General features: G+C 38.6%; 2 protein-coding genes across 2 annotated transcripts; one reads left to right on the plus strand and one right to left on the minus strand.

Annotated features, from left to right (window-relative positions):
* Positions 1–30,567: 30,567 nt before the first annotated feature.
* On the plus strand, positions 30,568–51,037 carry LOC117324028 (protein dispatched homolog 1-like). The gene is made up of 9 exons (XM_033879631.1): positions 30,568–31,993; positions 34,856–35,083; positions 39,018–39,143; positions 39,383–39,526; positions 39,660–39,778; positions 43,752–43,879; positions 47,552–47,638; positions 48,050–48,220; positions 48,405–51,037. Exons 1-5 carry the CDS (start codon positions 30,599–30,601, stop codon positions 39,741–39,743), a joined length of 1,977 nt encoding a protein of 658 aa, XP_033735522.1. The 5' UTR covers positions 30,568–30,598; the 3' UTR covers positions 39,744–39,778; positions 43,752–43,879; positions 47,552–47,638; positions 48,050–48,220; positions 48,405–51,037.
* A 3,032-nt stretch (positions 51,038–54,069) lies between these two features.
* On the minus strand, positions 54,070–58,750 carry LOC117324029 (F-box/LRR-repeat protein fbxl-1-like). The gene is made up of 2 exons (XM_033879632.1): positions 57,651–58,750; positions 54,070–55,711 (listed from the first exon to the last, which is right to left on the minus strand). Exons 1-2 carry the CDS (start codon positions 58,461–58,463, stop codon positions 54,644–54,646), a joined length of 1,881 nt encoding a protein of 626 aa, XP_033735523.1. The 5' UTR covers positions 58,464–58,750; the 3' UTR covers positions 54,070–54,643.
* Between the last annotated feature and the right edge of the window lie 2,198 nt (positions 58,751–60,948).

Genomic DNA, 60,948 nt, shown 5'->3' on the forward strand with positions numbered 1-60,948 from the left:
TAGTGTAACAGTTAGTGGTGTCACAGTTAGTAGTATCACAGTTACTAGTATCACAGTTAGTGGTCAGAGTTAGTAGTATCACAGTTAGTAGTGTAACAGTTAGTAGTATCACAGTTAGTAGTATCACAGTTAGTACTATCACAGTTAGTGGTATCACAGTTAGTGGTGACACAGTTAGTAGTGTCACAGTTAGTGGTGACACAGTTAGTAGTATCACAGTTAGTAGTATCACAGTTAGTAGGGTCACAGTTAGTGGTGTCACAGTTAGCAGTGTAACTGTTAGTAGTGTAACAGTTAGTGGTGTCACAGTTAGTAGTATCACAGTTACTAGTATCACAGTTAGTGGTGTCAGAGTTAGTAGTATCACAGTTAGTAGTGTAACAGTTAGTAGTGTCACAGTTAGTGGTATCACAGTTAGTAGTATCACAGTTAGTGGTGTAACAGTTAGTAGTGTAACAGTTAGTAGTGTCACAGTTAGTGGTATCACAGTTAGTAGTGTAACAGTTAGTGGTGTCACAGTTAGTAGTGTCACAGTTAGTAGTGTCACATTTAGTAGTATCACAGTTAGTGGTGACACAGTTAGTGGTGTCACAGTTAGTGGTGTCACAGTTAGTGGTATCACAGTTAGTAGTATCACAGTAAGTGGAGTTACAGTTAGTGGTATCACAGTTAGTGGTGTCACAGTTAGTAGTGTAACAGTTAGTAGTGTAACAGTGGTATCACAGTTAGTAGTGTCACAGTTAGTGGTATCACAGTTAGTGGTGTCACAGTTAGTGGTGTCACAGTTAGTAGTGTAACAGTTAGTGGTATCACAGTTAGTAGTGTAACAGTTAGTAGCGTAACAGTTAGTGGTGTCACATTTAGTAGTGTAACAGTTAGTGGTATCACAGTTAGTAGTATCACAGTTAGTGGTGTCACAGTTAGTAGTATCACAGTTAGTGGTGTCACAGTTAGTAGTATCACAGTTAGTGGTGTCACAGTTAGTGGTATCACAGTTAGTGGTGTCACAGTTAGTAGTATCACAGTTAGTAGTATCACAGTTAGTGGTATCACAATTAGTAGTGTCACAGTTAGTAGTATCACAGTTAGTAGTATCACAGTTAGTAGTGTAACAGTTAGTAGCGTAACAGTTAGTGGTGTCACAGTTAGTGGTGTCACAGTTAGTAGTATCACAGTTAGTGGTGTCACAGTTAGTGGTGTCACAGTTAGTACTATCACAGTTAGTAGTGTCACAGTTAGTAGTGTCACAGTTAGTGGTATCACAGTTAGTAGTATCACAGTTAGTAGTATCACAGTTAGTAGTGTCACAGTTAGTGGTGTCACAGTTAGTAGTGTAACAGTTAGTGGTGTCACAGTTAGTAGTATCACAGTTAGTACTATCACAGTTAGTGGTGTCACAGTTAGTGGTGTCAAAGTTAATGGTATCACAGTTAGTAGTGTCACAGTTAGTAGTGTAACAGTTAGTGGTGTCACAGTTAGTAGTATCACAGTTACTAGTATCACAGTTAGTGGTGTCAGAGTTAGTAGTATCACAGTTAGTAGTGTAACAGTTAGTAGTATCACAGTTAGTAGTATCACAGTTAGTACTATCACAGTTAGTGGTATCACAGTTAGTGGTGACACAGTTAGTAGTGTCACAGTTAGTGGTGACACAGTTAGTAGTATCACAGTTAGTAGTATCACAGTTAGTAGGGTCACAGTTAGTGGTGTCACAGTTAGCAGTGTAACTGTTAGTAGTGTAACAGTTAGTGGTGTCACAGTTAGTAGTATCACAGTTACTAGTATCACAGTTAGTGGTGTCAGAGTTAGTAGTATCACAGTTAGTAGGGTCACAGTTAGTGGTGTCACAGTTAGCAGTGTAACTGTTAGTAGTGTAACAGTTAGTGGTGTCACAGTTAGTAGTATCACAGTTACTAGTATCACAGTTAGTGGTGTCAGAGTTAGTAGTATCACAGTTAGTAGTGTAACAGTTAGTAGTGTCACAGTTAGTGGTATCACAGTTAGTAGTATCACAGTTAGTGGTGTAACAGTTAGTAGTGTAACAGTTAGTAGTGTCACAGTTAGTGGTATCACAGTTAGTAGTGTAACAGTTAGTGGTGTCACAGTTAGTAGTGTCACAGTTAGTAGTGTAACAGTTAGTGGTATCACAGTTAGTAGTGTAACAGTTAGTGGTATCACAGTTAGTAGTATCACAGTTAGTGGTGTCACAGTTAGTAGTATCACAGTTAGTAGTGTAACAGTTAGTAGTGTAACAGTTAGTAGTGTAACAGTTAGTAGTATCACAGTTAGTGGTGTCACAGTTAGTACTATCACAGTTAGTGGTGTTACAGTTAGTAGTATCACAGTTAGTAGTGTAACAGTTAGCAGTGTCACAGTTAGTACTATCACAGTTAGCAGTGTAACTGTTAGTAGCGTAACAGTTAGTGGTGTCACAGTTAGTAGTATCACAGTTACTAGTATCACAGTTAGTGGTGTCAGAGTTAGTAGTATCACAGTTAGTAGTGTAACAGTTAGTAGTGTCACAGTTAGTGGTATCACAGTTAGTAGTATCACAGTTAGTGGTGTCACAGTTAGTGGTGTCACAGTTAGTACTATCACAGTTAGTAGTGTCACAGTTAGTAGTGTCACAGTTAGTGGTATCACAGTTAGTAGTATCACAGTTAGTAGTATCACAGTTAGTAGTGTCACAGTTAGTGGTGTCACAGTTAGTAGTATCACAGTTAGTAGTGTAACAGTTAGTGGTGTCACAGTTAGTAGTATCACAGTTAGTACTATCACAGTTAGTGGTGTCACAGTTAGTGGTGTCAAAGTTAATGGTATCACAGTTAGTAGTGTCACAGTTAGTAGTGTAACAGTTAGTGGTGTCACAGTTAGTAGTATCACAGTTACTAGTATCACAGTTAGTGGTGTCAGAGTTAGTAGTATCACAGTTAGTAGTGTAACAGTTAGTAGTATCACAGTTAGTAGTATCACAGTTAGTACTATCACAGTTAGTGGTATCACAGTTAGTGGTGACACAGTTAGTAGTGTCACAGTTAGTGGTGACACAGTTAGTAGTATCACAGTTAGTAGTATCACAGTTAGTAGTGTCACAGTTAGTGGTGTCACAGTTAGCAGTGTAACTGTTAGTAGTGTAACAGTTAGTGGTGTCACAGTTAGTAGTATCACAGTTACTAGTATCACAGTTAGTGGTGTCAGAGTTAGTAGTATCACAGTTAGTAGTGTAACAGTTAGTAGTGTCACAGTTAGTGGTATCACAGTTAGTAGTATCACAGTTAGTGGTGTAACAGTTAGTAGTGTAACAGTTAGTAGTGTCACAGTTAGTGGTATCACAGTTAGTAGTGTAACAGTTAGTGGTGTCACAGTTAGTAGTGTCACAGTTAGTAGTGTAACAGTTAGTGGTATCACAGTTAGTAGTGTAACAGTTAGTGGTATCACAGTTAGTAGTATCACAGTTAGTGGTGTCACAGTTAGTAGTATCACAGTTAGTAGTGTAACAGTTAGTAGTGTAACAGTTAGTAGTGTAACAGTTAGTAGTATCACAGTTAGTGGTGTCACAGTTAGTACTATCACAGTTAGTGGTGTTACAGTTAGTAGTATCACAGTTAGTAGTGTAACAGTTAGTAGTGTAACAGTTAGCAGTGTCACAGTTAGTACTATCACAGTTAGCAGTGTAACTGTTAGTAGCGTAACAGTTAGTGGTGTCACAGTTAGTAGTATCACAGTTACTAGTATCACAGTTAGTGGTGTCAGAGTTAGTAGTATCACAGTTAGTAGTGTAACAGTTAGTAGTGTCACAGTTAGTGGTATCACAGTTAGTAGTATCACAGTTAGTGGTGTAACAGTTAGTAGTGTAACAGTTAGTAGTGTCACAGTTAGTGGTATCACAGTTAGTAGTGTAACAGTTAGTGGTGTCACAGTTAGTAGTGTCACAGTTAGTAGTGTAACAGTTAGTGGTATCACAGTAGTGGCACAGTTAGTGGTATCACAGTTAGTAGTGTAACAGTTAGTGGTATCACAGTTAGTAGTGGCACAGTTAGTGGTGTTACAGTTAGTAGTGTAACAGTTAGTAGTGTCACAGTTAGTACTATCACAGTTAGTGGTGTCACAGTTAGTGGTGTCACAGTTAGTAGTGTCACAGTTAGTAGTGTCACAGTTAGTAGTATCACTGTAAGTAGTGTCACAGTTAGTACTATCACAGTTAGTGGTGTCACAGTTAGTGGTGTCACAGTTAGTAGTATCACAGTTAGTAGTATCATAGTTAGTCAGTTAGTAGTGTAACAGTTAGTAGTGTAACAGTTAGTGGTGTCACAGTTAGTAGTGTCACAGTTAGTGGTATCACAGTTAGTAGTGTCACAGTTAGTAGTGTCACAGTTAGTAGTATCACAGTTTTTATCTATTTGCTACAGTAGATTGAAGTGAAAGTATTTGTGTTTCTTTTTTATTTGTTTTGGTAGAGAGAAGTGAAAGGGGACATGTTTCTTTATCTATTTAGTTAGACGGCAGAGAGAAGTAAAAGGAGGCGATTTTCTTTATCTATTTACGAAGACGGCAGAGAGAAGTAAAAGGAGGCGATTTTCTTTATCTATTTACGAAGACGGCAGAGTGAAGTAAAAGGAGGCGATTTTCTTTATCTATTTACGAAGACGGCAGAGAGAAGTAAAAGGAGGCGATTTTCTTTATCTATTTACTTAGACGGCAGAGAGAAGTAAAAGGAGGCGATTTTCTTTATCTATTTACGAAGACGGCAGAGAGAAGTAAAAGGAGGCGATTTTCTTTATCTATTTACGCAGACGGCAGAGAGAAGTAAGAGGAGGCGATTTTCTTTATCTATTTACGCAGACGGCAGAGAGAAGTAAAAGGAGGCGAGTTTCTTTATTTATTTACGCAGACGGCAGAGAAAGTGAAAGGAGACGGGATCATAATACGAAACAGCAATTGTACTAAAGAATGGTAGGCGTTACCTTTGCAACGCGATTAACACGTTATAAGATATCACCATAAAGGAAGGAAATTTCAATAGCTGCAATCATGAAAGGTGTGTTCCTGTTACCCGGTTCCTATTTCATATTTCATATAGATTAGACCTTGGGATCCCGAAGGGAATGTGTCATTACTAAGATCTAGCCTTACTATACAGGTGTGGTTAATTACTAGGATCTGTCCTTACACGACAGGTGTGGTTAATTACTAGGATCTGTCCTTACACGACAGGTGTGGTTAATTACTAGGATCTGTCCTTACACGACAGGTGTGGTTAATTACTAGGATCTGTCCTTACCTGTCAGGTGTGGTAAATTACTAGGATCTGTCCTTACCTGACAGGTGTGGTTAATTACTAGGATCTGTCCTTACACGACAGGTGTGGTTAATTACTAGGATCTGTCCTTACCTGTCAGGTGTGGTAAATTACTAGGATCTGTCCTTACCTGACAGGTGTGGTTGATTATTGGAATCAGCTGGCCTTACACGACAGGTGTGGTTAATTACTAGGATCTGTCCTTACCTGACAGGTGTGGTTAATTACTAGGATCTGTCCTTACACGACAGGTGTGGTTAATTACTAGGATCTGTCCTTACACGACAGGTGTGGTTAATTACTAGGATCTGTCCTTACCTGACAGGTGTGGTTAATTACTAGGATCTGTCCTTACCTGACAGGTGTGGTTAATTACTAGGATCTGTCCTTACACGACAGGTGTGGTTAATTACTAGGATCTGTCCTTACCTGACAGGTGTGGTCAATTACTAGGATCTGTCCTTACACGACAGGTGTGGTTAATTACTAGGATCTGTCCTTACCTGACAGGTGTGGTTAATTACTAGGATCTGTCCTTACCTGACAGGTGTGGTTAATTACTAGGATCTGTCCTTACCTGACAGGTGTGGTTAATTACTAGGATCTGTCCTTACCTGACAGGTGTGGTTAATTACTAGGATCTGTCCTTACCTGACAGGTGTGGTTAATTACTAGGATCTGTCCTTACCTGACAGGTGTGGTTAATTACTAGGATCTGTCCTTACACGACACGTGTGGTTAATTACTAGGATCTGTCCTTACACGACAGGTGTGGTAAATTACTAGGATCTGTCCTTACACGACAGGTGTGGTTAATTACTAGGATCTGTCCTTACCTGACAGGTGTGGTTAATTACTAGGATCTGTCCTTACACGACAGGTGTGGTTAATTACTAGGATCTGTCCTTACACGACAGGTGTGGTAAATTACTAGGATTTGTCCTTACACGACAGGTGTGGTCAATTACTAGGATCTGTCCTTACACGACAGGTGTGGTTAATTACTAGGATCTGTCCTTACCTGACAGGTGTGGTTAATTACCAGGATCTGTCCTTACACGACAGGTGTGGTTAATTACTAGGATCTGTCCTTACACGACAGGTGTGGTAAATTACTAGGATTTGTCCTTACACGACAGGTGTGGTCAATTACTAGGATCTGTCCTTACACGACAGGTGTGGTTAATTACTAGGATCTGTCCTTACCTGACAGGTGTGGTTAATTACCAGGATCTGTCCTTACCTGACAGGTGTGGTCAATTACCAAGATCTGTCCTTACACGACAGGTGTAGTTAATTACCAGGATCTGTCCTTACCTGACAGGTGTGGTCAATTACCAGGATCTGTCCTTACCTGACAGGTGTGGTTGATAATTGGAATCAGCTGGTCTTACACGACAGGTGTGGTTAATTACTAGGATCTGTCCTTACCTGACAGGTGTGGTTAATTACTAGGATCTGTCCTTACCTGACAGGTGTGGTCAATTACCAGGATCTGTCCTTACCTGACAGGTGTGGTTGATAATTGGAATCAGCTGGTCTTACACGACAGGTGTGGTTAATTACTAGGATCTGTCCTTACACGACAGGTGTGGTTAATTACTAGGATCTGTCCTTACCTGACAGGTGTGGTTAATTACTAGGATCTGTCCTTACACGACAGGTGTGGTTAATTACTAGGATCTGTCCTTCCACGACAGGTGTGGTCAATTAACTACAAGACGCTCGTCATTCTGTTACACCTAGTCTTATTCTCGATGTAAAGTTTTGTGATGTACGTAGAATTATGTCTGCGGTTCAATAATTGTTTAATCGATTAAGGATTACACCTTTGTTTGTGCTCTCTGTTTTCCATTACGATACTTAATGTATAAACTGATTGAGTATTAGGCGTGGGACGCAACACAAAACCAATTAAATAGGATTAACGAATACTTTAATATGACTGAAGCGACCTGGTGATATGTGTACTTAGGCAGCATGTGTCAGGTTTGTCAGATCTAATGTAGAATTAATCTGCTGGATTATATAGCATGTTAAAGCAAACATATTTAACCATAGTCACGACTATTTCATTTCATCACATGGAAATCAAATCAATGACTGTAATATGCTTGATTAGTGATAGAAGTACTTGTAACGTTTCAAAACATTTATAAACATTTATCAATTCTGCATTCCTACTTGAATTGCCCAATGTTTGAAACAGATACATGCCTTGATGCCCTTAGATGGAAGTTAAACGAAAGGTCTAATTTAAACTTCGGGCTTTTAGATATTGCCTCAAACTTTAAGCGTAACGATGATTTGAAAGCTATCAGATCAAGTATTGTCTTTAAAAAAAGTGATAAGTCATCCGATCATGAACATTCTTTTCTCTGTGATGTATGACTTTTGTAATTGATGGACATATTTTTGAGTTTTTATTTTTTCTATAGTCAAGACGTTATTGATACGCATTAATCAACATCTATTTGCTATATTTTTAACACTGCGCTACTGTCCCTAGCATCACTGACGAAACCTAGAAGGACGAAACAGCTATGTAGTACCCTTGGTATCACTTAACGAAATCTAGAAGGACGATGTAGCTGTATGGTGTCCCTAGCATCATTGACGAGACCTAGAGGAACGAAACAGCTGTATGGTGTCCATGGCATTACTGACGAGACCAAGAAGGACGAAACAGCTGTATGAAGTCCATGGCATCACTGACAAGATTTAGAAGGACGAAACAGCAGATTGGGGCCCCTAGTATCACTGACAAGACCTGAAAGGAAGAAACAGCTGTATGAATTCCATATCATTACTGACGAGACCTAGAAGGACGAAACAGCTGTATGGTGTCCCTAGCATCACTGAAGAGACCTAGAGGACAAACCAGCTGTGCGATTTCTATAGCATTACTGAGGAGACCTAGAAGGACGAGGCAGCTTTATGGTGCCCTGAGTATCACTGACAAGTTCTAGAAGGACAAAACAGCTGTATGGTGCCTCTAGTATCACTGAAGAGTCCCGGAAGGACGAGGCAGATGTATGACGTCCCTAATATTACTGACGATACCTAGAAGGACAATGCAGCTGTATGGTGCAGTTTTATATTAGTTATTTAGTGCATTGTACATGTCACTGAATTCAGGTTTAAATGTCTCAGTCACCGGAGTGTTTTGTACGAGGATTGTTCATTTCAGTCTCTTAGTTTCTACGTGGGTAAAGTGTCTGAATCAGATAATGTTTGTCAGTTAATCGCAGGATTTGTTATTGCATCATGTTCTTGTTACATTACATTCACGTTCTATTATTAGCTAACCAGCTATGGGAGTGGAAAGTGTACCTATATAATACTTTGTAATAAATTATTCAGATGAATGGAACATTACCTTTGTGAGCAGTGTAACAAACCGTCGGATGTAAGGTAGTAAATGGTACTAAATTGCGCTATATAAACTCTATAAATGTTACACACTTATCTCAGACCCAATTCTCAGAAACGTGTGGTTATCGATATTACCGACGGTACGTAACTGTAAGAAAATCTGTATTAATATGCCTCTGTCAATAAATTAGTACACAGTGAACGATATGCATAGCACAGTAAATGAATACACGAAAATGGATGAAATTACATACATGTTTTAAGTACTCAAGAATTTGCATATACTTTGCTAAAAAAAGGGAAGAGAAACTTTCGAACTTGGGGAGCCGGTTAAGCAACAGAAATTAATGCCCTGAAGAAAGGAAGTACATTTTTCGTTTAATCTTTTCATGTTTTTTGTTTTTTTTGTTTTTTTTTTTTTTTTTTTGTTAGAATACTTATTGATTATAGCAAACGGAATGTGATGTTTGATATTTCAGATGGATGATATCATAACACAAGGCAAACAAAAGAATGATATTGGAAAACATGGACGCCATTCTAGTTATAGTATAGATATGGTCCCGTCAGAGCAGGAGTCTAAGTCAGACACCAAGCCGGAGATCCAGAATGAACAACCAGCCACACACCACCGGGCAGAACGTCAGCATCAACAACCACTGTGGATTTGTAATGTCATGACAAGGAGGCCAAAAACTGTCTTTTGTGAGTCTGACCTTTATCTTAAACTTTGTTTGGTAGTTTTACTGCTATAATTTGGTATGAAGAAAAAAAACCAAGTCATATTGTAACCCTGGTAATACTAGCCGCAATATACTGCTCGACCTAAGACTAGTAAACAAGAGTTCCCGGGCTCGATCCCAGGAAGGCACTGATTTAAAAGTCAAATATACGCTCTGTTACAAAACTGTCATTACATGACACGCCACACTGACTCCGTGTCCTTATCATGTCATACTATCCTTACATGACACGCCACACTGACTCCGTGTCCTTATCATGTCATACTATCATTACATGACACGCCACACTGACTCTGTGTCCTTATCATGTCATACTATTATTACATGACACGCCACACTGACTCCGTGTCCTTATCATGTCATACTATTATTACATGACACGCCACACTGACTCCGTGTCCTTATCCTGTCATACTATCATTACATGACACGCCACACTGACTCCGTGTCCTTATCCTGTCATACTCTCATTACCTGACACGCCACACTGACTCCGTGTCCTTATCCTGTCATACTATCATTACCTGACACGCCACACTGACTCCGTGTCCTTATCCTGTCATACTCTCATTACATGACACGCCATACTGACTCCGTGTCCTTAGCATGTCATACTATCATTACATGACACGCCACACTGACTCCGTGTCCTTATCCTGTCATACTCTCATTACATGACACGCCACACTGACTCCGTGTCCTTATCCTGTCATACTATCATTACCTGACACGCCACACTGACTCCGTGTCCTTATCCTGTCATACTCTCATTACATGACACGCATCAATGACACTATGTCCTTATCCTGTCATACTCTCATTACATGACACGCCACACTGACCCCGTGTCCTTATCCTGTCATACTCTCATTAGATGACACGCCACACTGACTCCGTGTCCTTATCATGTCATACTATTATTACATGACACGCCACACTGACTCCGTGTCCTTATCATGTCATACTATCATTACATGACACGCCACACTGACTCCGTGTCCTTATCATGCCATACTATTATAACATGACACGCCACACTGACTCCGTGTCCTTATCCTGTCATACTATCATTACATGACACGCCACACTGACTCCGTGTCCTTATCCTGTCATACAGAGACTGCCGTAAAAGGTCCATAGCGATGCTTCATTAAAAGTTCTCCCTCGCCGACAGACAATAATTATGATCGATTGAGAACAAGAATTGGTTGTTACTAGGTTGATATTACGACCATTCAAACGTTCGGGTTTGGATCTTTTGAATTTGGATTGAACACATAATTAATCGTATCCCGACGGAAGTCGACTGTGCTCCATCTCTTTATTTGTAACGTTTGGTCTGAAAAGTGATAAATTGATGTCGCTTTTACTTTTTTATTTGTTAGTATCAATTACATATATTTCTGTACTTTGGGTGTCATTTGTTTGTGTTGATTACATACATCTCTGTAGCGTGGATGTCTTGTGTTGGTGTTAATTGGATATAATTCTGTACCGTGGGTGTCAGTTTTAGGTGTTAAATAGATATATTTCTGTTGGTGTCATTTGTAGGTGTTAAATAGATGTATTTCTAATTTGCTTTTGTTTTTTATTTTGTTTTGGTTTTTTATTTTGTTTTTGAGAATAAGGTGTATCATTTACGTTTGCCTAGGACTCATAACATCGTAATCGACTTTGGCGGTTTTCGGAGCGTTCGAATCATTCAATGGAATTGCGCCTTTCATACGTATTTACAGTCAGGTAAACGGGAACCGGGCATACAATGTCGACCCACGGACTATATAACACCATGCATGAACCATGGGTGGGAATTTGTGTCCAATAATTGACTGTATTGACTATAGCTACCAACGGCAAAAACACTGGCATCCAGTGCTGGAACAATCTGAGAGTCTAGTGAAATGTTGCTAGTACAGAGCGATGACTCAATGTCTCCGCTAAGAGCCGACGAAAGAAAATATGAAAAGCAAGAATATTCCCACCAAGGGTGAATACATACAAATTACTCAGGACTTCGTTAGTGAAGGTGTACTACATACGGGGTGATGAGACCTTAGTTAGTGAAGGTGTATTACATACAAGGTGATGAGACCTTAGTCAGTGAAGGTGTATTACATACGAGGTGATGAAACCTTGGTTAGTGAAGGTGTACTACATACGAGGTGATGAGACCTTGGTTAGTGAAGTTGAACTACATACGAGGTAATGAGGACTTCGTTAGTGAAAGTGTACTACATAAGAGGTGATGAGACCTTGGCTAGTGAAGGTGTACTACATACGGGGTGTTGAGACATTAGTTAGTGAAGGTGTACTACATTCGAGGTAATGAGACCTTGGTTAGTGAAGATGTACTACATACGAGGTGATGAGACCTTGGCTAGTGAAGGTGTACTACATACGAGGTGAAGAGACCTTGGTTAGTGAAGGTGTACTACATACGAGGTGATGAGACCTTGGCTAGTGAAGGTGTACTACATACGAGGTGATGAGACCTTGGTTAGTGAAGGTGTACTACATACGAGGTGATGAGACCTTGGTTAGTGAAGCTGTACTACATACGAGTTGATGAGACCTTGGCTAGTGAAGGTGTACTACATACGAGGTAATGAGACCTTGGTTAGTGAAGGTGTACTACATACGAGGTGATGAGACCTTGGTTAGTGAAGGTGTACTACATACAAAGTAATGAGACCTTTGTTAGTGAAGGTGTACTACATACGAGGTGATGAGACCTTGTCTAGTGAAGGTTTACTACATCCGAGGTGATGAGACCTTGGTTAGTGAAGGTGTACTACATACAAAGAAATGAGACCTTTGTTAGTGAAGGTGTACTACATACGAGGTGATGAGACCTTGGTTAGTGAAGGTTTACTACATACGAGGTGATGAGACCTTGGTTAGTGAAGGTGTACTACATACGAGGTGATGAGACCTTGGCTAGTGAAGGTGTACTACATACGAGGAGATGAGACCTTGGTTAGTGAAGGTGTACTACATACGAGATGATGAGACCTTGGTTAGTGAAGGTGTACTACATATGAGGTGATGAGACCTTGGTTAGTGAAGGTGTACTACATACGAGGTAATGCAAACTTGGTTAGTGACGGTGTACTACATACGAGATGGTGAGGCCTTGGTTAGTGAAGGTGTACTCCATACGAGGTAATGAGACCTTGGTTAGTGAAGGTGTACTACATACGGGGTAATGGGACTTTCGTTAGTGAAGGTGTACTACATACGGGGTAATGATACCTTGGTTAGTGGAGGTATACTACATTCAAAGTAATGAGACCTTGGTTAGTGAAGGTGTACTACATACGAGGTGATGAGATCTTGGTTAGTGACGGTGTAATACATACGAGTTGATGAGATCTTGGCTAGTGAAGGTGTACTACATACAAAGTAATGAGACCTTGGTTAGTGACGATGTAAAACATAGGAGGTGATGAGACCTTGATTAGTGAAGGTGTACTACATACGAGGTGATGAGACCTTGGTTAGTGAAGGTGTACTACATACGAGTTGAGACCTTGGCTACTGAATGTGTACTACATACAAAGTCATGAGACCTTGGCTAGTGAAGGTGTACTACATACGAGGTGAAGAGACCTTGGTTAGTGAAGTTGGACTACATACGAGGTGATGAGACCTTGGTCAGTAAAGGTGTACTACATACGAGGTGATGAGACCTTGGTTAGTGAAGGTGTACTACATACAAAGTCTTGAGACCTTGGTTAGTGACGGTGTACTACATACGAGGTGATGAGACCTTGTCTAGTGAAGGTTTACTACATACGAGGTGATGAGACCTTGGTTAGTGAAGGTGTACTACATACAAAGAAATGAGACCTTTGTTAGTGAAGGTGTACTACATACGAGGTGATGAGACCTTGGTTAGTGAAGGTTTACTACATACGAGGTGATGAGACCTTGGTTAGTGAAGGTGTACTACATACGAGGTGATGAGACCTTGGCTAGTGAAGATGTACTACATACGAGGTGATGACACCTTGGTTAGTGAAGGTGTACTACATACGAGATGATGAGACCTTGGTTAGTGAAGGTGTACTACATATGAGGTGATGAGACCTTGGTTAGTGAAGGTGTACTACATACGAGGTAATGCAAACTTGGTTAGTGACGGTGTACTACATACAAGATGGTGAGGCCTTGGTTAGTGAATGTGTACTCCATACGATGTAATGAGACCTTGGTTAGTGAAGGTGTACTACATACGGGGTAATGGGACTTTCGTTAGTGAAGGTGTACTACATACGGGGTAATGAGACCTTGGTTAGTGGAGGTATACTACATGCAAAGTAATGAGACCTTGGTTAGTGAAGGTGTACTACATACGAGGTGATGAGATCTTGGTTAGTGACGGTGTAATACATACGAGTTGATGAGATCTTGGCTAGTGAATGTGTACTACATACAAAGTAATGAGACCTTGGTTAGTGACGGTGTAAAACATAGGAGGTGATGAGACCTTGATTAGTGAATGTGTACTACATACGAGGTGATGAGACCTTGGTTAGTGAAGGTGTACTACATACGAGTTGATGAGACATTGGCTACTGAAGGTGAACTACATACGAGGTGATGAGACTTTGGTTAGTGAAGGTGTACTACATACGAGGTGATGAGACCTTGGCTACTGAAGGTGTACTACATACAAAGTAATGAGACCTTGGCAAGTAAAGGTGTTCTACAAACGAGGCGATAAGACCTAGGTAAGTGTACTCGATACGAGATAATTAGGATTTCGTTAGTGAAGGTGTACTACATACGAGTTGATGAGACCTTAGTTATTGAAGGTGTACTACATAGGAGTTGATGAGACCTTGGTTAGTGACGGTGTAATACATACGAGTTGATGAGATCTTGGCTAGTGAAGGTGTACTACATACAAAGTAATGAGACCTTGGTTAGTGACGGTGTACAACATAGGAGGTGATGAGACCTTGATTAGTGAAGGTGTACTACATACGAGTTGAGACCTTGGCTACTGAATGTGTACTATATACAAAGTAATGAGACCTTGGCTAGTGAAGGTGTACTACATACGAGGTGAAGAGACCTTGGTTAGTGAAGTTGGACTACATACGAGGTGATGAGACCTTGGTCAGTAAAGGTGTACTACATAAGAGTTGATGAGACCTTGGCTAGTGAAGGTGTAATACATACAAAGTAATCGGGACTTCGCTAGTGAAGGTGTACTACATACGAGGTGATGAGACCTTGGCTCGTAAAGGTGTACTAAATACGAGTTGATGAGACCTTGGCTAGTGAAGGTGTAATACATACGAGGTGATGAGACCTTGGTTAGTGAAGGTGTACTACATACGGGATGGTGAGGCCTTTCTTAGTGAATGTGTACTACATACAAGTTGATAAAACTTTGGTAAGTGACGGTGTACTACATACGAGGTAATGAGACCTTGGTTAGTGAAGGTGTACTACATACGAGGTGATGAGACCTTGGTTAGTAAAGGTGTACTACATACGAGGTGATGAGACCTTGGTTAGTGAAGGTGTACTACATACGAGGTGATGAGACCTTAGTTAGTGAAGGTGTGCTACATACGAGGTGATGAGACCTTGGTTAGTGAAGGTGTACTACATACGAGATCATGAGGACTTCGTTAGTGAAGGTGTACTACATACGAGGTGATGAGACCTTGGTTAGTGAATGTGTACTACATACAAAGTAATGAGACCTTGGTTAGTGACGGTGTACAACATAGGAGGTGATGAGACCTTGGTTAGTGAAGTTGTACTACATACGAGATGATGAGACCTTAGTTAGTGAAGGTGTACTACATACGAGGTGATGAGACCTTGGTTAGTGAAGGTGTACTACATACGAGATCATGAGGACTTTGTTAGTGAAGGTGTACTACATACGAAGTGATGAGACATTGGTTAGTGCAGCTGTACTACATACGAGGTGATGAGACCTTGGTTAGTGACGGTGTACAACATAGGAGGTGATGAGACCTTGGTTAGTGAAGGTGTACTACATACGAGGTGAAGAGACCTTGGTTAGTGACGGTGTACAACATAGGAGGTGATGAGACCTTGGTTAGTGAAGGTGTACTACATACGAGGTGATGAGACCTTGTTTAGTTAAGGTGTCCCCCAAAGGGGAAGCAAAAAGGAGGGGGAGGGACCTCCCCCGGGTTTTTAATTTAACCCCCTTTTTTAAATTTTTTACCCCCGTTCCCCGGGGGTTTCTTTTCCCCCATTGGGTTTTTCCATACCTCCCCAAGGGCCCTTTTTTAGTGAGTTTTACCTTCCCCTTCCTTTTAGCCTTATTTTTTAATTTTTCTACATAAGGGGGGACCAATTCCCCCCCTATTTAAAAGGGGTGGGGTAAACATACGAGGTAAAGAGAATTTTTTTAGTGAAGGTTTTCGGGGTTAGACATTTTGGAAAAGGGGTTTGATGAAAAACTTGGGGTTTGTTTAAGGTGTTTTTCCATAAAAAAGGAATTTAGGGCCTTGGTTTTGAAGGGGAAAATCATACGGGGTGATTTATTAAATTTTTTAGTAAAAGGTTTTATAACCTTGAGGTGATTTAAAACCCCCGGAGGGAAAGGGGATACATACAAAATAAGGGGACCCTTTGGAAAATAAAAGGTTTTTCTACAACAAGGTTTATGGACCTTTGGTTAAAGTTTTAAATCATTTCGAGGTAAATTAAAATTTGGGTTTGGGGAAAGGTGTACTTTCTCGAGGGGGGGTGAGACCTTGGTTATGGGAAGGGTGTACTACATTTAAAAAAAATGAGACCTTCGGTTTAAAAAAAAGGGGTTAAAAAACGAGGTTTAGAGGGTTTTGGGAAATGAAGGGGGCACTCCCCCTAACCCCGAAATTGCGTTTTGTTTAAGGTTTTTACTTCAAAAATTTTGGGGGTTGATGAGACTTGTTTTGTGAAGGGGGGGCCCACTAGGGGGTTTATGGAAACCCCGGAGTGAAAGGTTTTTAATACATACGAGTTTTGAACCCGGCTAGGGAAGGGGTATTAATACCCCCCAAATAAATGAAAACCTTTGGTTTGTGAAGGGGTACAAAATAGGGGGGAAGAGACCTTGGGGTTTTGTGAAGGGGTTTTTTACATACGAGGTGATGAACCTTGGTTACGTAAAAGGGGGGTACTACATACGAGGGGGGGGGGAACCTTGGTTTTGTGGGACTAATACAAGGGGGAAAAAGACCTTTGGGTAGTGAAGGTGGACTAAATGGGGGAAAAAAAACCTTGGTTAGTGAAGGTTGGGCCCCTAAAACGGAGGGGGTTTATGAACCGGGTTAGTTAAAAAGGGACACATACGAGGGGGATGAGGGCCCTTTGGTTTTGTGGGGGTTTTACACAACGGGGGGTGATGAGAAAAATTTTTTAGGGGGAAGGGGGGGGACTAAAATCCCGGGGGGGGGAGACCTTGGTTTTGTTTTGGGAAGGGGGTACAATACGAGGTATGGGCCCTTTTTGGGTTTGGGAAAAGGGGGAATCCCTACGAGGTTGAGAAACCTTGGTTAGTGGAAATTTTTTACTACATTAGGGGTTAAAGGGGGGTCTTGGTTAGTGAAGGGGTACTAAAAACGATGGGGAGAGACCTTGGGTTAGTGAAGGTTTTACTACAACGAGGTTTAGGAGGTTTGGCACGAAAGGGGTCCCCTCGATTAACCCCCGGGGTGAGGGGAAAACCTGGAATGAAGGTTGTCTAAATCGGGAAGAGACCTTCAAATTTTAAAAGGGGGACTTTAAAAAGAGGGAAAAAGAAACCTTTGGGTAAGGAAATCATACGAGGTATTAGGATTTGGTTTTAAAAGGGTACTTAAAATACGAGGTTTTATGAAACCTTTGGTTTTTAAGGTTGACTACTACAAAATTAAAGGGGACCTTGGGAAATAAAGGGGGGTTTTACAAACGGGGGTTAAGGGGCCTTGGGAAAGGGGGGCACTTCATACAAATAAAGGGTTTGGGTTTGTAAAAAGGGGTTACTAATCGAGGGGGGATTAAAACCTGGTTAGGGTTTAATAATTTCAGAGTTATGAGATTTTTGGTTTGTGAAAGGGGTAACAACGGGGAAAGAGACCCTTTTTTAGGGAGGCCTTTAACACATAAAAAAATGAGACTTGGTTAGTGAAGGTGTACTACATACGAGGTGATGAGATCTTGGTAGTGGACGGTGTAATACATACGAGTTGATGAGATCTTGGCTAGTGAAGGTGTACTACATACAAAGTAAATGAGACTTGGTTAGTGACGTGTAAAACATAGGAGTGATGAGACCTTGGTTAGTGAAGGTGTACTACATACGAGGTGATGAGACCTTGGTTAGTGAAGGTGTACTACATACGAGTTGAGACCTTGGCTACTGAATGTGTACTATATACAAAGTCTTGAGGACCTTGGCTAGTGAAGGTGTACTACATTACGAGGTGAAGAGACCTTGGTTAGTGAAGGTGTCTACATACGAGGTAATGAGACCTTGGTCAGTAAAGGTGGGCTCATCCGAGGGGGGATGAGACCTTTTTTTTTTAAAAGGGGTTTTACTACGAGGTTTTGAGGGCCTTGGGTTTGTAAAAAGGGTTTTACTACATACGAAAGGGGAAGAACCTTGGTTTGTAAAGGTTTACTACCTACGGGTGAAGAGACCTTGGTTTTTGGGGAAAATTGGGTCAGACGGGGTGATGAGCTTGGTTAGTAAAGGGTTTTTTACTAATACGAGGTGATGAGACCTTTGGGTTTGTGAAGGGTGTCTACATACAAAGGTTTATGAGACCTTTGGAGGGAAAGGGGTTTACTACATACGAGGGGGAAAGAGACCCTGGTTTTGTTTAAGGGGTTTTTACTACAACGGGGGGGGGGACATTGGTTGTGAAGGTTTTATTTTAAAAGAGGTATGAACCCCCGGGTTTGTGAAGGGGTTACTTTATAAGGAGTGGGTTGGAAAAAGGGGTTTTTGGTTAGGAAAAGGGGGGTACACATACGAGGGGCGAATTGGAGACATTGTTAGTAAAGGATTGTACTACATACGAGGGTGATGAGACGTCGGTTAGTAAAAGTGTACTACATACGAGGGATGAGACCTTGGTCAGTGAAGGTGTACTACATACAAAGTAATGGGACTTGGTTAGTGAAGATGTACTCAATACGAGATAATGAGGACTTCGTTAGTGAAGGTTTACTACATACAAGTAATGATACCTGGCTAGTGAATGTGTACTACATACGAGGTGATGAGACCTTGGTTAGTGAAGGTGTACTACATACGAAGTAATGAGACCTTGGTTGTGAAGGTTTACTACATACGGGGGTAATGATACCTTGGCTATTGAATGTGTACTACATACGAGGTGATGAGACCTTGGTTAGTGAAGGTGTACTACATCCGAGGTAATGAGACCTTGGTTAGTGAAGGTGTACTACATACGGGGTAATGAGACCCTTGGTTAGTGAAGTGTACTACATACGATGGTGATGAGGACCTTGGTAAGTGAAGGTGTACTCCATAAGAGGTAATGAGAACTTGGTTAGTGAAGGTGTACTACATACGACATGATCAGGCCTTGGTTTTAGTGAAGGTGTACTACATACGAAGTGATGAGACCTTGGTTAGTGCAGTATACTACATACAAGGTAATGAGACCTTGGTTAGTGAAGGTGGACAACATACGAGTTGATGAGACCTTGGTTAGTGAAGGTGTACTACATACGAGTTGATGAGACCTTGGCTAGTGAAGGTGTACTACATACGAGTTAATGAGACCTTGGTTAGTGAAGGTGTACTACATACGAGGTGATGAGACCTTGGTTAGTGAAGGTGTACTACATACAAAGTAATGAGACCTTGATTAGTGAAGGTGTACTACATACGAGGTGATGAGACCTTGGTTAGTGAAGGTGTACTACATACGAGTTGAGACCTTGGCTACTGAATGTGTACTACATACAAAGTCTTGAGACCTTGGCTAGTGAAGGTGTACTACATACGAGGTGAAGAGACCTTGGTTAGTGAAGGTGTACTACATACGAGGTAATGAGACCTTGGTCAGTAAAGGTGTACTACATACGAGGTGATGAGACCTTGGTTAGTGAAGGTGTACTACATACGAGGTGATGAGACCTTGGTTAGTAAAGGTGTACTACATACGAGGTGAAGAGACCTTGGCTAGTGAAGGTGTACTACATACGAGGTGAAGAGACCTTGGTTAGTGAAGTTGGACTACATACGAGGTGATGAGACCTTGGTCAGTAAAGGTGTACTACATACGAGGTGATGAGACCTTGGTTAGTGAAGGTGTACTACATACGAGGTGATGAGACCTTGGTTAGTAAAGGTTTACTACATACGAGGTGATGAGACCTTGGCTAGTGAAGGTGTACTACATACGGGGTGATGAGACATTGGTTAGTGACGGTGTACTACATACGAGGTGATGAGACCTTGGTTAGTGAAGGTGTGCTACATACAAGGTGATGAGACCTTGGTTAGTGAAGGTGTACTACATACGAGGTAATGAGACCTTGGTTAGTGAAGGTGTACTACATACGAGGTGACGACACCTTGGTTAGTGAAGGTGTACTATATATGAGGTAATGAGACCTCAGTTAGTGAAGGGGTACTTTATACGAGGTGATGAGTTTTTGGTTAGCAAAGGTGTACTACATACGAGACGATGAGACATTTGTTAGTAAAGGTGTACTACATACGAGGTGATGAGACGTTGGTTAGTAAAAGTGTACTACATACGAGGTGATGAGACCTTGGTCAGTGAAGGTGTACTACATACAAAGTAATGGGGACTTGGTTAGTGAAGATGTACTCAATACGAGATAATGAGGACTTCGTTAGTGAAGGTTTACTACATACAAAGTAATGATACCTTGGCTAGTGAAGGTTTACTACATACGGGGTAATGATACCTTGGCTAGTGAATGTGTACTACATACGAGGTGATGAGACCTTGGTTAGTGAAGGTGTACTACATCCGAGGTAATGAGACCTTGGTTAGTGAAGGTGTACTACATACGGGGTAATGAGACCTTGGTTAGTGAAGGTGTACTACATACGAGGTGATGAGACCTTGGTAAGTGAAGGTGTACTCCATAAGAGGTAATGAGAACTTGGTTAGTGAAGGTGTACTACATACGACATGATCAGGCCTTGGTTAGTGAAGGTGTACTACATACGAAGTGATGAGACCTTGGTTAGTGCAGTATACTACATACAAGGTAATGAGACCTTGGTTAGTGAAGGTGGACAACATACGAGTTGATGAGACCTTGGTTAGTGAAGGTGTACTACATACGAGTTGATGAGACCTTGGCTAGTGAAGGTGTACTACATACGAGGTAATGAGACCTTGGTTAGTGAAGGTGTACTACATACGAGGTGATGAGACCTTGGTTAGTGAAGGTGTACTACATACAAAGTAATGAGACCTTTGTTAGTGACGGTGTACTACATACGAGGTGATGAGACCTTGTCTAGTGAAGGTTTACTACATACGAGGTGATGAGACCTTGGTTAGTGAAGGTGTACTACATACAAAGAAATGAGACCTTTGTTAGTGAAGGTGTACTACATACGAGATGATGAGACCTTGGTTAGTGAAGGTGTACTACATATGAGGTGATGAGACCTTGGTTAGTGAAGGTGTACTACATACGAGGTAATGCAAACTTGGTTAGTGACGGTGTACTACATACGAGATGGTGAGGCCTTGGTTAGTGAAGGTGTACTCCATACGAGGTGATGAGACCTTGGCTAGTGAAGGTGTACTACATACGGGGTGATGAGACATTGGTTAGTGACGGTGTACTACATACGAGGTGATGAGACCTTGGTTAGTGAAGGTGTGCTACATACAAGGTGATGAGACCTTGGTTAGTGAAGGTGTACTACATACGAGGTAATGAGACCTTGGTTAGTGAAGGTGTACTACATACGAGGTGACGACACCTTGGTTAGTGAAGGTGTACTATATATGAGGTAATGAGACCTCAGTTAGTGAAGGGGTACTTTATACGAGGTGATGAGTTTTTGGTTAGCAAAGGTGTACTACATACGAGACGATGAGACATTTGTTAGTAAAGGTGTACTACATACGAGGTGATGAGACGTTGGTTAGTAAAAGTGTACTACATACGAGGTGATGAGACCTTGGTCAGTGAAGGTGTACTACATACAAAGTAATGGGGACTTGGTTAGTGAAGATGTACTCAATACGAGATAATGAGGACTTCGTTAGTGAAGGTTTACTACATACAAAGTAATGATACCTTGGCTAGTGAATGTGTACTACATACGAGGTGATGAGACCTTGGTTAGTGAAGGTGTACTACATACGAAGTAATGAGACCTTGGTTAGTGAAGGTTTACTACATACGGGGTAATGATACCTTGGCTAGTGAATGTGTACTACATACGAGGTGATGAGACCTTGGTTAGTGAAGGTGTACTACATCCGAGGTAATGAGACCTTGGTTAGTGAAGGTGTACTACATACGGGGTAATGAGACCTTGGTTAGTGAAGGTGTACTACATACGAGGTGATGAGACCTTGGTAAGTGAAGGTGTACTCCATAAGAGGTAATGAGAACTTGGTTAGTGAAGGTGTACTACATACGACATGATCAGGCCTTGGTTAGTGAAGGTGTACTACATACGAAGTGATGAGACCTTGGTTAGTGCAGTATACTACATACAAGGTAATGAGACCTTGGTTAGTGAAGGTGGACAACATACGAGTTGATGAGACCTTGGTTAGTGAAGGTGTACTACATACGAGTTGATGAGACCTTGGCTAGTGAAGGTGTACTACATACGAGTTAATGAGACCTTGGTTAGTGAAGGTGTACTACATACGAGGTGATGAGACCTTGGTTAGTGAAGGTGTACTACATACAAAGTAATGAGACCTTTGTTAGTGACGGTGTACTACATACGAGGTGATGAGACCTTGTCTAGTGAAGGTTTACTACATACGAGGTGATGAGACCTTGGTTAGTGAAGGTGTACTACATACAAAGAAATGAGACCTTTGTTAGTGAAGGTGTACTACATACGAGATGATGAGACCTTGGTTAGTGAAGGTGTACTACATATGAGGTGATGAGACCTTGGTTAGTGAAGGTGTACTACATACGAGGTAATGCAAACTTGGTTAGTGACGGTGTACTACATACGAGATGGTGAGGCCTTGGTTAGTGAAGGTGTACTCCATACGAGGTAATGAGACCTTGGTTAGTGAAGGTGTACTACATACGGGGTAATGGGACTTTCGTTAGTGAAGGTGTACTACATACGGGGTAATGATACCTTGGTTAGTGGAGGTATACTACATACAAAGTAATGAGTCCTTGGTTAGTGAAGGTGTACTACATACGAGGTGATGAGATCTTGGTTAGTGACGGTGTAATACATACGAGTTGATGAGATCTTGGCTAGTGAAGGTGTACTACATACAAAGTAATGAGACCTTGGTTAGTGACGGTGTAAAACATAGGAGGTGATGAGACCTTGATTAGTGAAGGTGTACTACATACGAGGTGATGAGACCTTGGTTAGTGAAGGTGTACTACATACGAGTTGAGACCTTGGCTACTGAATGTGTACTACATACAAAGTCATGAGACCTTGGCTAGTGAAGGTGTACTACATACGAGGTGAAGAGACCTTGGTTAGTGAAGTTGGACTACATACGAGGTGATGAGACCTTGGTCAGTAAAGGTGTACTACATACGAGGTGATGAGACCTTGGTTAGTGAAGGTGTACTACATACAAAGTAATGAGACCTTTGTTAGTGACGGTGTACTACATACGAGGTGATGAGACCTTGTCTAGTGAAGGTTTACTACATACGAGGTGATGAGACCTTGGTTAGTGAAGGTGTGCTACATACAAGGTGATGAGACCTTGGTTAGTGAAGGTGTACTACATACGAGGTAATGAGACCTTGGTTAGTGAAGGTGTACTACGTACGAGGTGACGACACCTTGGTTAGTGAAGGTGTACTATATATGAGGTAATGAGACCTCAGTTAGTGAAGGGGTACTTTATACGAGGTGATGAGACTTTGGTTAGCAAAGGTGTACTACATACGAGACGATGAGACATTTGTTAGTAAAGGTGTACTACATACGAGGTGATGAGACGTTGGTGAGTAAAAGTGTACTACATACGAGGTGATGAGACCTTGGTCAGCGAAGGTGTACTACATACAAAGTAATGGGGACTTGGTTAGTGAAGATGTACTCAATACGAGATAATGAGGACTTCGTTAGTGAAGGTTTACTACATACGGGGTAATGATACCTTGGCTAGTGAATGTGTACTACATACGAGGTGATGAGACCTTGGTTAGTGAAGGTGTACTACATACGAGGTAATGAGACCTTGGTTAGTGAAGGTGTACTACATACGGGGTAATGAGACCTTGGTTAGTGAAGGTGTACTACATACGAGGTGATGAGACCTTGGTAAGTGAAGGTGTACTCCATAAGAGGTAATGAGACCTTGGTTAGTGAAGGTGTACTACATACGAGATGATCAGGCCTTGGTTAGTGAAGATGTACTACATACGAGGTGATGAGACCTTGGCTCGGAAAGGTGTACTACATACGATGCGATGAGACCTTGGTTAGTGAAGGTGTACTACATACGAAGTGATGAGACCTTGGTTAGTGAAGGTATACTACATACAAGGTAATGAGACCTTGGTTAGTGAAGGTGGACAACATACGAGTTGATGAGACCTTGGTTAGTGAAGGTGTACTACATACGAGTTGATGAGACCTTGGCTAGTGAAGGTGTACTACATACGAGGTAATGAGACCTTGGTTAGTGAAGGTGTACTACATACGAGGTGATGAGACCTTGGTTAGTGAAGGTGTACTACATACAAAGTAATAGACCTTTGTTAGTGACGGTGTACTACATACGAGGTGATGAGACCTTGGTTAGTGAAGGTGTACTACATACGAGGTGATGAGACCTTGGCTAGTGAAGGTGTAGTACATACGAGGTGATGAGACCTTGGCTAGTGAAGGTGTAGTACATACGAGGTGATGAAACCTTGGTTAGTGAAGGTGTACTACATACGAGATGATGAGACCTTGGTTAGTGAAGGTGTACTACATATGAGGTGATGAGACCTTGGTTAGTGAAGGTGTACTACATACAAGGTAATGCAAACTTGGTTAGTGACGGTGTACTACATACGAGATGGTGAGGCCTTGGTTAGTGAAGGTGGACTCCATACGAGGTAATGAGACCTTGGTTAGTGAAGGTGTACTACATACGGGGTAATGGGACTTTCGTTAGTGAAGGTGTACTACATACGAGCTAATGAGAACTTGGTAAGTGAAGGTGTACTACATATGAGGTGATGAGACCTTGGTTAGTGGAGGTGTACTACATACGGGGTAATGAGACCTTGGTTAGTGAAGGTGTACTACATATGAGGTGATGAGACCTTGGTTAGTGAAGGTGTACTACATACGGGGTAATGGGACTTTCGTTAGTGAAGGTGTACTACATACGAGGTAATGAGACCTTGGTAAGTGAAGGTGTACTACATATGAGGTGATGAGACCTTGGTTAGTGAAGGTGTACTACATACGGGGTAATGGGACTTTCGTTAGTGAAGGTGTACTACATACGAGGTAATGAGGACCTTGGGTAAGTGAAGGTGTACTACATATGAGGTGATGAGACCTTCGTTAGTGAAGGTGTACTACATATGAGGTGATGAGACCTTGGTTAGTGAAGGTGTAATACATACGGGGTAATGAGACCTTGGTAAGTGAAGGTGTACTACATACGGGGTAATGGGACTTTCGTTAGTGAAGGTGTACTACATACGAGGTAATGAGACCTTGGTAAGTGAAGGTGTACTACATATGAGGTGATGAGACCTTGGTTAGTGAAGGTGTACTACATACGAGATGATGAGACCTTGGTTAGTGAAGGTGTACTACATATGAGTTGATGAGACCTTGGTTAGTGAAGGTGTACTACATACGGGGTAATGAGACCTTGGTAAGTGAAGGTGTACTACATACGAGGTAATGAGACCTTGGTAAGTGAAGGTGTAATACATACGAGGTGATGAGACCTTGGTTAGTGAAGGTGTACTACATATGAGGTGATGAGACCTTGGTTAGTGAAGGTGTACTACATACGAGTTAATGAGACCTTGGTTAGTGAAGGTGTACTACATATGAGGTGATGAGACCTTGGTTAGTGAAGGTGTACTACATACGGGGTAATGGGACTTTCGTTAGTGAAGGTGTACAACATAGGAGGTGATGAGACCTTGGTTAGTGAAGGTGTACTACATACGAGCTAATGAGACCTTGTTAAGTGAAGGTGTACTACATATGAAGTGATGAGATCTTGGTTAGTGACGTTTTACTACATACAAAGTAATGAGACCTTGGTTAGTGACGGTGTACTACATACGAGGTAATGAGACCTTGGTTAGTGAAGGTGTACTACATACGAGATGGTGAGGCCTTGGCTAGTGAAGGTGTACTACATACGAGGTGATGAGACCTTGGTTAGTGAAGGTGTACTACATACGAGGTGATTAGACCTTGGCTACTGAAGGTGTACTACATACAAAGTAATGAGACATTGGTTAGTGAAGGTGTACTACATACGAGGTGATGAGACCTTGGTTAGTGAAGGTGTACTACATACGGAGTGATGAGGCCTTGGTTAGTGAAGGTGTACTACATACGAGGTGATGAGACCTTGGTTAGTGAAGGTGTACTACATACGGGGTGATGAGACCTTGGTTAGTGAAGGTGTACTACATACGAGGTGATGAGACCTTGGTTAGTGAAGGTGTACTACATACGAGGTGATGAGACCTTGGTTAGTGAAGGTGTACTACATACGAGGTGATGAAACCTTGGTTAGTGACGGTGTACTACATACGGGGTGATGAGGCCTTGGTTAGTGAAGGTGTACTACATACGAGGTGATGAGACCTTGGTTAGTGAAGGTGTACTACATACGGAGTGATGAGGCCTTGGTTAGTGAAGGTGTACTACATACGAGGTGATGATACCTTGGTTTGTGACGGTGTACTACATACGAGGTCATGAAACCTTGGTTAGTGAAGGTGTACTACATACGAGGTGATGAGACCTTGGTTAGTGAAGGTGTACTACATACGAGGTGATGATACCTTGGTTTGTGACGGTGTACTACATACGGGGTGATGAGACCTTGGTTAGTGAAGGTGTACTACATACGAGGTGATGAGACCTTGGTTAGTGAAGGTGTACTACATACGGAGTGATGAGGCCTTGGTTATTGAAGGTGTACTACATACGAGGTGATGATACCTTGGTTTGTGACGGTGTACTACATACGAGGTCATGAAACCTTGGTAAGTGAAGGTGTACTACATACGAGGTAATGAGACCTTGGTAAGTGAAGGTGTAATACATACGAGGTGATGAGACCTTGGTTAGTGAAGGTGTACTACATATGAGGTGATGAGACCTTGGTTAGTGAAGGTATACTACATACGAGTTAATGAGACCTTGGTTAGTGAAGGTGTACTACATATGAGGTGATGAGACCTTGGTTAGTGAAGGTGTACTACATACGGGGTAATGGGACTTTCGTTAGTGAAGGTGTACAACATAGGAGGTGATGAGACCTTGGTTAGTGAAGGTGTACTACATACGAGCTAATGAGACCTTGTTAAGTGAAGGTGTACTACATATGAAGTGATGAGATCTTGGTTAGTGACGTTTTACTACATACAAAGTAATGAGACCTTGGTTAGTGACGGTGTACTACATACGGGGTAATGAGACCTTGGTTAGTGAAGGTGTACTACATACGAGATGGTGAGGCCTTGGTTAGTGAAGGTGTACTACATACGAGGTGATGAGACCTTGGTTAGTAAAGGTTTACTACATACGAGGTGATTAGACCTTGGCTACTGAAGGTGTACTACATACAAAGTAATGAGACATTGGCTAGTGAAGGTGTACTACATACGGGTTGATGAGACATTGGTTAGTGAAGGTGTACTACATACAAGGTGATGAGACCTTGGTTAGTGAAGGTGTACTACATACGGAGTGATGAGGCCTTGGTTAGTGAAGGTGTACTACATACGAGGTGATGAGACCTTGGTTAGTGAAGGTGTACTACATACGGGGTGATGAGACCTTGGTTAGTGAAGGTGTACTACATACGAGGTGATGAGACCTTGGTTAGTGAAGGTGTACTACATACGAGGTGATGAGACCTTGGTTAGTGAAGGTGTACTACATACGAGGTGATGATACCTTGGTTTGTGACGGTGTACTACATACGGGGTGATGAGACCTTGGTTAGTGAAGGTGTACTACATACGAGGTGATGAGACCTTGGTTAGTGAAGGTGTACTACATACGGAGTGATGAGGCCTTGGTTAGTGAAGGTGTACTACATACGAGGTGATGATACCTTGGTTTGTGACGGTGTACTACATACGAGGTCATGAAACTTGGTTAGTGAAGGTGTACTACATACGAGGTGATGAGACCTTGGTTAGTGAAGGTGTACTACATACGAGGTGATGAGACCTTGGTTAGTGAAGGTGTACTACATACGAGGTAATGAGACCTTGGTTAGTGAAGGTGTACTACATATGAGGTGATGAGACCTTGGTTAGTGAAGGTGTACTACATACGGGGTAATGGGACTTTCGTTAGTGAAGGTGTACAACAAAGGAGGTGATGAGACCTTGGTTAGTGAAGGTGTACTACATAGGAGCTAATGAGACCTTGTTAAGTGAAGGTGTACTACATATGAAGTGATGAGATCTTGGTTAGTGACGTTTTACTACATACAAAGTAATGAGACCTTGGTTAGTGACGGTGTACTACATACGGGGTAATGAGACCTTGGTTAGTGAAGGTGTACTACATACGAGATGGTGAGGCCTTGGTTAGTGAAGGTGTACTACATACGAGGTGATGAGACATTGGTTAGTAAAGGTTTACTACATACGAGGTGATTAGACCTTGGCTACTGAAGGTGTACTACATACAAAGTAATGAGACATTGGCTAGTGAAGGTGTACTACATACGGGTTGACGAGACATTGGTTAGTGAAGGTGTACTACATACAAGGTGATGAGACCTTGGTTAGTGAAGGTGTACTACATACGGAGTGATGAGGCCTTGGTTAGTGAAGGTGTACTACATACGAGGTGATGAGACCTTGGTTAGTGAAGGTGTACTACATACGGGGTGATGAGACCTTGGTTAGTGAAGGTGTACTACATACGAGGTGATGAGACCTTGGTTAGTGAAGGTGTACTACATACGAGGTGATGAGACCTTGGTTAGTGAAGGTGTACTACATACGAGGTGATGATACCTTGGTTTGTGACGGTGTACTACATACGGGGTGATGAGACCTTGGTTAGTGAAGGTGTACTACATACGAGGTGATGAGACCTTGGTTAGTGAAGGTGTACTACATACGGAGTGATGAGGCCTTGGTTAGTGAAGGTGTACTACATACGAGGTGATGATACCTTGGTTTGTGACGGTGTACTACATACGAGGTCATGAAACCTTGGTTAGTGAAGGTGTACTACATACGAGGTGATGAGACCTTGGTTAGTGAAGGTGTACTACATACGAGGTGATGAGACCTTGGTTAGTGAAGGTGTACTACATACGAGTTAATGAGACCTTGGTTAGTGAAGGTGTACTACATATGAGGTGATGAGACCTTGGTTAGTGAAGGTGTACTACATACGGGGTAATGGGACTTTCGTTAGTGAAGGTGTACAACAAAGGAGGTGATGAGACCTTGGTTAGTGAAGGTGTACTACATACGAGCTAATGAGACCTTGTTAAGTGAAGGTGTACTACATATGAAGTGATGAGATCTTGGTTAGTGACGTTTTACTACATACAAAGTAATGAGACCTTGGTTAGTGACGGTGTACTACATACGGGGTAATGAGACCTTGGTTAGTGAAGGTGTACTACATACGAGATGGTGAGGCCTTGGTTAGTGAAGGTGTACTACATACGAGGTGATGAGACATTGGTTAGTAAAGGTTTACTACATACGAGGTGATTAGACCTTGGCTACTGAAGGTGTACTACATACAAAGTAATGAGACATTGGCTAGTGAAGGTGTACTACATACGGGGTGACGAGACATTGGTTAGTGAAGGTGTACTACATACAAGGTGATGAGACCTTGGTTAGTGAAGGTGTACTACATACGGAGTGATGAGGCCTTGGTTAGTGAAGGTGTACTACATACGAGGTGATGAGACCTTGGTTAGTGAAGGTGTACTACATACGGGGTGATGAGACCTTGGTTAGTGAAGGTGTACTACATACGAGGTGATGAGACCTTGGTTAGTGAAGGTGTACTACATACGAGGTGATGAGACCTTGGTTAGTGAAGGTGTACTACATACGAGGTGATGATACCTTGGTTTGTGACGGTGTACTACATACGGGGTGATGAGACCTTGGTTAGTGAAGGTGTACTACATACGAGGTGATGAGACCTTGGTTAGTGAAGGTGTACTACATACGGAGTGATGAGGCCTTGGTTAGTGAAGGTGTACTACATACGAGGTGATGATACCTTGGTTTGGGACGGTGTACTACATACGAGGTCATGAAACCTTGGTTAGTGAAGGTGTACTACATACGAGGTGATGAGACCTTGGTTAGTGAAGGTGTACTACATACGAGGTGATGAGACCTTGGTTAGTGAAGATGTATGTGCAGTCGGCGATATAGGACCTAAAATCCATATCACTCCTTAACAAACAAGCTGAGATGCAGTTAGAGGCCTTTTTGTGAATATGTACATTATATCTACATTATGTTATTATTAACTTCTTCCATATATATCATGATATATTCGATATTGTTCAGTTTTTTTATTCTAAATTGTAAATGATCGGGTAATATGTAATATATCTGTAATAAATAAATAGATCATTAAACCCGTTCGAACAGATAAAAAACATATAACAGTCATAAGAATTGACAACAAAAACAAATACTGTAGATAAGATCTACTGTGTAAAAGTTACCTAATCAAAAGTCCATTTATTCTTTTTCAGTTTCCCTTCTTTTTATACATCTGTCTTTGCTTTTGATCACGGGAGCGATGGTGATGGGTCAGTATGATATCCTTCCTGTCAACTTCAAAAAGGTACCCTTGGATCTGGAAGAAGAGGATGTTTTCCTGCGATCTCTAGCATGGCAAAACCGAGAGACTGATGAAATATTGCCCACATCGCCACCGAATAAGGAAAGCAATGATTATGGGCCCGAGACACTTATTCTGTATTACGAGGCTGACAACGTTTTCACGGCGGAAAATTTACGGGTCATTCAAGCGTTTGAGGACCAGCTGACTAGTGTTGTGGACTATACAATGTTTTGTTCAAAAGAAAACAGCATGGCCTGCTCCAAACCGTTTTCTATTCTTCGTTTATTTGATGGGACGTTCGGACCTCTTTTCAACGACACGTCCTTCAGTGACATACCTCAGACATTTGAAAATGCCATGAAAATTCCAGAGATGTCACGACAGCTTAAATTTTTCCTTGGAAAGAACTTCATAGTAAACGTAGCTGGCGGAATTGCTAAATCGTCCATCACTCGTACCGCTTTCTACTTTATCTTTGATACACAGCTTGAATCTTTCTTGGTGAATAACTATAGGCAGAGACTTCTAGACCTCAACGAAAACGGACTTGGTTCAATGAAGTTTCTGTATTCTTGTGAAACTCTGTTTGTTTATGACGTTCAACGACAAGTTATATTTGACATGATGCTTGCCGTAGGCAGTTTTGGTTTTATTTTTCTGTTCATGTTGTTTCAAACAAAGTCATTATTTGTCACATGTTTTGCTATCTTTAGCATTCTAACGAGTTTCTTTGGTGCCAACATGATATATCGCATTGCGTTCGATTACAAATATTTTGGAATCTTTCATGTGCTATCAATATTCATAATTCTCGGTATAGGTGCCGATGACGTTTTTGTATATTTTGATACCTGGCGAGCAACATCACATGAACATATGGAATCACTGGAGCAAAGACTATCGGAATGTTACAGAAGAGCGTCCAAATCTATGTTGATCACGTCACTAACAACAATGGTAGCCTTCATTTCTAACGCATTTTCTCCAGTTTTAGGGATTTCTTCGTTTGGACTTTTCAGTGCTACTCTAGTTTTTATCAATTATTTGTCTGTTATAACTTTTTTCCCTTCCGTGGTTTTGATACATCACCTCTACTTCGAGAAGTGGATTTGGCCCTGCTTCAGATCGTGCCATCAGCATTTACATACAGTGCCTTCCCAAAATGTCACCGTGACGGATGTAGATGAAAATCAGACACCAAGGAAGAATATTGTTGTCAGATTCTTTTACGGACGTTATTTCAGATTTATAACGCACAAAATCATCCGATGGGTGATACTGATCTGCTTTCTCGCTCTCATTGTGGTTTTCATCGTGTTTGTAAAAGATTTGAAACCAGATGAAGAATCGGTAAGTCTGACTTATATCTACCACTGCTGGTATAGGGTCCATATATATAATTATATCTATCAATATTTTATCATAATGATATATACATTGATATGTACCACGATATCACACCTATTAATATTATATATACATGTATAATGATATTACATCTATTAATATTCCATATAAAATGATATTACATCTATTAATATTCCATATAAAATGATATTATATCTATTGATGATATATATACATATATATATATAAATCTTTTAATATACTATATATATAATGATATCATATATAAAACAAAACAAAAAACTCACTACATAGCACGCACTGCCATTACATCGATTCAACTCGCGATGTTATTTTGTTAAACCTTTTAGTTATATTGTTTATTTATCTACTTTTACCATCTGTACACTACCTAAGATATTATCTTATTAATTATAATAGGCCCTCGGCGAATAAATTTTCGACAGAGGGGATCGTTATCACAAACATCGATTTTTTTCGTTGTTTACCTACTAAATATGTGTAACTTTTCCATGTTCTATGTCTATGTGTGATCGTTTGTAATTTGCTAGTGTCTTGACAAAGGGGCAGATTGCCTCGAAAATTCGTCAATTTATTTGTCTTGTGCTGTCGTTATTACTTCTTGACAAAATATGTATTGATATTATATATATTAATATAATATATTATACAATTTATATAAAGCATTTAATAAGGTTAATACATGGAGGTTGATATTTTGTCTTAGGTTGAGATAACCATGTATCAACCGATTTCAAAATGCTGCAATTGCTTTAAATTTTTCTTGGCTTTTAAAAAAAATAACTTTTAGAAAATTTTCTTGATTGAAAAATAAAAAATATATATATTAAAACAATAACAAAATTTACTATCTTGTCTCTGTAATGTAAGCATCGTTTATCGAGACGGCTTTTTTTTAAAGAAATAATTTAATAACGAAACAATCCGATCAGAATTGTAAACATTGAATGAATGAGCTGTTCACACATGGAGTGTCATCAAATTCATTTAGAAGATTTTTCGACGTCAGATACTCCCTTAGTAATTTCACCGCTGTCATTGTGGCCCTTTTGTATTGGCTGAATCTAAGTTATGCAATATGGATTCAATTCACTCTCCACTGAGCGAGGGGAATCGCGATGTTTCTAGCTTTTTGAAAGCGTCGCTTCGTAACTAGGTCTTCAGAGCCCCTGATTCTGATGGACTTTGATGCACCATTCAAGCTTCGAAGTGATATATGATGGGGATTCCACCGATAAACTTTATACCAACTATTTTGCTTCTATCAAGTAAATATATCTTTTTAAAGACGTCCACGTGACAAAGTTCTAACCAATCAGCGAGCACGAAAAATCAAGAAAAATAATAAAAAATATATCTATAAACATTACATAAAATATTTATTAATATTCTATTTATAATGGTATATATCTATTCATATAACATGCATAATGATATTACCTTTTCACCTGTACATCTCCATCTTCGTCATTGTTGTTTTGTTTTTTGTTTTTTGTTTTTTTTGTTTTTTAAGCGCGACTTGTTTCCTTTTACGTTGTTTGTGTTTGACTCCTGTGTTGCTCGTATATGAAGATTTAAGAAATTCATAAATGAATATCAACATACATAAACAGTTTGTATTTACATTTTGGTTGAAAAGCCACGATATAAACTAAGTAGAAAGATTTGCAGTCTATGTGAGCATAATTGACACCCAAAACGTGACATCAATCCATGCGCATGAATATATTCACCCACCGGAACTACTTGCAACTAACGTAAACAATCATGGCTCATAAAAAAAGCCTAGGACTAGGTCATTTTTTGATGTTGATTAAAAAGTAGCAAAAAGAAATTTTATACAATATTGTTACACAAATAATAAAAAGAATTGAATAGACTGTGTATTTTTTTCGAATTATTTCAGTGCACTTTTTTGTTTGCCAATCTGCACATGACAAATGAATATTGAAAAAATAGGCTGTTCCGTTTGTCGAATCCCGTTGACGAAGTCGCTGAATATTAGTATTTTTATGCTAACTCAATTTTAATTTTCAAAAATAACAAAATATGTCAAGAATGTAAATATAGGCATTAAACAGTCTTTTTTGGTGTTTATGGTCGATATAGATGCCAGAGCTTTGCAAACTAACGTATCATATTGTGCAAAGCTCTGGCATTTATATCGACCATAGACACCAAAAAAGACAGCTGAATCCTTAATTATACCACAGATAGCTACCCTGTTGTATAAATATAGGTAAACAGTTATTATACCACAAATGGCTACCCTGTTATATAAATATAAGTAAACATTTATTATACTACAAATAGCTACCCTGTTATATAAATATAGGTAAACAGTTATTATACCACAGATAGCTACCCTGGTATATCAATATAGGTAAACAGTTATTACACCACAGATAGCTACCCTGGTATATCAATATAGGTAAACAGTTATTATACCACAGATAGCTACCCTGTTATATAAATATAAGTAAACAGTTATTATACCACAGATAGCTACCCTGGTATATCAATATAGGTAAACAGTTATTATACCACAAATGGCTACCCTGTTATATCAATATAAGTAAACAGTTATTATACTACAAATAGCTACCCTGTTATATAAATATAGGTAAACAGTTATTATACCACAGATAGCTACCCTGTTGTATCAATACAGGGCAGCAGCTATTTATATCATATCATAAATAGCCACCATGTTATATACATATATGGTGACCAGTTATTATACATTTTTGTCGCCTTTATCTTTATTGCATTGTTGATTTGCTTTTAATTGGGCGACGTATTAAATTGCATTTCATCATTTAGACAAAAATATTCAAAGAACACCATAACTATCAAATGGCTAACGATAGACGGAAAAATGCCTTTATACCGAGTGGAAGAGATCAGATCATTCGTGTCTACATGGTGTGGGGGCTCCGGCTTCAGGACCGAAGTAGCTGTCACAAAACCGATGGCGAGAAGTGTACGGGAAAAACTGTGTGGGACGAAGCTTTCGACCTCAATCCTAGCCCCGCCCAATTCCAGTTGAAGGTAATTATGCATTTACATGTTTTTAAGCTTTAAAATAGGTCTACCTACAAAATGTACTCAAACTGATACAGAGCACAACGACAACGACTATTGTAGACGAATTTTCTGTCCAAGGTCGAATCAGTGGTGTCGAAACGCCATATTCAAAGAGGTATGGAGTAAGAAATTCAAACTTAGTACAGAAAAATGATCTTTCTAAAATAAGCAAAATATATATTCTAAAATAAGAAAAACATGTTTTCGGCAAATCTTGATACCTCATTTCAATTAAGGATATCCAAATCTCTATAACAAGGAAAAATCTTGGACATGTTTCAAATTATTTAAATGACTGACTCTTTTATGAACAGTATGCAACGAAACAAAGAATGTGTTTCCCGAATTTAAATGATATATTAACTCTTTGGGTTTTTTACCTTGATTTTTATTCTTAAAATGTGATGCAGACATACGCTTATATTGAAACAATAATTGGTTACAATACGAGTCACAGAATAGTTACATCTTATACTTATTAAATGCTAAGTTGATTCGTTTGTTATTCAAAATTTCTGTTTTACGTTTCTATATTTTCAAAAATCGCTGGGCGACATACTACCATACTGATTAATTTTGACTTACTGTACAAACTGAAATAGGTATTGTGTCTGATACAATTTATGATGTACAATGTAAAAAAGGTTTCACAAAGGTGCTGGGAGTACGTGTGCCTCATACCATTTTGGATGGACACTGCCGAATAGTTTTTACACAGGTCTTCAGGAGTAATTTTGCCTCTTACTATTTTGCACTGAGACTGCTAAATAGTTCTGAACCTACGTTAATTACCTACTAGAAGCAGTAACCTCATACAAATAACTTTGTTCTCTAAATAGCTATTTCATCATTTGTTTATTTTTAACTGTATCATCAACCAAATCTGACAAAAGAAATGAAAGAAAACACACACAAAATATAAGGATTAAAATACATTTGATTAACGATAATATGGAGCCGTGTCCTGGTCCGTCGTGTGTGGTCCTTGGTCCGTGGTCCGTGGTCCTTGGTCCATGGTCCGTGGTCCGTGGTCCTTGGTCCGTGGTCCGTGATACGCGGAAACGTTTGGATTTGGCACTATTTCGGTTTGTCGCGGCAAAAATCATCACTTCATTCTGGTGAATGGCATTTTATGTGTCGACAGAGCGACAGAGTGCCGTTTAACAAACTTAAATGCGACAAAGGAAATGGAATAAATCGGTTGTCGTAGCTTACTGGCATCATGTAGCAGGTGTGGTCTGATTATTATTAGTGTTTTTGATGGAGTAGTGTTTTTGACGGAGATGATTACGGGCTAAAGTCATAGGAACAGCTGTTATATGAAGAAGGTTATTGAGATATTAATGATCTCGTCCGATTATATGGAGAAATTCTGATTACTCAGCAGTAATTTTTGAATATCATTAGTAATGAAGCCAATAACATCGGTAGTAATTACTTCGAGTTGTAATTTAATACGTTTGATATTGTAATTAACAGAGATCAAATTATGATCAATGTTGTTGTCGACCGTATTGTGCCGTGGAACCTTCAAACAGCCAGCAAGTTGCAGCAGGTTAACCAGACGAAAATATTGTTTGCGCATATTTTTTGAGTCGATAGTGATTCGCAATTGAATGTGAGACGGTTTGTTGTCCATAGTTTCAAGTTACATAGCCTTGCTGCATATCAAAAATCAAAATTAAATGTTTTTCATGTATTAGGATAAAACAAAAACTCTAATACGCACATGTTAGGCTGACACAAATGATAGAATTAGCTTCTGTTAGGGATTTTGACAATTTAAGTTTGTTATCGCTATTTCTCAAAAGGTAATACGAGAATCTTTCTGAAGTTTGATATGTATGCTCCCCTAAGTCACTAGCTGTACAAATTTTATTTCATGACCCATATTAAATCAACATGGTCGACAGAGGACCATCTTGGATTTTGACAATTGAAGATTATTGCCGTTATTTCTCAAAAGGTAACGGAAGAATCTTTCTGAAATTTAATACGTGTGATCACATTTGTCACTAGTTCTACTATTCTACTTCGGGGCCATTCAAAAAACAACTTCGTTAACATACGGCCATCTTGGATTTTGACATTTGAAATCAATTATTGTTTTTTCTCAGAAAGAACTAAAAAAAATTCTGAAATTTATATCTGTAGCTCTCCCGTGATCCCTAGTTATGCATGTTTTGTTTTTGGGAAAGATAAGAAAACAACTTCGCCGACAGGCGGCCATCTTGAATTTTGACAAATGAAGTGTGTTAACAATATTCTTTTTATGAATGTACTTAAGGATCTTTCTCAAATTACACATACAGGTTCCCCTTGATCCATAGTTGTGACAATTTTACTTCAGGGCCGATTTCAAAACATCATGGCCGACAGCTTCTCATCTTGGTTTTCGACAGTAGACCATTTGAACAAGCCGCCATGTCTTATAAATATAAGGGGTGATAACTCGAATGGCGCTTATCACGTGACACCCGTCATTCTTGTCGTAAGCCATCCATTTGCACCACCGAACCAAATATTGTACCAAAAGTCTAACCCATATGTCAGAATGCTTTTAGGTCCTCATGAAAGATATATATGACTAATCCTACTCATCAAATATTCTTATTTCTCTTCCTGTAATAGTGGTCTGGGTGTGATAAAGTGATAATTCTTTCCATAAGGCACATATTCACTTAGACATCACCAAAATCCAAGAGAAAGGGATTCAAAATCTATGGCAATAAAATGAATATATAGATCGTGAGTTCGAGGCCCGGTCAGGGCACGATCTTGTATTCATGTATCTGATTTGAAGTTGAAAATATATCTCTTCTCTACACATATTCATACATTAAAAAGTAGGCATGTTGTTTGTTCAGGGACACAGCGTATGCATCCTTTGCATGATGTGAGGTAATGATGTGATAATACTGTTATAACACAACATAGATGATAAGTATCCTAAAACAATTATATTAATCTGTTGCATTTAAAAATAATCAGCTCTTCCTATATATTTAAAACATATTGAATGCCATATAAACCACGTGGCATTTAGATTTGAATAAACAAATATTTGATAAAACAAAATGAAATTTAATTTCGTAAAGCCACCATCATAAATCTCTCAAAAATTGACATTAATTAATACCCTGGTACATACTACTATTGATTTTGTCTGCTGACAAGCAATTCAATCCAGGTTATATTTTGTAACAAAGGCTATATGAAACAATATGGATGCCTAACCATTAAACCCGGATTTAAAAGATTGATTTCAAGTCTTAGAAAGTACTTGATAGGATTTTGTAAAATCCTGTTCATTGGTTACTCTTTTGTCCCAGTTGTGTCACCCTGATACATTCTTAAGGTCAAAGATCAAGGTAATATCCATTGAGGCCCACTATTATCAGATGAGCCATCGCCTGTTGTCTGCCAATACACAACCCCTTTTAATTCCTATTTCTTGAAAAGTACTACCTAACATGTAGGTTCCCATTGATCGCTACTTGTGTCCATTTTTCTGATCAGGAAAACAAAATGGCTGAAAGGCCGCCACCATGTATTTCGACAGTTAAATCCGTTATTGATTTTCCAAAGTTTTTTTTTAGATCTTTCTTAGACTTCATATGTAGGTTTCCCATGTGATCAAATGATTTAGCAGTAAGAGAGGGGAGAAGAAAAGAGGAAGTAGAAAATATCAGTCTTTCATCGCACTAATTAAGATCATTGAATGGTAGGCGCCAAGATCCCTTTGGGATCTCCGGTTTTTTTTGCTCTACTGTATCTGACTCTCAAATTGTATCGAAATGTGTTTATATCACGTGTATCTATAATTTCAGGTCTAATCTCCAAAAATTTTGTTTTATGTTCGACTTCATGGCGTTTACATTTTTAATGTTTTAAACAGAAAATGTGCAATGACCTTCAAAATCTGCCCGACAAGATCAACGCAGATCTGCATATACGTAATAACTCGTTGACTGGTAAACTGGAGGTGGACTGTTTTCTAGACAGTATGGAAAACTTCCTATCGGTACGTATCATTGTTTTATAAACTGAGACTGGAAATTGAATGGCTATCGCAAACACGACTGATACAAATATTTTTTATAGTACAAAATGAAAATGACTTCCAAATTCTATTATACTGGGGTATAACCTGAAGCAAATTAGGCTAATGTAACGTCATGTTCTCCATAAATTATCTTCTTTATCATATAAACCATGTATATCTAAAGATCTTCTGTATTATGGCCTAAAATGTCTCCGCAGAACGAAAGTGGTAAAGCTATTTATGGAGGGTCGGGAGACTTCAGCATCCCATTTACGGAGACTAAAATTTCTCACTTGATGACGTCACATCCGGAGTTGTACAACAGTTCCGCCATTTCTTCGAATTTCTACCGATATTTTGAGGTAATTTCAAATAAATGATTTAGCATACGTGTTTTCTTGAAAATTCGATTCAGGTCTTTATAATCTTAAAATTTATACAATTACATGTGTTAAATAGTTTTGAAGACTCGGATAATTATTTGTTTATAAACAGACGGCTGCTGCATTTTGGCTGCATGATGGCTACTCGTCCAATGTTACCTCTGATTACACTGAACTCCTAGGGCTTTCCAAATGACCAGTACGATACCTTACCTCTACTGAACAGTACATGTGAGTATCCCCAACGCTACACGTGAGTATACTTTAGGTACTTTTATGTATATCAGTGTTGTGCAAATGTTTCTATTAGAATATATTTATTCATATCATTGTTGTTGGTCAAGATGAAACCCCGTGGGTGGTGGACACACTCATAAGAACAGGTGACTGTACTAGCCAATATAGAGACAACTACATTTCAAGTGATACCACATCATATGAGATGTTACCAATAATAGTGCCTTATTGAAAAAAGGCAAACCGTCTTACCCTCTTGTTTGGTATGACTTGAGCTACATTGTTGGTCTGACTGTATGTATACATATATAGCACATGTTAAGATATCTCGTTCTGTAAATACATAAACCAACATCATCCTGATCAATACCTCGGCAAGTATGTAATCTAATTAAATAATCAGTGTACTTGGTAACAGGAATATTTGTTTGGTAGGGACGTCAAGAAAATCCATAAGTCCCCGGCGAACGTAGCTAATGAGATCTCTGATCAATAAAAAAGGTATATTGGTGTGAATTTGCCTTCATGAAGAAAACATTGTATTAATCATTCATACCCAGGCGTTCATTTGATATACAACCCTAAGCCAGGAGTCATTACAATACACAGGACATAATGAATGAGGTTTATCAGACTTCATCAGCGTAACCATGCATGTCATACAAAGCCTCGTTTTATATTTGTGAATATATAACCTTCTATTGTTCCATTTTATGTATTTTACAATTTTTACATCAATTTCTTCACCAATGGCCCATCGCCAGGTGGCAACGTCAAACACCAATAAGCTGTTCTCAACGTCCCGTCCTGAACTACATCAAAACTTCAGCACTTGTCAAAAAAGCATGCAGAACATATTGAAGAGAGTGTGATAATTCTCTGACTTAAAAAATAACTCTCATCATCAATTTTATCATACAAACTGTTTAACATGGCAGCTGTTATCGGCTTTTTGCTAATCATGGTTTAGCTAATTTTCTTTTAGCTCCTTCACATACACTTCTAGCTAAACAGCTATCAGTAGGGAGACAACTCCAACTTTGCTGTGAGCCAATCTCGCACCAAAACATATCTGACAATACTGACGCAGTGGTATCCTTTTGTAATAAAAAGACTACAGTACAAACACAAATATACAGGTGTAACTGAAAAAAAACACCCATATTATTACTTCTAGTCCGCTTAGACCATTTATTAAAACCGAGAAAATAGTTATGCACGGTTGTATACTTGTGGAAATTATCCGTTAATTCATTATCAGTGGCATTGTCACAATGATTAATAATGTACCTATCTAACACAAGCTGTGTTTCCCTCGTGTACCTCTCATAGTTCGTTATGTTGACCCACAGGCGTCTGCATCTGGTAAGTATCTATAGAAAAACAATTAGCCCCTACTCCTACTATATCAAGGTGAAACGCTTGAAAGTTCGGACGATGCATGGACTGTGGAACGGTAGTACGCTATCTATCTTAGAGCTGTTTTCGAAACAGACAGTCTAATTGGTCGACAATTATAGTTAGTATTATTTATAGAGCTGTCGACCAGTCATGTTGCCCGTTGCAAAACCACTCTAAAAATAACTTCCGTTTCGCAGTCGATGCATCGTCAGTTTTCACGCCTGCGTTTGGTCCATGTTTCTGAACTTTAAAGCATTGTCACATGACAAAAGAATAACATGCATTGATATTTAAGGATTCTAAACCAATGTACGTTGCTGTATTTTGTATGCATTTGATATTTTAATAAGATTGAACTTAAATTCAAAGTGAATCGAAGCTCTTCCCATTTCCGACTTTTCAAGTGTTACATCTTGTTATACTAGGAGTTAGGTGTATAGGCTTATATTTTTTTTATCAAAAAATTAACCAGATGCAGACGCCTGTGGTTGACTTCACTTTGATGTTAGACGGAATTTTCATCGTCCGTCCCCAGAATTGACTGGACATTCCCGCCTGAAATGCCAAAACTGGCCACAGGCGAAGCAGGATCCTCCAGACCATGGTTCCCTACCCGCAAAGACGGGGCCCGTTCGATTCACTGTCTGGAATGTTCCTGACAGTTATGACATCAATCGAACGGAACGGAACATTGTATGGAACAAGTTCAGGCTGTGCCGACATAAAAAAAATGGTGACAAAGTGTGGCTCGCACAGTGTCGCCATCGATCATTGCCGATGGTAACAAGTTACACAAATGTGCATGTGGTATTACAAAAAATAACTTATATATATATTTTCCATCTCGTCCAGCATGATAGAAGCTATATTATTATGACGGTACTGTCAGCATTGTTGATGTATTTCACTTCCTGTTTGGGACAGCCCCCGTGCACTCGATTGGGAATAAATCCTGCACACGCTCAGAAAATATGCCAGACAGTCAATCGAGTGCGTGAGTGTTGTCACGAAAAGAATTCTGACCTAAATTAGGATAAGTGTGACTAATAGCAAGACCGCCATCAGGAAAACGATATCCGGTTTTATTTTTTCCTGCGTTCTATAACTTACGTTAGCCGCTCTCTCTTCTTTTTCTGCACACTAGCTTCTTCTTAATGAATCTTCCTTTCATCATCAGAGTTGCTTGCTACGGAGTTGGACACTTATCACTTTTCCGTGTCCCAATACAATATATTACACACTAGATTAAGAAATCGTGCCAGTATACTGAAGGGTCATTTATTCAGAGTCAATATAGTTGATGACCAGATGTGTCACTGTGGCTCTCCAATTGAAGACAGCTATCATTTCTTTTTCGACTGTATTACTTATGCTGAACAGAGAACGACACTCCTCAGAAATCTGTCTGTATACGATCCTCTATCTGTGAACCTACTTCTTTTTGGAGATTTAAATATGTCTGTTCAGGAAAACGAACAAGTTTTTATCCACACTCAGCAATTCATCCAGGATTCTGATAGATTTTAGACCCCCCCCCCCCCCCCCCCCCCCCCCAAATACTAAAATACTATCGTGTAGAATTTATTTTAAATGCTGTGCTCGGTCAACTCTGATGCCGAAGGCACCAGCGAGACGAATATTGAAGAGAGAAAGGAATGACCAGGTGAACGCTAACCATGGATTGGATTTATGAACATTAGTGAGTTCTGAATAGTGACCTGTGTAACTGCACTGCCTTCGGTGTCGGAAATGATCCTCCACAGCATAAAAAACAAAACTGAAAGTACATAACGCTCAATCAAATGAATAACTCTCTCTCTCTCTCTTGGTTGCAAAATTGCATGAGAGTGTATATATACATGTTATATTATTTTATGCCATCTTGAATTGTATTGTATATATACCAATGTTTTGTCACAGGGAGAGGGCTTCAAATAAGTTTTACAACTTGTGTCCAATCCCGTTGCTTAAAGGCAATAAAAATCAAATCCGTGTCCCACTACACTCTCAGGAGGATGATCTGATCAGTTTATTCCTGGTTTTAATATCTTCTAAACACTTGTTGAGAATTTCTACACAAACGTCTTTCTCGTCAACACTCAAGGCCCATGTCGTCTGGCTTACATCTTCTAGTTCAGTATTAAATGTATACTTTTCCTTATTGTCGTTATCCGCCATGTTATGTCTGTTTCAGCTTTGGTTAGCGCTTCTTAAGAAAGCCTTCAGCAACTACTCTAAAATCTCTTTTAAAATTATCAATTTGAGAGTCCATATAACCTCTCAGTTCCTTTTTCTGATTGAAAATAGTGTCCAACATAGTTATTAGTGAAGGTTATCTTCAGACATTGTCTATTGTTGACCAGTGCGTTGTCCTGGCTTGCCAGCACACAAGCTGGGCGTGCATGTCATACCACTACAGGTGTGCCACCTATCGGTTGAACCATAAAACTATTTCACGCTAATCCCTTGTACTCAGCCGCGCAAAACATGATATATTCTACAAGGTTTTACTAGAGAAGAATATATGTAAAATAAGTACCTCTGATAGCATTTGGTTATTTTGTAGGGGACTTCTATGGAACAAGATTACGGTATGCTGCCATCACCGCCAATACTTCTCTTGTCCAGGGAAGGCTTGGGTACGAAGTGGGCCTCCCGATCTATGATGCATGGGAGAAATTCTTTAATGCAAAGGTAGCATATCTGATAATACGTCAACAGAAGAGCCCATGTATTGCCATTGTTTCTTTCTGTTGGACAACATGTAATGTCACATCAATATATGATACGTTGGTTTTGTTCGATTTAGTGTCGTGGCATGTTTAGTTGTTTATGTAATCCTAAGATGCATATTACATATGAAGCTTTACCCATGGAAGATTTTTCTAATGCGCATATACCTTTCTACCACAATAGGTGGGTGTTATTCAACTCCCAAGGTATGGGATAATCATTACAAGTGTTGAATAACATTCAGTTTATACCACACGTGGAATAAATGCGTTTTGATTGGTTGACACAGTGATCTTCCACCGAGACTATTTTTTAATCTTATGTTTCAATGCGTTTTGATTGGCTGACACTTGAAGGCCACTTCAAACGGTCATGTAATGTTAACGCACAAGAAGAAGTTTGCAGCTGTTTTTGTCATATTTTAATATATACATAGATTTTATCGATGGTTTGATTTTAAAAGAATAAACTTGCTTATCATTTGTCATGGAATGAAATTGTAATATTTCCATATATTTCCAAAAGTTTTGCATATTACTTAGCGGCATTACACTTTAAGCCATATCCTTAAACCCCACCTAATATTGTGAAAAGAGCACACGTTGACACAAAACAGGTTTATTCCCTCAGAAAAGCTTTTCTTTTGTTGTAGAAACAGTTTACACAAACTCGTGGTTGTTGTATATGGTAATATTGTTCACTCTCGTTAGTTATTTTTCCAGAGTTACAAAAAACCACTCGCTAAAGCTCATGTACTTTGTAACCATTGAAAATAACTACTTCGAGTGAAAGAAATACCATATACAACAACCTCTCGTTGTGTTACCTCTATATATACCATATACAACATACACTCGTTGTATAACCTATATATATTGAATGATTGATAACATAACATCTAATGCGATAAGTGTTGGAAGGATGGGATATCTGTATTTGTAATAATATCGATTTTCACCTCAAAATGCTACGTACCTGATTAGATATGTAATATAAAATGTAATTAACTATCTCCGGAATAGGACTTTCCCAAGCTTCTGACTAATAACACTGTGTATCATCTCCAATGCATCGCCACCGGATATTGCATTAGCTGAAGCGATAAAGTTGAAGCGGGCGTCTTTGTTGATGGTAAGATTTCATAGATTTTCCCTATAAACTATTGTTCTTGCAAGTTAATACTATTTGTGTGTATATGTAAGAGTTCCACATTTACTATGTATTGACGATAGAGCCTTGATTACAATTCAAATGTCGTTTTGACGAAAAAATGTATCGCCTAATGCAATCGAAATGTCACTGGTGATCATGTTGTGTCATACAATCTGTGTCAAAATCAATTAGTTTGTGCTTTTTATTGACGGAAGACATTGTATATAACAATAATATTATTAGACTCAAGTTTGAAGCCTATCTGTGGTGTTTTAACTGAGATATTGTCAAAACAATCAAAAAGCCGGTGAACGGCAAATTGTTAAAATTTGTACGGCGTTTTGCAACAATCTCATAAAATACTGTACGGCGTTTTGCAGAATTATCAAACTTGTTATTTCTTTCTCATTCCAGATAATTATGCAATATGGCGAGGAGTTTTACTTGTGTGTATTGTTCAGGACAGAAGCCGGTATTTCGGAAATAATACAGGACATTGTGGACGAACATGGCGGTAAAGAGTTGAAATTTTATGTAAATGATACTTCATTCCCGCGTTGCATGAATTTTACTGTTCTTCGTGTAGCACTTTGTACATACAATGTATATATAAATAAAATTGTATCATTGTGCCACTTAGCACCGGTTTAGGTGATGTTTCATGTCGATACCTATAAGTTGTAAGTGATTGATAATGATGGCAGGGAGATTCTCATTGAATTGTGTCAGATTATCGGTGACAATTATCATCAATGAACTACCTTGGTTTCTGCAGGGTACCACATGTACTTTATTTGGATTTGTGCACATGCATTGTATTTGGGTTGTAGATGCATTCTATTAAAGTTATTAGAAAAAAAATCTGTGCAAATCAGTTTCAGTTTCTTTATGCTATAAAACATTTCTTTATAGCGACACTTACACCGACTGAGACAGTGGTCGTCTCAAAATACATGGATATTATTATGCGTTCAGGCACGCCCGCACATGCATTATGTACGGTACCCGATTCAAATAGTACGTAATGTTGTCTTAAGATATGTAAGTAGTCAAGAGTGTTACGTGCTTTTCTGTTATAACAGACTTCGGTCGAGTTAATGGAAGTTTTGAAATGACCGTCGGAAGTTTTGTCCTGTGTCAAGATTTAAGATGTTTTATTACTCTCTGACACACTTGAGTGTGTGTAACAAGAGGTCAAACAAGTGATAGAGTGATGTTACAATTATGTATCAGCGTACTTGTAGGTGTCCGCGTAACTGTCCTCTATATCAGAAATGTCTATAAGTAATATTGTGAAACATTACAAAGATACAATTTATTTCATTGACAACTTTAATTTTGAACAAAAGAAATAACACGATCAAGTATGTAAACTATCTGTTAAAACATACCAATGTAAAACCAACTACTTCTTCTACAGCAGAAATGTCAAGGGATAAATCCATCTGAAAAATGAAATTTTGTAGGTGAAATATGAAAAGTTGCAAGTTTGGTAATAAGGATACCAAATACGAAACGCCAACCTTCACAGTGTCGCATGCGTAAAGCAGTATATTGGTATTGTTAATCTCTAAATTCACACTTGGAAATTGCGTGTTTTTCCTTTTCATGGCATTATACACCGATGTTGTGAGAGAAAATCGTGGTTATTTTTTTTGTTTAATTAATGAACCTAGCAATATGCCGTATATCCAAACTGCATTAGGCCGTACACCAAATTACTGTCAGTGAGGCAATATGCCGTATACCCTAACTGCAGTAGGCCGTACACCAAATTACTGTCAGTGAGGCAATATGCCGTACATCGGCTTTTTGACAATATCTCAGTTAAAACACCACAGATAGGCTTCAAACTTGAGTCTGATAATATCATTGTTATATACAATGTCTTCCGTCAATAAAAAGCACAAACTAATTGATTTTAACACAGATTGTATGACACAACATGATCACCAGTGACATTTCGATTGCATTAGGCGATACATTTTTTCGTCAAAACGACATTCGAATTGTAATCAAGGCTCTATATCGTTAATATATAGTAAAGGTGGAACTCTTACATATACACACAAATAGTATTAACTTGCAAGAACAATAGTTTATAGGGAAAATCTATGAAATCTTACCATCAACAAAGACGGCCGCTTCAACTTTATCGCTTCAGCTAATGCAATATCCGGTGGCGATGTATTGGAGATGATACACAGTGAATAAGCAGTATGATTAATAATGAAATTAAACATACTCATATGATTGACATGTGGACAAAGGTGTCATCAATATGTTATTAATTATTACGAGATGCAATGTAAAGGCTAACGATATTCTCATTTCATGATTTATCGGACGCCTTGGTTATTAATTATCTTGAAATTAAATTTAGGTAAAATTGACTTCGCTACTGAAGTATTGTGCGTTATTTTAAAGAAGTAATGATTTCTTTGGTTCTGCTGCTCGTTTCAATGCATGTTCCTTCTTCAGATTGCAGAGCTACCTCCGTCTCTGTCTGGGGGATTCCAGTGTACGCCGGAGGGGAACAATCCTTGGCATTGGCTTAAAGTCCAAAAGGTAGTGTCGCCTAACCGGACAGTAGTACACCGACAGATAAAAGAATCTAATACTTCAGATTGACATAGCTCCAGTTGTATACGACATTTAAAAATTATATCATTTTTATTTTTTATTTATTTATTTATTTATTTATTTTTTTTTTTTTGAAATGTCATAAAATTATCTGCGAAGTTACCAGACACATGCAACATTACCTGATACGGGTGTCATTTCCCATGATGTATGATATGGCATATATTAGCAAGGGAAATTAACTGTTAGGGAAGGGAAGTTTCATTCCAAATCAAGATTTAGTAAATAAGGTTTAAAAGGAAGACAATCTTAAAATATATTGTAATGCCATACAATTATTTTTGGTCAAATCACATCTCGTTTGTTTTGTTTTAACTATATGCTTGCACATTACAGACACTGGTGGAGTCGGCTCTGCGAGGAATCGCAATTGGGATTTGTCTAGCCTTCGTGGTAATTACCCTAGCCACACAAAATATAGTTGTAGGATTCCTGGCTACCGTCAGTATAGCTTGTGTCACCGTCACCATCATCGCCATTATACCTATGGTTGGCTGGAAACTGGGGGTATGTAATTCTGTAACAACAGGCTTGCTAGTCTGTTCAAAAGGTAAATTACCCATACCAATCTAAACACCAATCTTGTAAATGTTTTTGATGTAAGCAACTATATAGCACATATTTTATAGTTAATAGCATTGTATCAATATGGTTTAAATGCTAATGATAGGTAATACATTTCCTTTTCTAGGTGCTGGAGTCCTTAAACTTATCGCTAGTTGTGGGGTTGTCTGTCGACTACGTCGTCCATCTTGCGGAAGGATACCATATGTCCATCCATGCAGACCGGAAGAGCAAGGTCCGTGACATGCTTGAATCAGTAGCTGTGTCCATATCTTCTGGAGCAGCATCAACACTTGGGGCGTCCATATTCATGTTGTTTGCAGAAATTTTATTTTTCGTCCAGTTTGGAATTTTCATGTTTTGTACAATCGGTTTCTCTCTTATTTATTCCCTTGGACTGTTTTCGGCTGTTCTGGCTCTTGTTGGTCCCGAAGGTAATTTTGGGTCGCTTGTCCCATTGTGGCAAAAACTTATTTATATTGTGGAAGGACGTAAATCTACAGACGAAACTTGTGACCAATGTAAAGGAAAAGGTTTTTGGCCCAAAGAAACTACACAGGTTAGCGATAATCCTGGAAATAAAGATACTACAAATGGAGAAGAAAATGAGGCGTTTTCTAAAGAATGAGGTGGGCGAACCAAGCTCATGAATGATACATATATATGATCTAGAGTTGATAAACTCTACATTTGTATATAAAACTGAATTATACCGTGCCATGGTGCCTAAATATTGTCCAATTCATATAGACCATTTACGTGAATGTGGCCATCTACTGATAAGTAGACAATTAACATTCCCTATGAGAAGACATTTGTAAACGTACATGTATACAAGTAAACGTTATCAAAATGACCTAACGTGGGATAACTCTTCATGTATGTTTAAGTTTAATAACCTTGAGCACATGTGATATACACGGATTGTCCGTATGGAAGAAGGGCGTGGCGAAGATTACATTTCAAATTATATATTTTTGTTGCTTATCTAAATATTTAAGAAGTGGCCAATATGCTTGTCCTTCAAAAAAAATCAGTTTTCAGTGTTTTTAATAAAACAGATAGTATTGCATGTCGTCATCTTTCGATCCGTCGGAAATGAACATTTTGAAACACATCATTACGGTCTGGATGACGTCAATATTACAGGCAGAATGACAGTTCTCGGTGGACGGACCTTAAATAAGAATATGAATAGTTTATCTTTATATATATATATATATATGTCGGTATATCGTCATTACATGTATAATGTCGGTTCGTTCTACTGCCTCTGCTCTTCTAAATTTATCCTTTACGGTGTAATCCTTTGCCTAATATACGTTACATGAATTACGTTTGATGTCCGATATATTATATACGTTACGTGAATTACGTTTGATGTCCGATATATAATATACGTTACGTTAATTACGTTTGATCCCCGATATATAAACATACGTTACGTTAATTACGTTTGATGTCCGATATATTATATACGTTACGTTAATTACGTTTGATCTCCGATATATAACATACGTTACGTTAATTACGTTTGATGTCCGATATATAATATACGTTACGTTAATTACGTTTGATGTCCGATATATAATATAAGTTACGTGAATTACGTTTGATGTCCGATATGTAACATACATTACGTGAATTACGTTTGATGTCCGATATATAACATACATTACGTGAATTACGTTTGATGTCCGATATATAATATACGTTACGTGAATTACGTTAGCTCTCCGATATATAACATGCATTACGTGAATTACGTTTGCTCTCCGATATATAATGGGTGTCATCAGTGATCGGTTTATCCTCATTGAATGCATATCATTACATCACAGTTTGTCAGGACGCATACATTATCTAGTAGCCGCATCTCATTCCAAGTAACAGTTATGTTTACATATCTAATATTGTTGATATTGCGTTAATGTTTACGATGGTCATAAATTATCCTTACTTCCCATGCGTATTTAATGATGATCATGAATTCCCCTTACCTCCTAAGCGTATTTATGGCGAAGAGAGATAATACTTCTAAAACTAAAACATTTAACTGGAAACTCAAGAAACAGCATAACGTTAATGAGTCATTCTCAATTTCAGAAAATGAGTCATTCTCAATTTCAGAAAATGAGTCATTCTCAATTTCAGAAAAGTGCATTTTTTCTGTTTCATTCCGATGATTGTAATACAATGTTATATAAGTCGTCCCAAGTAACCTTACAGCTGGGACCACCTGAACGTGTGTAAGATCCGGCAGCTGAACTTCATCGCATGTAAATCGTTATTTATAAATGAATGAATGACGTCACAGTTATGAACATATGTTCCGACACGAAAAGCAGCTGTTGAATCTACGTAGATGACAACTGGGATAGTTAAAATATCAGCTCTGATGACGTTCATGTGTGACGTGCATTTATTGCATTTTACGACCAGATGGTCACACATGTCAATACCACATTAAAAGTATTTAGTGGGGTCAAGGTATTTTCTTTGATGTAAGACAACCTTTATATATTTATATATATGAACAGTCTTAGGTAGCTATATCATATCCGATTTTGGTCCAACAATGCTTAGCATTTGTTGATATCTGCGAACATTAAAAGTTTATAAATCTATGTTAGAACCTTTATAGAATACTTTTTATCCCCCACTTTAGTAAGGGGTATATAGTAACCACTTTTTGCGTTCGTGCGTCTGAACGTACGTGTGTGCGTGATAACATTAACACGACATTTCATAAACTACTTGTTACATCAATGTCTACACTTGATTAGATTATGGCGGTCTTCAATCGTGATTTAAGGTCAAAGGCCGCATTTGACCTACTCCAAAAAAGCTGATGAACATATCTCATAAACTTCGGGACAGGTGTATTATATTGTTGAGGGGATGGGTGTGTATCTATGTGAGCCCCTGGACAGATGTATTATATTGTTGAGGGGGTGGGTGTGTATCTATGTGAGCCCCTGGACAGATGTATTATATTGTTGAGGGGATGGGGGGGGGGGGGGGGGGTATGTCTATGCGAGCCCCTGGACAGATGTATTGTATTGTTGCGGGGATGGGGGTATGTCTATATGAGGCCCTGGACAGATGTATTATATTGTAGAGGGGATGGGTGTGTATCTATGCGAGCCCCTGGACAGGAGTATTATATTGTTGAGGGGATGGGGGTGTATCTATGCGAGCCCCTGGACAGATGTATTATATTGTTGAGGGGATGGGGGTATGTCTATGTGAGCCCCTGGACAGATGTATTATATTGTTGAGGGGATGGGTGTGTATCTATGTGAGCCCCTGGACAGATGTATTATATTGTAGAGGGGATGGGTGTGTATCTATGCGAGCCCCTGGACAGATGTATTGTATTGATGAGGGGAGTGGGGGCATATCTATGTGAGCCCCTGGACAGATGTATTATATTGTTGAGGGGATGGGGGCACCCCATCAGCTTGCTTTTATTCCTTATATACAAACATGACAATCATTGTACTTTTGTATAACATTACCCGGTATTCGCAAAACGATGTCAAGGAGAGCATTGTGTCATGACTGTTAACATAGTGTAAATATCGCTATACTGTTTTTGTGAGTTATGGACGTTTGAATTAATATGAATTTGATAAATTGGCTAACGGAAACAATAGATTAATTCCAACAAAAAGAATAATTTTACACAAAATACTGTATAAGATTGTATTTCAATGTATGTAGTGCGGGCGTTTTCAGTATTACATGTATGGGTGGCCCTCTTGTAATTCCGTATGTAATAATATGGCTACTATATACGTATCAACCTGACTTAGCCATGGTACCTTGGAACGCTATGGGGCGTTTTCATCTAGGTTACACTATAGAACAACGAGGAGATAATTTGGGTTGGGGCTATAACTTATTTATAAGCACGTTTAGTCATCACAAGTTTATCCTCTGTTAACATATCAGAATTGAACACATATAAATCCCTTAAAAGGCATCGGAACATTCTTGAACCAGTTTTAAAACAGATCGCTTTAAACACGCAAATTTATTACATAAATAGTCGTCTTATGTTGGTCGTAAACATAGAACTTAGAACAGTTTTTATGTAAGAACAGTTTATCAGCGCAGTATGTCCTTAAATCATGTTGGTCGTGAACATAGAACTTAGGACAATGTTTCTGTGTAAGAACAGTTTATCAGCGCTGCCCTCAAATCATGTTGGTCAAAGAGAGTGTGTTAGGAGAATTTATTGGGTGCATCAGATAATGTTCATGTAAATATGATCTTTATTGTTAATAACTATTTACAAAATGCATTGTACTTAATGCCTTCTGTGATATTGTTGATGTGTATTTTGTCTGTCAAATCTTAAAATAAATCTGTTTGTTGTTTGATCTAGTTTTTGTGACTACGTACCCCAGTAAACTTTTGACTCTGAGCACTCCAGTTATTACTAATATACAAATCATAAATCAACACGTAATAACAGAGTTTTAATTAATAATGAACATTCCCTGTCAGACAATGTCAAACATTGGCCAATATTTATTAAACAGCCTTAAGGTATTGTTACCGGAACTGATGTCGCGACGGACTCGTCGCAAATCTACCAATCAAACACGAAGATAGAGAAATATGTCTCGAATAAATATAAACCACAGTAACAGTGTAAATATTCTCATTCCAACTACATGTTTGATCTAAATTATATCACATCGTCTGAGATTGAGCATGGAGTTCTCCGGATATGGACCCGGATTTGTCTGAACCCAATATGAATGTTATCTAGTGTATTTTAACAATTGAATTATGATGGCAATATGCAAACAAGTATGTAATAAATGTATTCATAACGTTTGTGTAATACAATAATACAATGATCCATATCAAAATGATAAGTCTCTCCCTTATCAGATTTTTTTTCAAAAGACAATTATAACAATACATTCAACAAAATATATGTGTATATATATATATTCACTTAAATCGATATGACAATCTGAGGAGGTAATTCATTTCCGTTTAGATTCCAGACACTTGGTACAATTCTAGTCACCAAACATGTCCATGCGTTGTTATAAGTAGCCATATCATTTATCATTCATATCATACACACAATTCCATAGCCATAGCTTTGGTAATTTATCTCTGAACATATCTAATATTGCCGTGAATAAAACATATCATTTTTATTCAAATCTATAGTCAGATAGAGAGTGAACTGGAAGGAAAGCTTTTATATCATATCACCGGACACAGGATGTAGAGCTCTAAATAACGTCTCCTTAGCATACATGTAGATACATTTTAACATTGGTATTAAGTAAAACATTTTCAATTTTTACATAGCTAGAGTTTTGATACTTTCTATTTAGCATAAATGTAACATTATGAGATAGATTATAAATTCATACCAAAATGTAACATTATGATATAGATCATTAACTCACACCAAAATGTAACATTATGATATAGATTAAAAATACACGCCAAAACGTAACATTATGATATAGATTATAAATACACACCAAAATGGAACAGTATGATATAGATTATAAATACACGCCAAAATGTAACATTATGATATACTAGAGTACAAAAACACACCAAAATGTAACATTATGATATACTAGAGTACAAAAACACACCAAGATGTAACATTATGATATACTAGAGTACAAAAACACACCAAAATGTAACATTATGATATACTAGAGTACAAAAACACACCAAAATGTAACATTATGATATACTAGAGTACAAAAACACACCAAAATGTAACATTGTGATATAAGTTATAAATATACACCAAAATGGAACAGTATGATATAGAATATAAATACACACCAAAATGTAACATTATGATATACTAGAGTACAAAAAGACACCAAAATGTAACCTTGTGATATACTAGAGTACAAACATACACCAAAATGTAACATTATGATATACTAGAGTACAAAAACACACCAAAATGTAACATTATGATATACTAGAGTACAAAAACACACCAAAATGTAACATTGTGATATAAGTTATAAATATACACCAATAGTATTAAGAGAAAGGCTAACAATAAAAGAATAGCCTATCAACCTATATACATGCATGTCTTGTAAATTTAACGGAACTATAAAATACAAATACCACTTCTTAAATATTTCATTTATACACCGATCAGTTCTAAGCTATAAAGTAATGTATTGTGTAACATATGAATGTAGAAAACGGCACCGGTATAGATTGTACAACCGACATGAACAATATACACTGCAAGAAATCTACGTTTTGTGCGTTGTGGCAGATTATCACTAAAGTTTACATCATCCTGTCATAGCTTTCATCGTTATTTTCACGGCTCTCTGGTGTATCTCAGACATAAGGTTTTGGAGGAAAGTCATGGCTCCATCGAACCATCTCCTGGGGGTGAACTATGTCGTACGTGCGACACAATGAATCAAGTTTTTGCTCTATTCCGCGAATGAAAAGTCGGACATTTGTACATTGCCCTACGTTTAAGGCCAGTAGTTGTGGGCAGTATTCCAAATCAAGCTTGTTTACGTCTACACATCCAAACAGATTCAAAAATTTCATCAAAGGAGAGTGAACGGAAACCCTGCTGATCTCGCGACACTTCTCGAGATTGAGATATGCTATATTAAGACATCCATTAAGCGCCATCTGAAGTACATAATCTGTCATTTGACATCTGTAAAGAACTATTGTCCTCGCTAAAGGAGTACATACAGAAAGAAGATTCACTTTGCAATCAAACAACCGAAGGAAGCCGATTGCGTTCAAAGCGTGAATAACACAAGACTCAAGGTTGAGACGATCATCGCTGCAAAGGTTCATCTCTATACAGTCAACACTAACGCATTGGATTGTAAGGGTCTTGAGAGCAGGTATCCCCGTTAGGGCGATCTTACACAAATGATTAGCGGTGATATACATGTGATTCAGTGTGACTATATCGTTATCAGATTCCGTGTGCAATAATCTAAGCGTAGGACTTCTGATGTGCAACGTCTCGCAGGAAAAGTCCCCAAGGAGACACAATTCTTGTAAACTGGGAATCATCGTCTCATCGAATGTTAGACTGTCTTGTGATATACAACCTAGTCGGAGAGACAGAAGTGATGCATTAGTCCTGAGGGTTTCATGAAATGACCTCATGTCGATATTCTCACACTTGGACAATTCCATGAACGTCAGCCGCTTGCTTGACACACGGAGGGTGCGCATGACGTTACAACCGTCGATGGTAACACGTCGCAACGAGGCTGATTCCACCTCGACATGCTCCATGGCCTCCATACCGTGGTCTATTGTTAGGAGCTTAAGAGTTGAAGACCGTATGCATACAAACATAGCATTCCAGATATTGAACAGGTAGCACTTCTGCAGAGAATCGGAAATCAGTCGAACACCGTGAAGATGCTACAAAAATAATGCAAGTTACATTACTCAACGGAAATTAATACGTCCATAGAATTAAACAAAACACACGTCTTTATTCGTCCTACTCCCATTACTTTTACGTTTACGAATATTCAAAAAGAATAAACGACCATATATAGACATCCAATTAGTTAAAAACAATCAATTTTCAAATCTAACGCAGACATTACGCATGCGACAGATTAGTTACACATATCCCATATGATATATTCCTCTCGGTTGGGGCGATTCTATTTTACACCTAATCAGAAAGCGGTACCAGACCAAACAAAGTTGCATCGCTAGTTACGACGAGAGATGGGGACACCCTTTGGTTGAGATCATTTTTCTGTTACACATCAAACCTACATTTCTTGGCCGCATATCGTATTTCTTCGTCTACTACACGAAAAATGTCTCTATCATATATTGGTCATATTTCAAATATGGATAATGCTTTTGTAATATGCAGTATAAACAATAAAATATTGATCAGAATTGAATACGGTTTCTCGTTTGCAATATATATCTCAGATGTGAACCACGTGTATAAGTCAGTAAGTGTAACGTATACTCCACACTACAGCGGCAGGTAAACAAGTGTAACAGGTGGGCATGTACTGCTAATGGTATATTATATAGATAGTTTACCTCTTCGAACTCAACCATCAGATATATCAGTATGATATGTAATACAAAATATGGATCTCAAATCACGGCAATGAACGAATAGAAACAGGTATAGTGAAATATATACACACGATCAAAGGGGCGGCAAAGTAGTATTCAACGCCATTTTGGTCTAATGCATCCTTCAATTACTTATAAATGCAGTTTCTTGATTTATTAAATTACCAGTTTCTATTCGAATAAATCAATATAATAAAATGGCTTCTCCTAATGAAGTTTATAAATCATTAATTCACAGCAGACATTAGATGCATTTAGAAAAACAAAAAAATAATCCGTTTTTGTTTGATAGTTCCAGTAACATCTGCTGGTATCGATGTCATTTGTCATTTAAACAACGAATGTTCTGTCATCATTGACATCAATGTAAGTAATCGAATCTTCCTTCGTAAGACGGATACACGAGAACGCGGTGATATCGAGACAGCCTGTGACGGTATAGTCACATGTTGCAGTCAGGATGTTCCCCGTGACCTCACCAATGATCTTATCGATATCACAAATTACAAATATATATTCATCCATTTCCTTGAAATTATGCCCACCCAAGGGGATACGACATGGTCAGAAAATAACGGTCATGAAAATTGATACGAATGGTCATTTGCTTTGTTGCAAAAAAAAAATAATAAAATAAAAAAAACTTGCCTTTCCATTCTTACTTCCTCAATATCTAGACTTTTAAGAAAAAATATTTTTCTTTCTTTTTTTTTTTTTTTTTTTTTAGTGATTATTTCAAAATAATGATAAAAAAAAGTCATATTCATTGTAAATGTTTAGTAAATAAAAGGAGAATCCTCTTTTAGTCAAGAAGCTTTACCTATATGTGAGAATTTTTCTGTATGGGGGCATTTTTGATTCACCTAGGTATGAAAATTCGACCTTTTTTTCAATAAAACTATATAGTCATGAATGAAATCATTTTACCTTTCTTACAATGATAGAATATATTAAATATTAGTTCATGGAAGAATTAATATAAATATTACCTGACCATAAAAATAAACACATTGTCAATGTTCTTTTCATAACATAAGGAGGAATTATCTCCCCTTCTATTTCATCGTTTTTCTGGTGTTTTTCTGGTGTCACTGACCAACTCAAACGTAGGTTGGTTTTTTTTTTCTCGGAAGAGTAGCATTTTATGAGTGTTCCATATCACAGAAAGAAGAAAAGCAATTAGCATGTTCTCTAGTAGACAATGCTTTTGTACATTGGTTAATTAGGGAGTAATGACTTAAATAAATACCTCACAGTTGCTGATGCTGAGTTTCGTGAGGCGTTCCAGCTTCTTGACCAAATCCCAAAGTTCTTCCATCTCAATTGGTACAAAGTGCAAACACAAAACATGCACCAGTGTGAACCGGTGGTTGTCTATAACACATTTGGTGATGTTATAACCCCTCTGAATGGCCTGCCCACTCCTCGGATCACTCACACACAGACCGGAATTTATCTTCAACTTCAGTGTCTGAAGACAAGTCAAACTGTCCATCAGGTTTACAATACCGTTGGCAGTTAGTCGCCAACAAGCATTTAAAGAAATCTCTAACAGATTTGGAAAACATTTTCCTATCATGTCTAGTTCATCATCTGTTAAGGCGAATCCCCCATTGATCTGTATGTTTTCTAGTTGCGAAAGAGAAGACAGAGTTTCTACCACTGCTTTTGTCCACAGTATTGGCAATCTGAGGTATTTCAGATTTCGTAAACGTGGAATTAAAGAGAAGACACTTTCGTAAACCGGAGAATGGTCGGTCCAGGTCAGCTTTTGTATGTGTTGTCCATAGAGCCGAAAAATACAACACATCATGCTGAAATGCCAATAGACATACCGTCGCGGATCAATGTGAACCACACGCCATAACGAACCGTTACTCAGGAGAATTTCCCGCCATTTTCTGCAGACTAGTGCAAGAACCGGAAGTGTATCTTTAATTGGATCAAGATACCCAAAAATTCGAGCAAGGAGTTCGTTAGGTAAATCGTTGATATTCTGATTGCGAAAAGTATTGGCCTCAACTGAGATTTTGTAAAACCTTTGAACATTTGTATCTATCATATTTCCTAACGCTTCTCATTCTTTTGTTATCCAATGGCAACGCAACCATCCCATTAACTAAAGGTTAACTGGTCAAACCGTGTTACCTCATAATGAAAAAAAAAACATTTCTGTTTATAAACATATAGATCTAATTTTAAACACAGGTTTAATGCCGAATAAATTCCTTGAGTCTGTAGCATACATCGCAAGGCTTCTCGAAAGCATTTTCATCCACGACTCTTTGGCTTGAGTTTATTCCTAAAAAGAATATGACGGCAAAGTTGATGAATTTGAAGTGATTGCTACAGCTCCTGTCATTTTGCGTCCTTGTCGTACACTGAAGTGCGTCACGGCTGGGTAATTTATAGTAGGGAACACTAATCAATGAAATCGATGGTTAAGTAAAGTGTGTAACAGGTTTATACAACGTCACAAGGATATAGAGCCTGCTTGTCTACCCAGACATACGCTTAACTCATTCATAGATATTTGATTATTTTCAGACTACGTCATCATAGCACAGTATAAGTGAAGGAACTACGCCCACCTCCGCCTCTTACCGAGTAAACAGATGTCAGTCCTGTATCACATTAACACGGTTTTATTATTATAATCTGTACGGGGACAGTTATCGATAATAACATGAACTTAAGGAAGCAGCGATTTATAAACAGAATATAAGATGATAGGTAATTGAATGACAAACGGAGCGATTTCTGTTACTTTGTAATACTTCAATGCTAGCCGACAAATGTTTAACGAGGCCAACATCTTCTGTCGCACTAAAGTATTACAATAAAGTATACAGACACAATAAGATCGACGATATCTTGAATTTCAGAATTTTTTAATGGGCAGGTGAGTATTGTATATGTTGTGCTTCCTCTGCATATCAAAGCAGCTAGATGCAGCTAGAATCGTGACTGGTGCAACTAAACTCACAAGCCGCGCTAGACTTTATGTAGAAACCGGTTGGGATCCCCTTAGTGCTCGCAGGAGAAATCATAAAATTATTCAATTCCACAAGATTGTTCATGGTCAGTGCCCTCCTAATCTGAGTAACTTCCTACCTGCTCGTCAATCTGATATTCATACTCATAACACAAGAAGAGCTAATAATTTCTGTCAAATAAACTGTCGAACAAAACTCTATAAAGATTCTTTTATACCCTCTTCTGTTGATTTATGGAACACACTTCCTGAAAACATCAAATCCAATCCGTCCATAACTAACTTTTAAAAAATTCTTAACTCCGACACTCTTTCTGCTCACTCTGTCCCTCAGCACTATTACCACCGCAGAAGCAGACATGGCCAGATCCATCATGCACGTCCAGGAATGAATTGCAGCTCATTGAATAGTACGCATCTGTTCGCTCGAAACTTAGTTGATAGCCTATGTGTAATCTGTCTACTGAAACTACTGAACACTTCCTCCTCCATTGTGCCAATTACCGGCAGCTTAGACTTCAATGTTTCATCGCCTTCCTCCTGGCTATAATGTTAACCTTTTACTTCATGGTAGTCCATAATTCCCTGTTCAGTTCAACGAAGTTATTTTTGATTGTGTTCAAAATGTCATCATTCAATCTAAACGTTTCTGATATTACCATTGCCTTTATGCCAGAAATCCTATTTATTGTCGCGATACTTATATACACTTTGTATGGCGCAGATTTCGTTAAGATTTTGTGTTTGTGTTGTTTTACTATATACTAATAGTAAATATTTACAGAAAATACATGTACAGTCCCAATACTTATATCATATAGTGTAAGTACATTTTTATTATGAACTCGGATGGTAAACAACAAGTGTTTGTTCCATTCTTGCATTTTTGATGCCATCCCCGATGCCACTCAGTAATTCCCAACCCGACCCCTGCACCCGTTCTCTTTCTCTTCCCTGCACATTTTATATATATATAAATAAATATATATGACATGTATTATCAATTTTGTCAATATCGGTCCATAGCCTATATCTACACCAGGAGACGGATTAATATAAGTACCAAGTACTTGTTTCTGTATCCTTATATTTGTATATACCATTGCTATAACCAAATAAAATAAAGTTTAAACCAAAGCAGCGTGTGTACCATGTATTTTGATTTATTTCTTATAATGAATATCCTTATAATTCTAGAACAACGCAACATATTTCAACTACATTCTTTCTAATCTGAGAGAATCTGATAGATTTCAAATCAATAAATGATGGATATAGCATAGTAATGATTTTTTGATCATTAAAGTCTAAAGCGATTTAATAGCAAATTGACACATCTACTTCCTCAATTGAGCATATTACACTTTGAGATGCCTAGCCCATGTGGCCATCACTAAGAAGACAAATGTTCGATAAGGGCTTATGATGGTACCGTCTATACAGATGCCGGGGCCACTTAACGGCTATTCTATAAGGCCGTCGTACCGAAATGTACCTTGAAACGGTAGAATAACACTTTACTTCACATTATACTGAAATTATGATAGCCAGT

This window comes from Pecten maximus, chromosome 3, assembly GCF_902652985.1.
Source record: "Pecten maximus chromosome 3, xPecMax1.1, whole genome shotgun sequence".
NCBI classification, from domain to species: domain Eukaryota; kingdom Metazoa; phylum Mollusca; class Bivalvia; order Pectinida; family Pectinidae; genus Pecten; species Pecten maximus.

What these genes read in the sequence shown, in the direction of transcription:
- LOC117324028 (XM_033879631.1), top strand. Translation starts at nt 30,599, where the DNA reads ATGGTGATGGGTCAGTATGATATCCTTCCTGTCAACTTCAAAAAGGTA. An exon ending in GTATGGAAAACTTCCTATCG is followed by an intron (nt 39,144 to 39,382) that starts GTACGTATCATT and finishes ATGTCTCCGCAG; the next exon opens with AACGAAAGTGGTAAAGCTAT. An exon ending in ATTTCTACCGATATTTTGAG is followed by an intron (nt 39,527 to 39,659) that starts GTAATTTCAAAT and finishes GTTTATAAACAG; the next exon opens with ACGGCTGCTGCATTTTGGCT.
- LOC117324029 (XM_033879632.1), bottom strand. Translation starts at nt 58,463, where the DNA reads ATGATAGATACAAATGTTCAAAGGTTTTACAAAATCTCAGTTGAGGCC. An exon ending in TCAGCATCAGCAACTGTGAG is followed by an intron (nt 55,712 to 57,650) that starts GTATTTATTTAA and finishes TTATTTTTGTAG; the next exon opens with CATCTTCACGGTGTTCGACT.